Below are 72,089 nucleotides of genomic sequence, written 5' to 3' on the forward strand. Positions count from 1 at the left end.
ACAAGACCTGAAATAGGAAAAAGAGAAGAAAATGTCCATGTTTTCCTAGCAAGGGCCTCGGTGCCGCGGGATATCCTGGAGCCTGAGAGAAAACTAAGCCTGGTAGTTACAGATGCGGCTGTTGTGTTCAATGGGCCAAAGTCAGGAGACGAGATCCGGTAATGGTCTGGTTTTCCTCTCACCACTTCTGATCCTCTGTCCATGTCTCTTCCCTACCCGCCGGTGGTAGCCTGGGCAAATCCCAAAACTTTGTCATCTTTTCTGACTCTAAGAATGGTTTTATTTTCAGGTATTCACAAGCCCAGAACAGGATCTGTGTGAAGCGTATTTTGCTTTTGAAACTCGGGTAGTTTTGCACAAACACCCAGCAGTCAGGCCTCTTGAAACCTCGCGGCCCGGGCTGGTCCTGGCCCCTGCATTGCAGCAACTGTCGGGAGCCCGGGAGCACCTGACGCTTGTGAAAAAGGCGAGCAGCCTGTGGCCTGCAGCCCAGCTCCTCCTGTTTCGTGAACTGGCCTCACCTGCTTGGTCTCCGGCGCTGGGATGGGCCCTGGGTGGATGGCACACGGCTTCCCCCTTCGAAGCCAGGCTCTGCATTTCTCCTCGTCATCTGCTCCTGTTTAGAGTTCTTGCTTTGCTGTTGACCTTTCGTCAAGGCAGATAACCAACCTGGGACCTATCTCTGGGCTCCTCACCCACCACCGGGATGTGGGTGAGGCTCCTTCCAACTGACATCTCACAAGCTCCGCCCAGACATTGCTCTTCACCACACACAGACTTTGTCCCTTGTCATAAAGGCAGGTCCGCATATGGCTTTAGCCTACCCACCTGCTATGACACACACCCGGCACCATGGTGGGCCCCTGTGTGGTGGCCAAAAGGAACAGGGCACAGGCTCTTCTTGCCCTGTGGCTGTCTCTCCCCAGCCTTCCCACCACTAGACTTCGGCATTGAGAAGCAGGTGCGTCTCCCTTCACACACACACACCCTCTCGCAAATTCCTAAGAACACACATCAGATTCACCCAAGAACCTTTTCTTAACTCGCCTCTGAGAGCAGCAGAGGGGGGACATAGAAGTTTCTGCAGCTCAGCCACACCCAGCCAAGAGTGAGAGGTCAGCTTCCGCTTCCAGCAGACAACCCCATCTCTGTGCAAGGTGCCCTTGGCGTCCCTTCTCTGGACTTTAGGAGGAGAAGTCCCCCGCCTCTGCTCCCGACAGCACTTTCTACTTTCATGAAGTCACTTGGAAGAATCTAATCTCTCAATGAATCATAAACTTTCTCTTATCTAAGCTGGAAACCAAAGGTGGTCTGGTTGAAGGGCAAGTTTGGCAACCTTCGGTATGCCCTGCATGGAAGTGTCCATGCTGTCATTTCTCTAGTAGGTGGGAGCATTTGTCTCCTGTTGTCCTCAACTTAGAGGCTTGATATTTTTCTTGATTTATCAGTGTTAGACATTCTATTTAGCACTATCCGGTAGAATTTTCTACAATGATGGAGATGTTCTATGTCTGCACTGTGCAAAATGGCAGCCACTAGCCACATACGGCTACGGAGAACTTGAACTAGGGCTAGTGAGACTGAGAAGTTGAACTTTTAATATTATTTTAAGTAATATAAGTTAAAATAGCCTCTCGTAGCTAGAAGGTACTGAATTGAATGGCACCATTCTATAGAATAAGATGGCTGAAACTTACTTGATGCTAGCTATGTACCAATGAATAACCGGTCTTCTGATAGGAACTTTTCCAAACATTGTTTCATTTGATCCTACAACTATACAAGATGGACATTTTCTCCATTTCTGCTTACAATGTAAGCCAGGAATAATTTGCAACTCACTGCACCTCCTCCAGCTCTTTTTTCAAATGTCATTTTCTCAGATGGCTTACCATTGCCATTCTACTTAAAACTGCCACCCCTGTCCTTTCATGCTGTTTTTCTCAGGTCTCTTTTCACCATCTAACAACATACTATATGCTTTATAGTTTTGTTAATTGTCCACTTACCCTAACCAGAACATAAATTCAGTGAAGGCATAGATTTTTTGTCCCCCTCTTTCTCTAATGGATGCCTGGAACCCAGAACAGTGTTTGGTGGTTCCTCCTGGGGCTTACCAGGTTTTTGCTGAATGAATGGATGAGTTGTCGTCTAGGCAGACCAGGTCCTGCTCCATGAACGCCCTCTGTTCTGGGGAGCCCTTGTGTGGGTTTGCAAGTGAAGATGGTCAAAAGCCATCCTCAGAGGCTGAGACTGGGCAGAAATGAACTGTTCCACGTGTTCCAGAGAGAAGAATGTGGGTCCCTCGGGCAATCAAGGAGTAGAAGGGAAGAGAGGAAGGAGCCAGCGGTATGGCATGAGGCTGAGACACAGCACGAGTTTGGACAGCCTGTGAAAATTCCCCTCTGTAGGGGGTGGGGGGAGGAACTTAAGACAGGGCTAATAGTGTTTTCTTTGCAGCCACCTGCATTGCTGTTATATAAATACAATATTTAATTAAAGCCGACTCATAAAAGTCTAGAGCTGTAGGTATATTAATTAACTATTTATTTTGGTGGAACTAAAGGAAGTCATTGAGTTTAATGGCTCCATTGACAATGTGTAAAACCCAGCACACAATAAGTGATCAACTGAACTAATCTGATGGAAGCAGGCACCTCAGAGAGGGTAACCATGAGACCGACTCTAAGCCAGTCCTACCACGAGAACCTCACTGACACTCCAGAAATCCAACTCCCTCACCAGTTGAAGGACTGTATTTAAGAAATACGTGTTGAAGAGTCGATTGGATTTTCACAGAGGGTGAATGGACATTTGAGTCAATCTTACTTTGATCTCAAGGGCCAGAAGACCCAATATGGACGATGTACAGATAAGAAACTGTGTCTAGGAGAAATTAAATTCCTATGGCTCTGCAGTGTTTAAGCGTCAAAACCAGCCTTCAAAACTAGGTCTGTCTTCTGTCTGAACTCCAGGCCCATGCTCTTTCTGTTTGTCCCCACAGCACTTTCTGAAAGGACCTGGATTTGTGCCCTGAGTCATTGCCTACATTTGTGCAATTCCTTTAGTCTTTAAGTGCATACTTCATCTTCACCCTATTTAAAGTATGTTCGCAGCTGTCCGAACACAAGGCCAGTCTACTAAGTGCTTATCCTAGCCAAATTCTCCTACCTTATCTTAGCAACTGGATCTCCTTAATTTATATGTGCTCCACTCCTCATTCTTATAAATTCCAAACCCCATCCTTGATTCCACATTAAGCTCCCTGTCCAGATGCTAATTCATTTATCTGTTCAGCTGAAAGACAGCTGTTTGAGCAGATACCCAGAGTTCTAGGAACAGTATGGAAGACTTTATGGCAGATTGGATTTTCCACAACAGACCCCTCAAATGCCAGATGCCAAGCAGAGTAGGTGGGGTCTTCTAAAAACCAGAGAAGAAGCTCAAAGAAGGCCAAAACAGGGCGTTTAAAAATATTTTCTTCAGAAAAAAAAATTATTTCAAAGGTACCGGTAGTGGTTCTATTCCCTGAAGGTTATCAATTATATGCAATCAAAAGCAAGCAAACGTAAGTATAGTTATTTTGCAAAGGACAGCTATTTGAGATTTACAGTCCAAAGCAAAAAGACAGCAAGTTTCTAAAGTGTGCAAAGAAGTATTGCTTTAGAAAGATTACAGTATAGTGGATAGATACTTCTATATTTAATATAAGTACTCTGAGTATTAATGAGATCTCCTTGCAAGAGATTAATATCACATCAGACACCTGCATATCAAGATGGTAGCTAGAAAATCCTTTAGATGCAGTCTCTTGAAAGAAGGAAATTGGCTGTTTAGGAAAACAGCTGGCTTTCTAGACAAGTGATGAAGTATGAGCCCAGAGGGGAGGGGGAAGACAATGTCTGCTGAAAAGATGGCTGTGTTCAAAGGAAAAAGAAATGTGCTGTGCTCAATTCTTAAAATCTTCTCCATTATCTTTTCATTTATACTTCAAGAACAAGGTAGAAAATAGAGGTGAGGGGAAGAAAAAAAAATGTTTGTGGTTAAGCACAAGGTCACACTTTGTAAACTTGAACCTGTGTTCCCACAGGGGCTGAAGGGAAGGTAGGGGGGGATGGGTGGAGGGTCCGTGATATTCAGTGGGGATGGCTTCTCTGTTTGGGTTTCTTGATGCTTCTCTTGTAAACCTTTCAAAGGTCCAAAACTCACTGCTTCTACATGATTTCCCCGCCCTACGCACCCACCCCACCCCCCTTCCTCTAACCTTCTGCTTCTGGGAGATGGATCTTAACCTTTTTACTCATTCCGTCCCTGGAGAAGTGGTGACCTAGCTGGGTGACCAGTTTGGGAAGAATTACTGGTTGTCATCTGCTCAGCCTGGTCATTCTTCCTCTTGGGATATGCCCATCTCAGAACAGCAGTGGTTGCCCTCTGCCCCCCATACCCTCCTACTGATGAGCAGAGGTGGTACAGGTGGGTCATCCAGTGCTGCTCAGGGAAAAGTCTCTCTCTCCTGGGAACCAGGAGCTGTGGGGGTGGGGGGAGCTACTTCCTAATAGCAGGAAACAAAACAACGTGGCAAACTTACCTCCTGCTGGACTTCCCGCTAGGCTCTCACTCTAAGCTGTTCCTTCAACTAACTATTCTTGATCAGTAAATTGAGGCTTTATTTTGGTTTTCCATCCACCATTCCTCATTTCATTGCTCTCATTGTCCCTAATTCAGGAAAAGAATATTGAAATGCTCCTCTGGAAACCTGTGGGCAGCAATGTTAGACAGAGAAATCAAAATCAGAATAGAATGTGGGTGGTAAAATACGTGTGATCTGGAACGTGTGGACCCATGATATATAGTGGAGGCCAGGGAATTTTTGATGGCATGTGGAGGCTTATATTGGGCCAGGTGAGTGTTCACAGTTCAGAAGGTGGCCTGGGTGAGGGGTTTTAGACCAGCCTGTGAGTATTTTGAATCCGGAGGGTCATGGACCTTATGGTGCTTTATTGACAGAATGTGACTTTCTGTGGAATCCCAACTGCCCTCGTTGGGCCTTTGCAAAGGCTGAGTGAGCCCTTAAGGAAAAGGCATGAAACCTCAGCAGAGGTGTGGGTCACTCCTCACAGACAGTGTCATTCCTTCAGGGACTCAGAAGTTGTACTGGCCCGATGCCAAAAGTCTAACTCTGATGACTCAGAGTTAATAATGAGACACACAAGACCATCACCGCATTTGTGCCACCTGTTTTGAAAGCCAGCCAATCTCCAGCCATTGGAGCAGATATCTCAAAGTTCTATTCCCAGGACACAGTACCCAGCATGCCCAAAGGCTGTAGTCCACACTCAGTGATATCTGAGATAAGCACAGCAGATGGAGAGAATCCTTGTATCAGTTCCCCCCCAATGCCTGTCCGTCAGTGCCCACTTTCTAGAATCTACCACCTGTGAACTTAAATTCAACTGGCAGGAACATCCCCAAGAAGGACCCCTTTGGTGGACCACAAGGAGCACGAGAAAGCGGCAGCAAGGTGGCATAAATTAAATGAAGTTGCCCGCAGCAGGCCTGTGGATGCCCTAACACCAGCAGCAGGCCCTCAGCCCACTGGGCAACCTCCAGGCACCACTGGGCATTTCCAGGGGAAAGGACTCTTCACAGAGCTTGCAGGCATACCTGGGAAGAGTAGTACGTGCTGCTTTCCAGCTCTTTCAAGGCACCTAGATCCCAATGCGCTACAGAATGCTAGCCAGGTTCCAGCTCTTCACCAGTAGTGCCTGGCCAACGTCATGGGCGCTACATGCGTTGCCCCAGATGCCATTCTGCATTGGGGCCCAGGGAGGAAATGGTGGCGGGGCCAGCCTCGGGTGCACTTGTCTTGTCTACAGTTGGCGCTGGATAGTTTAAGTCCGTGTAAGTAAGAAGCCATCCCTCAGAGGTAGCTCTCTCAGGCCTAAAAATTGCCAAGTCTGCCTCACTTCAGAGTTCGCTTGTAGCAAATTCACTGGGCAAAGCAGCTATAAAGCTGTGTCCCACAACCCGGCCTCCATCGGCAGTGTGGACTTCACCTACCACCTGTTTCTTTCTCACATGGTCCAGACCATGCTCTGGATCGTCGGTAGCTCTGAGCAGCTGCTCAAAGCTTGATTACAAGGTCTGGTTGGAAGTTGGATGGAATCTGGTAGACGTGACTCAGTAGATAAGTCTTGAAAACAGAAAAAGCCCTACATGGGGCGCCTGCGTGGCTCAGTCGGTTGAGCATCCAGCTTCGGCTCAGGTCATGATCTCAAGGCTCATGAGTTCAAGCCCTGCGTGGGGCTCTATGCTGACAGCTCAGAGCCTGGAGCCTGCTTCGGATTCTGTCTCCCCTCGCTTTGCCCCTCCCCTGCTCGCACTCTGTGTCTCTCAAAAAAAAATAAAATAAAAACGTAAAATAAAAATTTACAAAAAAAAGAGAAAAAAAACCCCTACACCTCTATCCAAAGACTGAGATTAAGTAAAACAGTAGCAAGGCTAAAATCTGTGCCTCCTTAACCATCCGAGTGATGGGAATATTTTTCTTCAGGCATGATAAAATAGGAGAGATTTTCTCATAAGTCATACTGATTTTGATCAAAAGACTAAAATTAGTAAATTCACATGAGAGGTGAGAAAACGGATATGGAGTGTACAACTCTATTCAATTAGAAGCAATTTTAAATAATTTTATTTATCTGTCAATTTATCACCAATATCTAACATTTATGGTTTTGCTACATTTGGATAAGCACATTAGAAAGAATGTAAATTAAATACTATGAAAGTTGCCTTTTAATGAAACATAATCTTAACAGGATCAGGATATATAAATTTAGTGGTTTTATTGCATTATTAGAAAATTATGTTATGAAAGATACAAAAAAAATCAATAGATGTTATTATTTGTTTATTTCACCATCAGTATGCCATTTTTTACCATATGGCTTTGTATTTTCAATCTGCCCAATAGATTTCAAAGAATAGTTTATTACATGCCTAATAAAACACTTAAAATATTTACAGATTCAAAATAGATGTTTCAAAACTGAAAAAAGTTGACCTGAGAATTCAATATAGCATTGCCATTTATTTGTTTGACTTTTTTCCCCAAGTTGTTAATGTGGCAAAGTGTCCACATGCAACCTGTATCGTCTACTGCAACAAATATATTTAATTCCTTATTTAAAATTGGTTAAGCATTAAGCTATGTTAGGTTATAAAATTTACAGATGGAGAACCAAGGTTTAATTTATAACCATATTTGTTTTGAATGTAATAATTTAACAACAAATTATTTGCTATAGTTGTAGCATTCAAATAACGAAAACAATTTTAAGGTAATATTATTTTATGGAGTTAGACATAACAGTTTTTTAAAAATCACCAATCATTGTGAAGGCTAATTCATAAAATAAGGAACAATGATCATGTAAATATGCAATATACAAACTGAAAAAAACCTTTCCAGAATTCTGCATGAAGGAAAAGATATACACTGTATATACATAATCCTGTCACTTGTCTTCGGCAGCCAAAAAAAAAAAAAAAAAAATCATAACAAACTTTCTTAGAAAAAAACTTCTTTAGAAGTTAATGTTAAAATAGGCATAAATGTGTAATGCTATGCAATATATAGAAAATTTCCCTACCTTATGGCTGAAAAACAAAGATAAAATCCTTTATCTCTCTGTCCCTCTGTATTACAATTTGAAAATCATGTAGGTATGAGGTAGTGTAGTTACTTGTATTACATGCTGGCTATTAAAAGTAATGCTGTATTTTACAAAATATCACACTTGGCCAATAATCAGAATATCATCAAAATAAACCCTTAATGCTAAACTATTTATATGTAGAGAGAAATCTAAACCAAGTGTCTTAAAAATCATATTTAAGTTCTGAGACAACTAGGATGTATCATAAAATATTAAGTAACCTTTCAGAGCAGTTATTTACAGTAGCAGTTAAAGCAAAAGGTTATGTGACATTTGCACATACACAAACTGATATGACAGTTGAGTGGACACTGAGGTAGGAAATCAAGGATTCCATTGGTTTTGTATAAGATTTTACATTTTGTAAACCAGAAAAGTTTTTATATTATTTTATATTTTGGAGTTAAAATTTTAAATTACAAGTATCAAAGAGCTAGCTACATGGGGATATTATCTATCTACCTATCTATCTCTCTCTATATATATAGGTATGCACACGCGATTCTTCTGTAGTATGGGATGCACTATCATAGAATTATTCTCCCTGACAAGTTCTTAAGTACTCTTATAAAAGCTTCTAGAAAATAAACAAGCTCAACTAGTTTTGTCTTACAACTAAGTCAATAACAGAGATAACATACAAATCACTGAAAACATACTAGCAATATCTCCCCCGCGCACCCATCGGAAAGGGTAACATTTGATAAATTACTCCGAAATATGAACTCTGGTCCCCATATGCTGTCACGACTAAGGTCTACTTGCTAGACTTGCTGCTGTGGATGCTGGGCTCCCACGGTAGCTACACAGGCCCTTCACCAGACTCAGGATGCAGTTGCTAAGCCTCTCTCTCAGATATCTGATCTTGGTAAATTAAGTACTTTTCCAATCCAAACATGATAAATTACTCCTGTGTACCCTTTAAAACTAGGTTCTACCAATGTGAATATATGCAATTTCTTTAAAACACTGTTGAGAAGGTTCATACTCTGTAGGTTTACTGGACTCTCAAACACCAGAATGGCTGAGAGCCACTGCAAAATGTTGGGGGGGTAAGTGCTGGGACTATAAAAGCTTTATTTTAAAACGGGACTGAGTGAACACAAAGACCGATCACGAAATGCCCAAGTCAAAGTGATTTGTGTGCCCTTATACACCAGATCCGGGGAAGGGAAAGAGATTAAATCTGGTTTCCAGATCCAAACCCACAATGGAACGAGACTGAACTTCGTCCTATTTCACAAACCTGCACGGCTGTGTGTAGATACGTTTTCCTCTACAATAATGCTGTTTACAAGTAAACCACAGGACTTCGGAAATAGGATGAAAAATGAACTGCCGCTCCTGACAAACGTAAGCAGTGTTCTTTCCCCACGAGGTCTGCTTTTCTTGCAGGGGTCGTGACCCGTGGCGGGAAGGCAGAGCGCCTGGTGTCTGGGGCAGCCCTCCGGGAGTCCAGGGAGGCCACGACAGGGCTGCCGGCGTGCCCCCTCATGCCTGTGTCCCAAGTCGTACTTCTTCCAGAAGGAAAAGAATGTCAGGAACCAGAAAGATCACGGTGGACCCAGATGTGGTAGAGACTGCAGAGAAAGAACGGAAGGGGGGAGAATGACACTTGTCTACTGTTGATGCCGCCAGCATTTCTGAGGTCGACCCCGAGGAGGGCGGAGCAGAAGCCTCTGCCCCGGCCAACCGCGTGCCTCTGTGTCCTGCGTATTCCCGACGTAGCTGAGGAGTCGCGGTGCAGGCCAAGCCAGCCCTGGCGTCGGTGGGAGAAGAGCAAAGCTCCAGGATTCGGGCGAGACACTGTCTTCCTCACCCTGCAATTCTGCACAAGTCTTCAGACGGCTGACATCCACTTCAACACACGGCGGAGCTCTACCGGCCTTACTCGGGGAGGCATTTTCTTTTAAACCGCCGTCGTGCGAAAGGTCAGGTTCTGAAACTTGTGCAGGCCACTTCCTTAGCAGGAACTCTCTGCAGACGCTTCAAGCTGTTAAACTTTTGACACGCTGCAGTTTTCACTGTCCAATTCACTTTGCATATGGGAACAGTTACTACCAATAGTGATTGTTCTTTAAAACGGAGTTTTTAAAGCCTTAGGACAGTTTCACATGTGAGTTTTCACGATCCGGGAGGCATGTAATTTGTGCATCTCGTGGAAATCAGGGGAAAGTCAGGGTTGCCTTCAGAGGAATTCCCTTAACAGCAAAGCCAGCGGGGGCCAATAACCAACGCTGTTAAGAGTCAGAGGCTGTATTTTGCTCTTAAGACGTCAAAACTGCAGCGGAAAACGAGCCGGTGTGCCGGAAGTGAATGCGCGTTTACTCATCAGTAGTACATTTATCAGTCATCTGCTGGCAGAAGTCCGAGATGCCGCCCCCCTGCCGGCACGGTTCCGAAGGCCCGGCCTGCTCGGGGGCGGCAGGAAGCCGGGACTCGCCGGGGGCACAGCCCGCAGACCCCCCGCCCTTCGGGCCGGGATGGGGATGGCGAGGGCTTGGCTCCCCGGCAGGGAGTGCCGCGGGGGGCCCCTCAGGTAAACTCAAAATCGACGGTAACGCAAGTTCGCCATCAGGAGTACTTTTTTCTTTTTCGGAAATTAAAAATGAAAGTGGGCAATCTGAAGCAGAGTACTTGGCGAGGATCTGTATTTGTTCTTGACTTAGAGCTGCTTCTTTACAGACTTGCTGGCAAAGTCCTGTTAGGTTCTGCTTCGTCTCACCCAGAGTTGACAAAATGTGATCTCTTTCTTTCAGCAAGCTCTCCTTTTCGTTTTGCTGTGAGATGGGAAAGAGAATACAAGGACTTGTGTTTAGTAGCTCAGTCGACATTCTCAAGTAACCAAACATTCGTATCTCCTGGGTCTCCTCATTAAATGACACCACCAGGGACTTCTACTTCCAACTCAATACAAAAATTTTTTAAATAACCCAGAGGCCCATAATCCCTCATCCAAAACTCTGATGTATCTTGGGGTTCAGAGTTTTTCAGATTTTAGAAAGACAATACGGATGCACATGTACTCCCTCCAGCAGGGTCTGGGGCGGTACCCCACGGTCAGACATCTTTACGTTTCTAAATAAAACACATTAAAATACCAAATAACGCACATAGTAGGAGGAAGAAAGACTTGACAACAGCCTGGTGTCAGGTGTTTTTTTTGTTTTTTGTTTTTTTTTTTTCCGGTCAAAACAGTTTATGACAAACTTGCCAGGTTTTCAGAGCTTTTTGGATTTACAGATTGTAAACACAAGTGGACCATACATTTGCGATGGAAAACAACCAAAAAAAGTACGAGTACACCGGTCACAAGTACAGCAGCTCTGCTCCCTGCAGGATTCTAACCATGACCAACATTTGTTGAGCATTTGCTTTGTCCCAGATATTGTGCTAAATGCTTTCAAATATGCAGTCTCAACCACATCATTCACACCATGACTCTGTTGATTTAAGTAATATTACACCCATTTTATAGATGGGACTGAGAGCTTAATAAGTGTGTGTATTAAGTGTGTACTAAGTGTGTACTAACTGAGTTACTAAGGTGTGAAGAACCTGGGGATGAACTTTGTGTCTCTTATTTATTATTTTTGTTCCTGTTATGATTACTATTTAAAGCTTTTATCCCTGTAGGAACGCCTGCCACAGGATATTTTCAAACTTTTCCTGGTTCCTGCATTTCTGTCCACCGTCACTTGTTGCTGCTGCTGCTGCTAAGGCTTTTTCCTTCAGGGTCCCACCTTATCCTTCCTATTCTACCGCTGCAGCGCTGCTTACCTAGGATGAGCTAGGAAACCAAATAATCAAGCGATTTATAAGCAAAGAGTAAATAAATGTTAGTAGACGGTCACAGGTTTCTCCCGTGAAATTTACGACAGCTCTCTTGGCTTTCTGCCCACTGACAGGCTCTGGAGAACAGAGGTTGCAAGCTAACATTGAGGCAGGTTGTCTCAGAATGATAATGCGCAATGACCATCCTTTAAATAGATTCTTTTCTGGAACAAAAACAGCTAAAAGGGTAAAAGGAAATTTGCTTTATATAAAAGTGCTGCTACTGTTTCACATAAAAGTTTTTCTTAAAAAATTGTATGTGAACCCAGTTACTGAGAGTTAGGTGTTTAAATATCTCAAGGCCATCTACTATTTTGAGAAAATGTGTGGTGAATACAGAGTCCTATAGTAAATTTTACCTTGTCAAGTATTCTCCAATTTGTTCAGATCTTTACACAACTGTTCTGTTTTGAAAATACAGGTATAGGTCAAAAATATATACATTTTTATATACAAATGAATAAATAAGTAAAACCAAGACCAATGTTCTTGGTAACAGAACAGAAGAGAAATATACTTTTGGTAACAGAACGTTTGTCAGTTGTAGGCTTCTGGTAAAATGAGTCTGCAGGTGCCTAGAGGGCACTACCTGTGCTTACTACTACCTATCCAAGAAGGAACACATTTACTGGAATCGGCACCCACTTTTTTTTTATGACCTCCTAGAAGCCAATCCAAATGAGGACGTAAACAAAGCTTCCAGAAGAAAATAAGAAGTATTTTCCCTCAGTCACAACAATACTCAGCCATAGACTCCTCTATCAAAGTTGGGATGAATTTCCTTTCTAAATAGCGACAGACGAGGGGCGCCTAAGCATCCGACTTCAGCCGGGTCACGATCTCGTGGTCTGTGAGTTCGAGCCCCGCGTCGGGCTCTGGGCTGATGGCTCAGAGCCTGGAGCCTGTTTCCGATTCTGTGTCTCCCTCTCTCTCTGCCCCTACCCTGTTCATGCTCTGTCTCTCTCTGTCCCAAAAAAAATAAATAAACGTTGAAAAAAAAATTTTTAAATAGCAACAGACGAAATTTTAACTACTGACTGGTCTTTTAAATTAAACGTGGTTAAGCAAATTAATGAAAATCTGAACTTTTTTCCAGAAATGAGAACTGCCACTTAATCTACAGATACTACGGAGATGACAAATATTTTATAACTTCTATCTCTTTAAACACTGATCATCTTGGGGCACCTGGGTGGCTCAGTCGGTTAAGCATCTGACTTCAGCTCAGGTCATGATCTCGCAGTCCGTGAGTCCGAGCACCGTGTCAGGCTCTGTGCTGACAGTTCAGAGCCTGGAGCCTATTTTAGATTCTGTGTCTCCCTCTCTGTCTGACCCTCCCCCATTCATGCTGTCTCTCCCTGTCTCAACAATAAAATAAACATTAAAAAAAAATTTTTTTTAAATAAAAAAAAAAATAAAATAAACACCAATAATCTTAAACATTCTCCCGACTTCCACCCCACTAAATAAAGGGTGACATAACTATACTCCTCAAGCACATCCCATACAAGATGTCTTGCTTCTTTCTTTACAACAACTAAAACCAACAGGTACAACCCTGCAATGCCACCATGATTAGTTCTATAAATTAAATGCCCCCAGCTGTGCCTCTGCACTTTTAACTCCTACACAGATAAGTTTCTAGGCAGTCAGCTGATTTTTCCAGGCCACTCTAATTTTAAAACACAAATTGACTTCAGTAGAATTCAGTTTAATAACTTATTATTAAGGGGCAGCTGGGTGGCTCAGGCAGTTAAGTGTCCGACTCAATCAAGAGTCTTCGGCTCAGGTCAAGATCTCATGGTTCGTGAGTTCAGGCCCTCTTGTTGGGCTCTGTGCTGACGGCACGGAGCCTGCTTGGGATTCGCTCTCTCTCCCTCACTCTCTGCCCCTCCCCCACTCTCTAAATAAATAAATATTTTAAAAAATAACTGATCATTAAATAAAAGTAATTTGACTTAATCACTTCGTGACATCTTTAATTAAAGACACCTCCTAAACATACGACCAGCATCCAGCTACCTATCTCTACAATGTATTTTCATTTTCTTAGAATGCAATCGTATAAAGTACAGGTCTGAGGTTCTGTGGCTTTAACCACAGATTTATAAGAAAAATAAAATTGGTGTTCTAGTACCATTCTGCATTTTATGACAAGTTTACATCCAAATCCACACTTTCAACAGCTAGTGTACAACATTCACTCAAATAGAAGAACTTAAAAATATTTTAAATAGAACTCACCCAATAAAGGTAACGAGTGAAAGAATTTGGCACCCAAAGGGCTAGCTGACAGTGACAATGTTTTAGGTCAAAGAGTACTCACTACTAGAAAATGGTGATCAGTGGTTCCTTATGATGTAAAATCTCTGAACACACAGGTCAGGGAACTATGCAAGTGGCCCTTAAAAATATGAATACAAATGCTCAATTTCACTCATAAGAGAAACAAAAGCAAAAGCCACCCCGAGATACCAATTCTCCCTATCAGCCTGTGAAGAACCCAAGTGGACAATAAACTTCTTGCTGAGGCTGGGGGCAGACACCCACACAGCTGGCAGGAAGGCAAAATGCTACGACCCCAGCAGAGCAGAATTCATTAATATCTAACAAAGTGACATAGCTATTTACCCTCTTCCAGGGACCCATCCTAAAGAGACACCTCCTTCAGCAGGAAAAAACAACGTGCACAGTTATCCACCGCAAGGTCCCAAATGTCCACCAAGAAGAACCTGGTGTGATACTGCTCTGCAGTCACGGCCGAATATACAGAGCTGTGAAAGGAATGACAGCCTCTTTGAACTAAGAAAAATATTTCCTGGAAATCACTTCTTAAGTGAAAAGAGTGAAATACGGAAAAGCGCATATGGAATTTGTTTACGTAGCAGCAAGGATCAGAAGAATAAACATAAAATACCGCTGAAGTTTTTAAACATAAATATTTCCTGGAAATCACTTCTTAAGTGAAAAGAGTGAAATACGGAAAAGCGCATATGGAATTTGTTTACGTAGCAGCAAGGATCAGAAGAATAAACATAAAATACTGCTGAAGTTTTTAAACATAAATACTGCTGAAGTTTGATTGAAAATATCTACCTGGCTCATGAGTTCCATTATACTTTTTTACTTTTATTTATCCAAGGTGATGTATATACTGAATGCACTCGTGAGTTACACAAACACACATACATTTCCCACTCTGTCCCCTCAAAGAGCCCAGAAGGAGTTAACAACAGCAGCAAGCATGCTAAAAGAAACCAGAGAATTTTGGATAAAGATGATTCCAAATCTTGGGACAAGCGAAGTACAGGGTGAGCCTGTGACAGATTATTCTAGGCAGCACAGAAGCACTAATGGGGTCATGTCAAAAGGACACAGCAGCTAGCCTGAGGGGCCTCTCTCTGGCCAACTTTGAAAAAATACCAACATCGAAAAGACTAATGACGATTATGGTTGTGAGAAATTAAATGAGGAAAAAAATCAATCCCTAAGTCCACAGTGATACTAAAGGCATGGCATGGCGGGAGGGAGGCAAACAGGAGGGAAGAAAAGTCCCCTTTAAAAGAGGAATACCAAACAAACAAATGGATACAAATAAAAGAGTAACAAGCATGTGTGTAAGTGGAACAACAGAATTAGGTCACTATTTTGCAACACCCATTGTGAAGGCCACCAACATATGCTAGAAAACAAAACATGTAGGAGTCGTGGGGAAGAGGCTATTCCTAAAGTGCCTAAGTAACACGTCACAGATTACTGAGCAATTACAGAGGCAAAAAACAGAATCTCGAAAATGATCTGGCAATCCCCATCTGCTCAGGTAGGACACCTGACACAGTGTGCCCTCTACCACGTGGCGTACCATAAAGGACACAACACCAGTTCAGGTTTCATCTCAATTCAACAACTTACACTTTCAGTTTGTGTGAAATACAAAGAATGGAGGAGTGAGTCAAAACCAAGTGGAAACAGTCAGGTAAACATTAAAAGTAGGACATTTTATGAGAAATCTGGCCTGGACTCTTCAAAAAGTTTTTGAAGATTTTAAAAAGGGTTGTGGGGGTCTCAGGTTGAAAGACTAAAAAGGCACAACCAAATGTTCTGTGATGAAAGGACCCTAGTTTGGAGGGGGAAAAAAGCATATAGGTGAAATACATTTGGGAAACTATTAGGGTAATTTGAATAGGGAGTATATATAATACTGAGGATCTATTAACTTTCTCGGTATGATAGAACTATTGGTAAAGATATGAGATAAATATATGTAAGAATGTCTATTTTTAGGAGATGCATGCTTTAGTATTTAGGGGTCAAATGTCATAATGTGGTAGCTTTTAAATGAATCAGAAAATAAAAGCAGAGCAATAGAGACCGACTGAGAAAAGACACTGGGACCGAGATCAACCAACTGTGGTTAGAAAGAGACCAAAACTGACCGACAAGGAAAGAGACAAAGAAGGACAGACCAAACAACGAGAGCAGGGACACACACGTGGCTGGAAAGACCAACAGAGAAGTAAAGCAGATGTGGCAAATGTAAATAATTGTTGAGTCAACATGAGGTTGTTCATTGCACTCTTAACTCTTCTAAAAGCTTGAAGCTTTCAGAATGCAGGGGAGGAAGATGAATCTCAGGAAAACATGAGAACACGTAAATCTCTCCCTGTGAGAATATAAGCATTTTATTGGCAAGGACTGTATCTCGGTCATCTTTGATTTCCTGGTAACTCGTACAACATTTAGTATGCTCAGCAGATGTTCACAGAAAGAAGAGGAATTTAAAATACAACTACTAATATTTACTGGGCCCAGGGCACGTGCTGAGCAGTATAATGGCATGTGATCTTTGCACCAGTCCTGAGGGAGATAACTATCCTTATCTCCGTATCACCAATAAGGGAATGTGGGTGGGTATTAGAGGTAGAATAATTTCCCCAAGCCACAAAGCTACCAAGTAGCCAGGGACCATTTCCAGATGTTTGACTCCAAAGCCTCCATCTGACCTCTGTGCCCTAGTGCAACAGGCTCTCAAATTTTAATGTGAATGAAGATTTACCCTGGAAATATTTATGAAACACATGCTTCTGGGACCCTCCCACAGGTGTAGGGTAGGATTAAGGAATGTGCTTTTTTTTTTTTTTTTTTTTTTAGTTTTTCTAGTATTTTTTAGGAACGTGTATTTTCAAAGGGACACTCCCAGATAACTCTGATGCCAACTGCCCACAGACCACATTTCAAGGTGTGCTGCTCAAGGATATCACAGAGTGGCAATGGGCAAGTTCCAGAAGGGCTCACTGGGTGTGTTTGGAGATGGCAGTGTGCGTGTGCTCAGAGCAGCCAGCAGCACGTGGCTAGAACAGATTTATCTCTTTAATATTTATTTATTTTTGAGAGAGAGACAGAGAGAGAGAGAAGAGGAGGGGCAGAGAGAGAGAGGGAGACAGAGAATCCCAAACAGAGAATCTGCTGAATCAGAGAATCTGCTGTCAGCATAGAGCCCAACACAGGGCTCAAACTCATGAACCGTGAGATCAGGACCCAAGCCAAGATCAAGAGTACTGACTGAACCGTGCACCCAGGCGCCCCAAAACAAGTTTATTTTCAATAAAATAATACAATCTTCACCACACGATGTAAAATACTAAGGACAGATGAGGTCTTTGTACTCCTATACCATCACAATAGATAAAAGCAATGAAACAAAATGATGTCTATATACCTCAAGTCTGAATCCAAGTGCTTTTGTGAATATTCTGATTTCTGATCACTTATACATTGATACCAATAAATATTGGATAACATCTAAGAGAAATACACTTTGGTAATTTTTTTTCTTTAAAAAGCTAAATTCCCGGAGTGCCTGGGTGGCTCAGTCAACTTGAGTGTCTGACTCTTGATTTCAACTCAGGTCACGATCCCAGAGTCGTGAGATCCAGCCCCACATGAGGTTCCACACTAAGCAGAGAGCCTGCTTGGGATTCTTGCCCTCTCTCCCTCTGCCCCTTTCTCCCACTTGTGCTCTCTCATAAATAATTAGTTGAAATTAAATTAAATTAAATTTTTTAAAAAAGCTAAGTTCCCTTCATTTCAGGGTTACTTTTCCTCGAGGCAAAAATACTATTAGAAACATACTAGTTCTTAATTTCTCAAGAAATGTTCAAGAAGAAACATGGACCTTGTAAAGAATCCTTAAAGACAAGAGCTTTGTAAGCCAAACATAACAAAAATTGAATGATTCTTGAACTTTATTGGTTAAAAAAAAAGTCATGTTATTGGTCTATAGATTATTCATATTCAAAATCCTTATAGTAAATGCAATGACAAATCAATGCCTAACCTCTAATACACCATAAATGTTAAAAGTAATTACCATCAATTTACCCACCAAATAAATATACCTCTTTCTTTTTCTTCAAAGGTTCTATTAGATTCTGACAGGACTTCTTGTTGAAAAATACAACTCATTTATTTATTGAATTTGAACTAACATCACCCATTGTCTTTCATAGTGCATTGAGACTATTAAAGTGTCCTTTATACATGGTAATTATTCTACAAATCTACCGTGAAGACATTTTAGAATCACTATTCTTACCGTGATCAAAACACTGTTCTTCATGTGTTTTTCCATCCAGTCTATTATGCTATTACTCTTACGACAAACTGCAAAAAGTTTGCAGCCAATAGCCACAGACTAAAGTTTACTAAAATATGGGCCCTTCACCTAATCACCAGACCAGGGCAACATATACTGTGAATTCATTTATATGTTAACCTAACCAGTTATTGGCTACATCACCATGGCTGTTTCATTACGAAACAAGTAATTTCCCTTAAGTAGGTTCACTAAAATACTACCCAGAATATAAATACCGGGAAATACTGCTTGTCTACTGACCATGTTTCCAGAAAGTACCCTCTCAATTTAAAAAATACAAATCTGTCGCACTCCTCCATATTCTCCACTCTACTGTTGGTCCTTCTCTCTTTACAAAAGACAACAAGACCCAAAACATCACCCAATAACCAGGGTCTAAATTCCAAGTAAATTTCTTAATGTAATAAAATAACTTAAGGCTCAAACTCTTTTACATCTAGAAAAAGGGGCAGCTTTCTTATTCCTGTTAGCTAAGAAGTAACACATTCTCTGCTTATTTTCACCTGAGAGAGACATCTGTGGCAGGTCTGAACTTTACAAGTGCCCCTTACACTTTGCAGCTAGAGTGTGCCTGTAAAAATCACTAGAACGGAGAGTAGTATGAAGGACAGGACAGTGAGTTCAAGGAAGCTAAAACATAACGCAAGACACTCTGCAAAAAAGAAAAAAGAAAAAGAAGAAAAAGCTAGCATGTTTTCTCTGGAGATATTGGGAAGTGGAAAGAGACTGAGCTGAGCTCAGTCAGCCTGGTGCACATCTGGATGAGCAGATCCCCGGCAGGCGATGTGCTCTGCCTGCCCAGAGGTGGGCTCCTGGCAGCTGGGCTGTAACTATCTGTCCCTTCTCTCTTGTCACAGAAAAGGACACCTAAGCTGAAGTAAGCCAATTAGATGCTCACCTCCTTGGGAATTTAGAACTAAAACTGTAGTGTCCATCCGGACTAGATTCTGGAAGAGAGAGAGACTATTCAGAAGCTACACTGCAGCTACCCTTCCCATCCACATCTAGCAGCACAGTGCAGAGTGAGCAGGTGCATGAAGATGGGGTGACAGAGAAGATTCTCTGGGTTTCTGGTGGCAGTTTTCCACTTTCCTATTCTATACTGTTTACGATGCCTGCTTCACTCTTGGGCTTCTAAATGAGACACCTGTATCCTCACAACAAATTCATCCCTTCATTCATTCATTCATGCTTCAGATGGTTTCTATTTCTTACAGCCAGTGTCCAAATTAATACAACAGGTAAATAGGGTACTGACCACAATAGGTGAATAATAAATTTTTATTTTTCCATTTTTCTGTATATAAAGGCACAGACTGGTTTTTTATTCTTTTCTTTTTTTCTGATGAGGGCAAAGATGAACTGAATGGAGGAAAACACAACACTGTCATAACAACCCAGTACAGCACAAAATAAGAATGCATTTCCCCAGACAGGTTCTTTTTTCTAAAATGTTGCTGATTGATTGCTGTTCATAGCTAGAATGTTTGTGCTTGAGAACTTGCTACAATCACAATTTCAAACTTTCACCAATAATTAACAAAGACTCCAAACTAAATATTCCAAGAATGTTTTTGCTATTTCTCAGTGCTGGTTCCCTGCTGTCTCTACAGCTGTATTCCCATAGTTGTCTCTTTCATACAATGCTTTCTTCCACCAACCACTAGGGGAACAGAGAAACCTGGGTGCAAATTAATCCATTTTTCAATTAATTTGCGTTTTGATGCTGGAATAAATAACAAGATTCAATAACGTAAGCATTCCTCTCCCTCTAGAGTCTCAATAAATCTTGAATTTTATATTCATATCAGCAAATGAGTTCTTTCTCTTAGACGAAAGATCCAAGTTCGTTTATTGGTTCCAGTATCGATCACAACAAGTTATTCAAGTCTACCGTCAATTTAAATGAACAATTGTAACATTAGCTTTTATAGATACTTAAAAGAGATTAAAGTGTTTCAGAGTTTCTTCAATCTCTACTCAACCACTAAGAATTAGGTAGACAGTTAAAACACACACACACACACACAAAAATAGTTCTCAGTGTACATATTATAGCATATCACACTAAAGATGTAGAATACTAGCATAAGCATAAGAGTCTATGAAAACTCTTTTCATCTCCCAAGCTTTCTAAAAACATCATGTAACTTATTTTCTTAAGATGGTAATTGGTGAATTTTGAAATTAACATGTAATTGAGCATCGTATCTGACTCAGGAATTGAAACTGCTATTTCCTCTACAAAAAAAAAAAAAAAAAAAAAGAGTAACTGAATGGATGCGGTGGAATTTGAGTAACAAGAAACCTGCAAACTTACCAGCTTCTCAATTTCTGATTCCAGATTCTGTATACAGTCCAGTTTTCTCTTGCGACAGCGCTGCGCAGCAATTCTGTTTTTACTTCTCCTTCGAATGTCATGGATGCAGTCCAGTTGTTCCGGGGTCAGCTTGTGCATTTTCAACAAGGATTGAAAATCATTTCGGGAGAGTGAGATTATTCGTTGTGCATTAAAAGGCAGTTTTACCTAGAATGTAAAATAAACATTAGTAATTGCTGCTGAGTAATGTAGTTAGACTCCCATCACGGAAGAGGAAGATCTACATCTATATTTTCCAGAGAACTTCATTTAGACTTTAAAAAACAAAAACAAACAAACAAACAAAAAAAGCAGACCTCTATTCCCAGTTTCTATATAATCCCTTATAATAAAGACTGATAATTTGATATTTCTAGCCTATTTTAGAGGGTTCAGAAGACAAGTACATTGAGAAACAGATTTTTTTAGCAAAATAAAAAATATGAACACAAATATTCATGTATTTAAAATTAAAAAACAGAACTTGTTTTACTCAGACATGTTAACACACATATCTTTAAGCCTCTTTCCAAAGTGTTTTTAATGTGTTTAACCAAACAAAAAAAAAATCTATTTTATACTTTGATTGATACTGATCTAACACTGGTATAACTACCTAGTAATTTCTCGAGCATTTTAGAAAATTAATTTTTCTGTCAAGAAATAGTAGTGTCACATAACTCAAAAATCTACATGCTTCACTTTTTCACTTGTCAGTATAGAAATGGTTAGAAAAACCTAAGGAATATTTTAATGTCATCTTCAACATACTTAAATTTGGAAAAATTTAGGGTAATTTTTTTTTAATGACAAAATTGTGGGACAAGTTAATTATATTAATTATTCATATAAAACACTGAACAGTTTCTCTGGCAACCTACTTACTTTGTCTTTCAAACTTACAGAAATTAGTTACACAAAATGTCTTACAATTTCTTAAAAGTTTTATTTTTAACATTCTTTTCACAGTTGCATTAAATTAAAATTAAAATCCATCATATGGATTTATAAATGTCATATAAAAATCTGTAGATGTAACTCATGCACATATATTACTTCTTAAATTAAATCACCAATAATCTCCTTCCAAAGCTAAGGAGGAAAGAAAACCTGTCACTCTTTCAAACCCATGTCATCCAACAGCTAGAAAACCAAAGAAAATGATAAAGAACCAACAAGGCTTTATTATCACTGGAATTATGGTAATGTTTTACAAAAAACCATCTATCAAATACAAACAAACATTTGTACACAAAGTACACAGATCAAGCTTGGTAAGGTTAATCCAGTACCAGCTAACTCATGCCAAATTATTAAGACATTAAATTAATGGCTGAAATGGATAAGGGAAACTAAGAAAAAAATTAATGGCTATGAAAAACTAGGGCAAAGAAAACTCTCCCACATTCCTATACCTAGTCACTGCTAAATCATTGCCAAGTAACTAGTCCCAAATCCAGAGATCCTACAGCAATGACTAAGATTGGGACGTATGTTGCATTTTTCCAGGAGTTACCATGTAACGATCACAGATTCTTTTTTCTTTTTTTTTTTTTTTTACCTTTTGGGACAGGGCATTTGATTTAAACAGCCAATGTGTGAATACACTCCATGACAAAAATAAATACACCCGCTTGAAACATATGAACACAGAAGTCCTTCAAACTCCGTCACACTCTTTTGGTACTGATCACAGTTTTAGAACTGTCTCCGGATTTCCCCCTCCCTCCCTCCCTGAGCCTGCGCATATCATCTCTAAAGGCGCGACAGGAGTCGACCCAGAGTAAATCCTGATTAAGTGGTCAAACAAGGACTCAGCAACATACACGTTTTCCCCTCACCTCACATTCTTGTTCTCTGGCCGAACAGGGTTCGCTGTCACCTTCAGTATCCGTCTCAGAGTCATCTCCCAGGCTAATCACGCAAGCATACGGGCAAGGTTCCTGCTGGGGTTCGGAAACATACTCATCGTTTCCAATTTCCAAGCTGCTAGAACAGCCTTCGGTACTCAGAGTACTTATAAAAGGGCAGTTGACAGAACTTAACGTTGTAAAAGTCCTCTGACCCGGTTCCGGGCTCTCGCTGATCCTGATACCTAACCAGGGACACTCAGACCGTTTCTGGGAGTAGATCTGTTCTGAACCATCTTTGGCCACCGCAGGTGATAACTGCATCTGGCAAGGAGAGTCCGTGCTGCAAATGTCACTCCAGAAGCCTTTTGCTAGGTGTTCTGCCACTTCCCGTTCCACACTACTCCGATCGCTGGAGGCAAGGCTACCATCTTCCCTGGGGCCAGAGTCAGACTTCAAATGTAAATCCTGACTTTCACCAAACGTTTTCTCTTCCCGAACATCTGTACCTGACAAAGGCTTTTCTGTTAACACTGCTGTGTTTTGCATTCCAGCAAAACTCACGTCACCGTCACCGTATTGGTCGTAGGTGTGTAAAAGAGACAGAGAATAGAGCCCGTGAGGGGCTGCAGAAGAATTGTGGGGGAAAGGAGTCATTTCTGGCTTTTCTGATGGGCACTGAGGAGCAGGATCTTTCTTCTTGGTTTCTTCATGTTCCATTGCTAATTTACCTTCTTCACATTTTAAAATCACCTGCAGATCTGCACAGTCCTGGATTCCTCCCAGACATTCATTTTCAGGAGTCTCATTTGGCTGGGCAGAAGCATGCACGTCTTTGACACTGGATTCCGCACTACGGACTCTGTCAGTTCCAAATGCTTTCTGGAATTTTCTGTATTTGGGACATAGAGATGGCAAAGCCAGAGCAGCATCCTTTTCTAAGCACATGGATTCACAGGTTTGACTGGCACTGTCCTGGAGAGGAGATGATACTTTTGCATTTCCTTGATACCTATGCAGTTTCCATTGAGGAGTCTGGACATTTTTATTTTCCAAAAATTCCTCCACGTCGTCAATTTCTAAATCCCTCTGGTCCAACAGTGAAAACTTAAGGTCTGCTTTCTGACAGTGTGATGGGATGCATTTTTTTCTTAGGCATTCTTGCTGGTCTGCAGTGGAGTCCAAAAACTTAAATTTGAGAAACTGAAAGCAGGATTCCTCAATATCACGTACACCTAAAAATTCCACACACTTGTACACTTCATCCACATTGTCCTTACTTAAAATCAGTTTGGCAGTGTAGGCAAACTGAATTAAAGGTTCAAATCCTTTAACTGTCACCTGTTAACATACAAAATGAAAACAAATGCATCACTTGAAAGTGGTCTAGTGGATAAATAAAAGTAGAAGGGGAATACAGACATGAAGAACTTACTTGTGATCATTATAAAATGGGCATTTTAATTTGGTAAGTAAAAACATCCTTCTAGAAAATGTAACACTAATTAGGAGTCTGGAAAAGCATGCTTATCACACCTCATTCGTTGGACCTGCACCCTCCACTTCATAGATTTCACGCTTAATGACACATGAATTATGGTCTGACTCACATGAGGTGAAGACATCAAACACTGCCATTATGGGATGTGTTGCTAATTTTTAAAACCAATGCTAACCCATAGTTGGCCCTTATCATTTCACTGGCATTGTGTTATTCATGCTGACCTCTGCCACAGAACTGACAAGCTGTTGATGTTCCAAACTGTTGATACAAGTTCATGGAAGTATGGATGCTGGGATAAGCTAAACTGTAGACTTAGTACCCATCACAGAGCAGCCCACACCGACCTGCCATAAACAAGCTCTACATACTTTCTCCAAACGCCTCTTAACTTTAAAGGCTCCACGCTCTTCTAGCTGCAGTTAGTAACTACCTAAAAGCCAGCTATTCTAGGGATACCTGGGTGTCTCACTTAAGCGTCCAATCTAGGCTCAGGTCACGATCTCATGGTTCATGAGTTCAAGCCCCACATCAGGCTAGCTGCTGTCAGCGTGGAGCCCACTTCGGATCCTCTGTCCTCCTCTCTCTCTCTCAAAATGAATAAACTTAAAAAAAAAAAAAAAAAAAAAAAAAAAAAAAGCAAACAATTCTAATAAGAGTTCAGTGTAACCAGCACCTCTTGGTCCTGTGAAAGGGCTCTTGGAGTCAGGATATAACAAGGACAGAAATGTTTAGATGCCTGAGCTCTGCAACAGGCTGGTGGGGAAAGAGACAGGTAAAAGCAGGCTCTATAATTGTGAGACCAAATCAATTTTTTTCTACCAATGCACAGTCTCAAGAAAGAAAAAAGGGGCAAGAGAACACTTATGGGGTGTTTTCCTACTTTCCATGAGGCCCTGTCTTATTAAGATGGATGATTTCTAGAACCCTAAACCCACTCAGTTTCTCATCACAGGAAAAGGTCCAAAAGGAGAAAATGAGACACAGTGTGGCCACTCAGAGCATGACCTCTGCCAATGCCCAACCCATTGGCTGTGCCCTCCCTGCTTTGGTCATTTTCTCAAAAAGTCACATAACAGTGGGTCAAGTTATTCAACTGCTCAATAAATATTGTTAACTGACACCCAAAACTAACAATTCTATGTATGACATGTCATCATAAATTCTAGGAAAAAAGTTACAGAAATGAGCTCCCCAGGACAAGAAGGGAGACTGTTCTATTTTTAACTTTATCACGTTACCTTTTATAAAGGTAAAGGTAAAAATAAAGTCTACGGAAAGAGATTTAATTAGGTTCAATTCAATGAAAACCAGGGTAGCCTCCAGAAGCATGGACCTCTCTCCCACCTCTTCCGGCAGAGTGATGCTAAGCTCTGCATCGGCCTGGCCAACGATTCTCGAGTGGAAGTAGCTGCTGCATGCCGCCAGCACAGACCGGTGGGCCCGGTAGCGCTGGCCCTCCACGAGGACGGTGACGTCGCACAGCACGTCCTTCTTCCGCTGGTCGTTGAGGCCAAGCAGGACGTTGGTGCTGTGCACTGAAGATTCATAGGCAAACACCGCGTTCTCACTCAGAGACATTCTGCATAACAAATGGGGTCGGGAAGGCCAGTGAAAGCATGCTTCTCGTCGTCATCAAACCTGCAGAAACACATGTAAGACCTCACTTAAATAAAATCTTGTTAAAAATATTTTTTCTAAGTTTTTTTTGTTTTGTTTTGTTTTGTTTTGAGAGAGTGGGGGCAGAGGGCAGAGAGAGAGGGAGAGAGAATCCCAAGCAGGCCCCACATAGTCAGTGCAGAGTCTGAAATGGGGCTCAAACTCGCGAACCGTGAGATCATGACCTGAGCCGAAATCAAGAGTAGGATGCTTAACCGACTGGGCCACCCAGGAGCCCCTAAAAATATTTCTTTTAATGACAGTGTCAAATATAAATTTAAAAAGCCATCGCAAAAATAAAAGTGAAAACAAAAGTCTCTAGAGAACCTAGATACATTTATTCAATTTATTGCATTTAAAATAGGTTCTTCACGGCAGTTTTTAGTTAGTTTTTCTAATTTTAGGAAAAAGGGTTCTCAGGATGAGGGAGGGAAGAACTCTTTGAACCAACGATTTCATAGCTCTCTGAAAGTGAGACATTTCACATTGAGAAAACACCTACAATGAGCAAACAGACTGGGTCCAGGAAATTTCTGGGTGGCATCCCAATCCTGTTGTTTCATGATGCCAATGGGCGTGTTTGTGTGTGTGTGTATAGTTCACCAGAGGTCACCCTTTGGGATGGGACTGACGGGACCAGGCATGTGGCCTTCCACCATTCTCCATGCTCCGTTCCCCAACATTTGACAGCTGGTAGGAGCCTTTAGTGCTTTGTAACAAGGGACACATGGTACATAAGGTAAAGTTCCTCCAACATAAAGAAGAAAATGACTTGAGAAAAAGACAAAATTGTCGAGCCAGATCTTAACAAGTCCTTTTTATATAACAAGTCCTACTTTACACTACAAAACATGGGCAGTAAGTACAACTACATCGTCATTAAGAACATGGTTTACCATACATAGAAACTCTTTTCCCCAAATGTTCAAACATAAGTTATCAAAAATGTATATATATTTAAAATACACACCAACATATAATAACCGCCAAACAATTTTCGATCATGTACACATTACAAGCAAAAAAGGAGAGCCACAACAGACATATGTCTACCTATTTCAGTCATGTACGACTGTTCTTATATGCTACATGTTATAAAACATACAGAGACTGAAACTCAGATTAGAAGAGTTCTAGTATTTTCTTCCAGCCACCAGTGGCCAGTGGTGAGTACCCCCAAGGTGTGTGTGTGGACCCCACTATGGCGTGATCAGGCTGAGAAGCTCCTCACAGGCATCATCCCTGTCGTTCACTTTTTGTCCTTCTGAACTCACTCACTGCCTGAGACAACAAGGTCCTCAAAAGTTCAGTGACTGAATGAACGTTATTGTTTCCAGATTCGCTCTACTCCACAAACAAAAACAAAAGGACAAATGAGAACTACCAAAGGTCAGACACACCAGGCCCAGATCACAGGTGACTTCTGCCTCAGAGACAGGCTGTTCTAGTCACAAACACATGAAATGCCATCTATAAATTCTATTCTACTTATGTGTCTTTCTACTTATGTGTCTACTTATGTGTCTCAATTTAGCTAAAATGGGAAGTTCCTCAGGAGTAGTCCATGAAAATGAAATGTCCCATTATGTGGTTAAACTCTACCCAAGGTTACGGATCACAACCTATCATTTACTGATTTGGCATACCACATAAAATCATGGCAACTTCAAAATTACGCACTAGAACTAACTCGACTTTTGGGTTGTGCCCATTTGAAAGAGTAGTATATTCCCTTTAGCAATTGGTCTTAATATTTCAGTTATCAACACAAGGGAATTACTGTTAAGAATAGCAAGGAAGAACTATCAAAGGAACTATGCACCGTTTGTGTGTGTGTGTGTGTGTGTGTGTGTGTGTGTGTGTTACAGACCACTCCACCTTCTCTGTACAACTTCCCCAGCCAAGCTGGACTCAACAGTTTGCCTCACCACATCCCTGTACCTAAGTCCCCAGCCTCTTTATTCTTTCCTGGCATCTGCCTTGCAAACCCTTAAAACTAGACTAATCTTACTTTCACATCTCGTCATTCTGCCGAACACAGCACAGCCAGACAAAACTGTAAAAACACGTAGGCTGTTGTCACTATAAATTAATGGTGTGCAATTTCAGGGTCTTAGCGCGGCTTATCCATTCTTTTGTGTGCCCCAATGTTCCGTTGTCCCCAAGAACCTCCCAAGTAGCCACTTCTCTCTTCAGTTAGTGTCTCTCCCAGCAGACAACTATAACTGGGATACAATCTCAGAAAATATTACCCTCCCACCCACCTCCACAGGCTCCCTTCTCCTGATGAAAACAACCCCTTTAAAGTCTGCCCTTGACCTCATACCATCCTTGCCTCTCTGGAATCCAGTCCCTTCTCTTAACACCCTCTCTCACTTAGGTCCAAACTCTGTCTTTATGCTGGCTTCTTCCCATTAGACTTTGTTCATATATATGTTTAAGTCTCTTGAGAAACTGTCCTAGAAACAGTTAACAGCTAACGGCAAGTATTTGTTACGCTCTCATTCTGCACCAGGCACCGGGCTGAGGTGCTGACACAGTTTACCTCATCTACCCCTCACCACAGCCCTCTGACATGGATGCTCCTGTATCGTCCCAACTGTACAGATGAGGAAACTGAGGCTCAGGGAGAAGTATCTCGACCACGGTCAAAAGACCAATCAGATAAAGAACGCGGACCCATAGCAAGCACCTGACTATTCCATATCTGTCTCCAGTTAGTATCTGCTGAAACACACAGTACAGAAAGTCACTGTGGTCCTGTGGGGAGCCAGGCCAGGTATTACTAAAAGACTGTGTGTGAGAATAGGGAAAAGGGCTTTCCCAGAAAGCCAGGAGCAAATGAACTGGACTTGAACTTCAAAAAGAGGACTCTGGACTGTTTAACACTGCAGCCTTGCAACCTAAATGTTCTCTGGCTCCCAAGGAAACTACGGCAGAAACAGGTTCCATACCTTCACTCTGGAGCTGCCGTCAGCCCACATGTGTGTCTGTGTGACCCTCACTCCTCACCTCAAATTCCACGAAGAATTGATTCTTGGCTTAACCCTCCTGTTTAGGCCGTGTGGGGTGACAGATCACTTCCTAAGTTCACAGCCAGCTTACAGATTGGCCATGAGATGAGGATTTGGGTGCTAGGCCAACCCCAAGCCCCGCCAGCTGCAGCCACGAGAAGCCAGAGAACCAGGAAGTACAACAGCCACTCAGGGGGACCCCTCTAAGAAGGGTCTCACTAGTGCGGACTGGGCACACGCACGCCACGACTGCTCTTGCTCCCACCAGAACCCTGAAACTCACCCTGACACCTCCGTCAGCCCCTCTATCCAATCTCTTACCGAGACCTGGTACCTCTGAACACTGAAACCCGCTTCTCTTCATCTGCGCTGCCATAATGCCAGTCCAAGCCACCGCTGGCTCTCATCTTGACAAATGCCACCCAGCCTTCTGTAGTAGCTTACAAATGCATGTATGTGCAAATACAGGTATATAAAATAAAAAGCGAAATAAAGTTTCATACATCAGCATTTTATCCTTACTAGTGCAAAGTACTCTAATTTCTACTCTGTTCTATTAAAAAGAAAAACTCCAGTCGTGATCCACTCAATTTCAAGAACCACTAACGGACCATCATCTCACGTATGGGAAACACATGTCCAGTGGCTAACACACAGAGTCTAAAATCACACACTGTCGGGGTTCAAATCCCAGCTCTGTCATTTACTAGCCATGTGACCTCTGGGCAAGCTGCTCAACCTTGCTGGGTCTTAGTTTCCCCAACTGTAAAACACGTACAGCAGCAGCACCTCACTGGGTTGTCATGAGGTTTACATGGACAGTGAGGGTAAAGGGCTTAGCAGAGTGCCTGGCCCATAGTAAACAAATAGTCAAGTACCAACTGCTCTTAGTAATAACAACAACAAAATCTGCATCCCCTCAAGCCCCTCTAGATCCCCTTCAATTTATACTCTCGCACAAAGTGACTTCTTCCTTGCCAAAACTCTACGATGTCTTCCCAGTTTTTTGTGATCAACTCTAAATCCTTAGCCCGTCCTCCAGACCTTACCCTACTAATACAACCTTATCTTAAGCCTTTGTCTCCCTCTTTTGCTGTTCTCCAGCCTCACCCTTCTTCCTTCCAGCATAAGGCACTAAGCTCCTTCCAACCTCAGGGCCTCTGAGCATGCTGTGCCCGCCCCCTGCACTTTTCCTACTCCTTAGCTGGCTAACTCCTCACCTTTAAGGTCTCAGCTTAAATGTCAAAACCTCGTCTGACTTGTTTTCTGCCCTAATTCAAGCACATAACATAACCGTGCCTGACTCAATGCAGGAACTTGCTTCTGAATGAATGACTTCATGTATTTACTACAAATCCAAAACCTAGATCATCTACATTTTCCTCCAAACACAGTGCAATCAGCTATACTAGTATATATGAAAACAATGCCACTGAGCCAAGCACTCAGAGAAAAGTCCTTGGTTAGCTTTTCCAGAATCAGGAGGAGCAAAAGGGAGCCTCCACCTCTGGGAGCTGGAAATGTGTCTACAAGACAACTGGCCAGAGAAGAGCAAGGCTTGGCAACTATAAACACAGCCAATACAATGGACTTGTATGCACAGACACCATGACCTTGGTCTCATTAGTATGGGGTACTAGACACAGTTATTCTGAAAAATCAATTTTCCTAATTCTGAAAACCATCCAAGTGGTCAGTAATCCATCTGCACCCAATAACATAATGACTAAATCAGGTAAAAGTGGCACACATACTTCTAACATTTGTCAGTGACCTAACACTTCTCAAACCTACAAGGTAAGACATAAACACCCCCCAGGGAACCTTCCAGACCTAAAATTCTGTTAGTTGGTTAACACTAAATTTAGATTCCTATGTTACATCTGAATTTTTCTATATTCTTGGAAATATATGCTATTGTTATCATTCAAAATAAAGGCTTGCTGACCTTAGCAATTTGCTGATTCATTCAGTAATGCTGATAAAGGATGAACAAGCATTTTAAAGCTTCCTGTACTTCGATTTGGAAATACCTTCTGCTCTCTGCTCAATACACATCATAATTTACATTTTAATACAGTTACCACTGGATGTTTTTGCTTTCAAAACAATAAAGAAAATAAATAAAATGCTATGGCTGTATCACATTTTAAGAACTTTAAGGGTAATTTACTTAAAAAAAAAAAAACTTAAAACAAACTTTTAAAAACCTAAGGAGAGCGGCGCCTGGGTGGCGCAGTCAGTTAAGCGTCCGACTTCAGCCAGGTCACGATCTCGCGGTCCGTGAGTTCGAGCCCCGCGTCAGGCTCTGGGCTGATGGCTCGGAGCCTGGAGCCTGTTTCCGATTCTGTGTCTCCCTCTCTCTCGGACCCTCCCCCGTTCATGCTCTGTCTCTCTCTGTCCCAAAAATAAATAAACGTTGGAAAAAAAAATTTTTAAAACCTAAGGAGAATGAATATCTGATCATGGGCCAAGTACAATGCAGTGCTTCCTAACAGAAATACAGAAAGTAACTGTAGGAGGATGAAGTTCCACACATACAAGAGCTGGAATTTTATTTCCCTCAAGTCTCAGAACTCTGCTGTGTTTTTTTTTTAATGTTTATTTTTGAGACAGAGCGAGAGAGCAAGCTAGTGGGGGAGGAGAGAGGGAGACAGAGATTCTGAAGTAGGCTCCAGACTCTGAGCTGTCAGCACAGAGCCCGATGCAGGGCTTGAACCCATGAACTGTGAGATTGTGACCTGAGCCAAAGTCAGACGCTTAACCAACTGAACCACCCAGGTGCCCCTTTAATTATCAACATAGAAGGGCACACAAAATAATCTCACACCAAGGATTCACTTAAAAGAAAAAGACTATTATCCAAACATTCGTGATTTTCACTGAACAACGTTGAATGTCATTTCTACAAGTATACACCTGAGCTACCCAACAGGTTCAATGCCATCAAAACACAAATAAAAGGCAGTCCCTACATTCAAGAACATGACCTACCGATGTTCACAATGAAAATGATGCCTTGGGGCAAAAGAGATGACAATGATCAGTATAATCAACTGACACAGGGGTGTGAACATTCGTGACGGTATTTACTTGCACTAAGTCTCCAAACAAAAACTACTTTCTGGTCTCATTTAACCATAATATTCAATTAATGAGAACAATTATTTCCAAAATAGTTCTGTTATATCCAAAATATACCTAACAGAACTGTGTGTGTGTGTGTGTGTGTGTGTGTGTGTGTGTGTGTGGTTGGGCACAAAAGCGATTAGTAACCTTGGACAGTCAATACAGCACAAAGGGCAACTGAGCTGTCCTTCGCATAAAAGCAATACTCTCTCTGCAGCCTGGAAGAATTCCTTAGGACCTCCTCCCCCTGCTCTAGTGGCCATCTGGAATTTCTACCTTTTCCTCCTTACTGCTCTGCCTGCCACCAATCTATCACCCTGTCAATTACCTTTGCCTCACTCAGTTTCAGGTCAGGGTCTTCAATGGCTCAGAAGACAGGCAAATTCCTCTTAGCCTGCCTTCTTGGCTCCCTCCTAAGCTTCAAGCTGTCCTAAGCCAGTTTCTGCTAGAATTTACCCAAGATACCCAGAGTTCGAGTGTTCTTCTGAATCAGGCACACCTTATCTTCTGTTGGTCAAGTGGGTGGCAAAGACCCAACAGTATCGTGTGTGTGCACCTTTAGTTCTCAGTCTTTCCTTTCAGGGCTTTTTTATATATAATATAAAATATATACATACATAACTTTACACATAACATTATAACACCTCACCTGCCAGGAAGAGCCAGGAAGAATAAATAACTCGGTGACCAAGATTTGCTATTTTCTTTAGCTTTTTACAGATCTTAAATATCATGCTTGCTTAATCATATCTAAAATCACATTTAAAAAAATTTTTTTAATGTTTATTTATTTTTTAGAGCGAGCGAGCACGCACAAGCGGGGCAGGGGCAGAGACAGATGGGGATGGAGAATCTGTGCTGTCAGTGCAGAGCCCAATGCAGGGCTTGAACTTGTGAACCGTGAGATCATGACTTGAGCTAAAGTTGGACGTTTAACTGACCGAGCCACTCAGGCGCCCCAATCACATTTTCTAAATCCATTTCCCTCAGCCTTATGAAAAACTCCTAAGTATGACTAGATAAGGTACATGAATAAATATATATCGGGGAAAAAAAAGCTGAATGAAAGCAGAAAAAACAAAAATTTGAATTAAGTAGGAGACCTTACAGCAGCACCAAAAACAAGGACACTGTTTTGTAAAGGACTTGTACAGTGACAACTGGGAAAATGACCTGGAAATCTATGTTAAAACTATGTAACTGAAGATGCCACAGTCTTTTTTTAAATGAGGTGTGGGGAATGGAGAAGGTGAGTGAATCACTACAATTTTTGCAGTTCATGGTTCACTCCCTGTTTCCATACAGGGAAAGCTGGACTTTTTTACTTTTCCTGATATCAAAAATTATCCATTTAATCATGGATATTTTATTTACTTGGTCTAATTCCATCTCTGAAAAGAGGAAGCCAAAGTGTACATAGAAGGGAGAAGTCTGAATGGTTAGAGAAGTCTGAAGAAGGTCCTTACAGATTCACCAACTAAGAAGTCAGAAACAAAAGGTTTTTTACTTCCCAAGTCAGTAAATCCAACTTTGATAATTCCGGGTAATAAGATTAAGACAGCTTGGAAGGGAGGAGCACCTGGGTGGCTCACTTAAGGTCGACTCTTGATTTCAGCTCAGGTCATAACTCACAGTTGCTGGGATCCAGAATCAAGCCCCATGGAGCCTGCTTAGGATTCTCTCTCTCCCTCTCTCTCTGCCCCTCCCCTGCTCAGGCTCTCTCTTTCTCTCTCTCAAAATAAGTAAAAAACACTTAAAAAAAATCTTTAAAAAAGATAGCTTGGAAGGGAATAAAGGAGGGAAAAAAAAGAAGGAACACAAGAAACCCGAGCTCCAGAAGCAAAACAAGAATAACGGATTCCATGATTATACCTTCTTACTGAATTTAAGAAACAATGAAGTCTTTTATTTGCTTACCATATTTGGCAGCTACCTGATCCTTAATAGGATTGTTATAACTCACTTGAACTAGATGTTATGAAAATATGAACTAGAAACTAGAATTGGCCCACACTAATAAAGCTAGTTTACTGAATATGTATTTTTTATCATGCACTTGCACTAATTTATATATCAACACTGAGGTATGATTTACATAGAATTGCACTGAAGAGTACAATTCAATGAGTTCTAACACTTGTATATGTGCATGAAACCACCACTACAATCAAGATAAAGAAATTAAAAAAAAAAAGATATAGAAATTTCATCACTCAAATTCCACAGGCCAGGGCACCTGGGTGACTCAATTCGTTAAGCGTCCAACTTTGGTTCAGGTGGTGATCTCACGGTTTGTGAGTTCCAACCCAGCATCAGGCTCACTGGTGTCAGCACAGAGCCCACTTCCGACCCTCTGTCCACCTTGCTCTCCGCCCCTCACACACACACTCGCTCACCCACTCTCAAAAATAAACACTTAAAAAAAAAATTCCACATGCCCCTTTGAGGTCTCTCCTACCCTTTTCCCCTGGCTCCAGGTAACCAATGATTTGCTTTATGTCAGTGTAGATTACCATGCATTTTGTATGATTTTTTATATAAATGGAATCATACATTATGTCCTCTGGTTTCCAGTTTCTTTCATTCAGCTGAATGACAATCACATTGCATACATCAGATGTTTCCCTATTGCCAAATAATATTCCATTGCATGGCTATATCACTGTTTATCCATTTAACTAACAAAGATAGACACAACTTCCAGGTTGGGATTATTGTAGAAAAGCTTCTGTGAACATCCATATGGACATATACTTCATTTCTCTTGGGTAAATCAATACGAAGCGGAAGAACTGAGTGATATGGTAGGTTTATGTTTAACTTCTTAGAAATTGCTAAACAGTTTTCCAAAGCAATTGTATCATTTTATATTGCTACCAGCAGTGTATAACAATTCCAGTTGGTCCACATTCTCAGCAATTCTTGGTAATGCCAGTCTTTTTAATCTTAGTTATCCGAATAAATGTACAGGAGTATCTCACTGTGGTTTTAATTTGCATTTCCTTATGGCTACTGATGTGGAGCATCTTTTTATGTGCTTTATTGGCCATTTGTAGATCTTCTTTTGTGAAATATCTGTTCAATTTTTCTGCTCATGTTTAACTGAGCCGTTTTCTTATCATTGAGCTGTAAAAGCCAGCAGAATTTTGATTAGGACCGCAGTGAATCCATATACCAATCTGGAGAGAACCAATATATAAACTGAGTTTTCTCATGTACAAACATGACAAGTCTCCCCATTTACTTAAGTCTTCTTTCAGCACTGTTCTGATGTTTTTAATTTTTATTTTTGAGAGAGAGAGAGAATGAATGGATGAATGACAGAGAGAAAGGGAGACACAGAATCCAAAGCAGGCTCCAGGCTCCAAGCTGTCAACACAGAGCCCGACGTGGGGCTTGAACTCACAGACGGCGAGATCATGACCTGAGCCGAAGTCGGACGCTCAACCGACTGAGCCACCCAGGTGCCCCTTAACGGTAGGGTTTCTAAGATGAGCAACTGATGGGCAGAAAAGGAAGTACAGAAGTTACCCTCCCAGTTAACTTAGGGCTCCTACAAGAAACAAAGAGAGGAAAATAAGCAAAGAGTGAAAATACCCCAAAATTCCCCCAAAGAGTGAAATTCCCAAACTCACTCAGCCTCCTTCAAGGGAAGCCCTCACTCCTATGCCACTTTGGAAGTATTCACCCAGGACATCCTGAGATCCCCCAATCAGGGGCAGACGGCAGTTATCAGAGAGCACACCTCAAACCGAAAGACTGTCGGAACCGCACAAGCACAGCACCCAGCTGCTCCAGAGACCACCAGGGTGGACAGCACAGATCAGCAGCTGATAGCATGACGACAACTCGGCCAGCTGAGCAAGGTACTTTACAACTCCCACATGCCCTCTGTTTTGGGGTAAAATAGGGACGAGAATAGTACTTTCTGTTGAGAGGATCAAACGAAAGTATATATACAATAATAATTTTAATTATATACAATAATATAATATTATGCTAATTATAATAATATTAAACTGTTTTTACGACAGTGCCTGGCACATAATGGGTGCTCAATAATTGTTAGCATTATCTGAATTTGACGCTAGAAGTGTTTTTTGAGGGACACAAGGCCACACTGAAACTCTAGTCAAAGAAGCACAAGAGCACACTCCTCAGCTTTCAGGTGCCCAACACTGACATGGGCATAATAATATGGACACTGGTCATTGGTCTTCAACTTTCAGAATAGACAGATAACAGAAGGCTTAACTACAGTTATAAATTGGAATGCAGACATTATCAATCTTGACAAAATGCAAGTAAAATTGACACGCTAGGAGATGGAATCAGAACTGAAAGGAAAGCTAGTATTTCCATGCAATTTATAATGTGGAGTCAAAAGATACTTAAAAAAAAAAAATAGTTCCTTAGTGAGACCAAATTAAAACAAATTTTGGGGTTAGAGAGGTGACCAAGAACAGAAATAAAGAGATTATAAATATAAGTGGGATGATGGTCAACGTCCATGGTAAAAGGAAGTCAACAGATATTGTCTTAGGTTCATAAACTCAGGTATAACCATCAAAGAGATATAGAGGTAACCAACAGAAAAAGTAAATTGCAGAAATGAGTAAAGATGAATATTATCTATGAAGCAAAATCAGAGGTAGGATGATGCACAACAGATGGGGTTGCTTTATGATATATCTTTCTGTATTTTCTAAAGCAAAAACATGTACTAGACTAAAAACATAAACATAAATTAAAAGATATTTAAATAGTAAACAAAAATATTAAAGTTTAGTTAAGTATAAATTATTGATAACGTTCGTGAGTCTTAAATATTTTGAAGATTCTCCAAATAGAAAAGAAATTTGATAAAGAGAAAAATCAACCTTTAACATCTTACATTATTTTGACAAAACCAGGAACGGGGAGGGTAAAGAAATATAGTTAAGATTTCTTTATTCCCAATATAACACTTGGAACAATGTTATACATACTGTTTAATATTTTATATTGACAGCGATACTACTCCAAATAGATTCTTTAAAAAAAAGTGAGGGTATCTTCTAAAGAAACAAGTTGTTGAACTGCCAAACCACTAGGGCATTGGTTCTCTGCCTTACAAAATCTGATGAAATCTATTGTATTTAACCAAGAAAGCCACTCACATCATAAAATTTTGCATTTGCTTTTGGTAGAATTAATTCAACCACGAGGTGATGCTTTCAGAAGACCAGTAAAATTGACAAACTTCTGCAAAGTCTCACCAAGAAAACATGAATACGCAGCATTCCCATTTTCACACAAAACAATACTGTAATGGCTCTTCTCCCCATACCCTCCATGTACAATAAAATTCTCTGCTCCCCTTTATAACAGAACTCCAAAAAGAGCCATTTATATCCACACCATCTTCAGTCCCTTTTCTTCCCAAATTCACTTGAGCCCACTAAAACCAGGCCTTTCCCCCTCCACTCCATGGAAACCACTTTGTGAGGATCAATGACCTCCACGCTGCTAAATGGCAGATTTTCAGTCTCCTTCTACAGCTTCTCATCAACATTCAACAGGTTGACCATTCTCTCCCTGAAATCCTTTCTTCACTTGGTTTCCAGGATACTACAATCCTGATTTCCCACCTCACTGGCAGCCACTTGTCAATTTTCTTTGGTGGATCAACCTTCTCTTCCAAGTCTCTAAATGCTGGACGGTCCAGGAATTCGTCCTCGGGTCTCTTCTCTTCTTTGCACACGTTCCCTAGGTGAACTCATGCAAACTCAAGGCAAGGATAGGATCACTCATGGACTTACTGTACACTCTCAACATTATATTTGGTCTAATTCTGACAGCTCTCTTGAACTTCATATTCATGTACTCAACTGCATGCTCAAATTACTAATTATATGTCTAACAGTCATCTCACATTTAAATGTCCGGAAGAAACCTTGGTTCCCCCACCTCTAGTTAGGATATATCAAAATATTAACAACAGTTACATCTAGGTAATTGTTGTTTGTTTCTGCATTGAAATTCTGAACCATAAATACATTTTAGTTTATAATCAGAAAAATGTTAAAACAGACAACAACTATAAATAAAACAATGTGCTTTCATTAAAAATGCAGTTGACATTTATTGCACTTGCCTTGAAGGCACCCAAGGAGTCAATTTCCAAGAATGTCAATTACTTTTCCCCCTTTATAATATCATCAGTGGTACTGGCTTATCACTATGTGTGAAATTTATGGGCAACTCTCAAACACGGTAGCCTCCACAGATATCTTCATAGTAATCATGAAAGGAGAAATGAAACTGTATAAGACTCTAAAAATGATGGTTTAATGGGGAAAAAGAGAACTCTGTTACAGGAACATAAGGGGGAAGGATCCATCAAGTCAGGTCTAACCATCTGAATAAGGGCAAGCGTGCATCCATTTGACTTAAGTAGGTAGCTCCTGATCTATTTCATCTTGCAAAGGCTTTTAAAAAGGTTAAAGAGCGAAACAAACACACAGAATTATGAAATGCAAGAGAAAATCCAGTTTAGGTTATTTTAACTACTACCAGCAGGATAACACTGGAAAGAACAGAAGCACTGAGATACAATTAGAGCTTAGCCAGTATTACGAAGTATGTGATCTGTGAGGTACTGGACTTCACGCTTCAGGTTTCCCACGAGAAAAACAACGCTACTTTACTCTAAGGGACAACTGGGTGGCTCAGTCAATCGTCCAACTCTTGATTTAGGCTCAGGTCACGATCTCAGGGTTCACGATCTCAGGGTTCATGAGTTTGAGCCCCATGTCGGGCTCTGTGCTGACAGCGTGGAGCCTACTTGGGATTCTCTCTCTCCCTCTCTCTGCCCCTCTCCTGCTCCCTCTCTCTCAAAATAACTAAGCATGAGAAAACATTAAAACTGGACAAGTATGGGGCGCCTGGGTGGTGCAGTCGGTTAAGCGTCCGACTTCAGCCAGGTCACGATCTCGCGGTCTGTGAGTTCGAGCCCCGCGTCAGGCTCTGGGCTGATGGCTCAGAGCCTGGAGCCTGTTTCCGATTCTGTGTCTCCCTCTCTCTCTGCCCCTCGCCCGTTCATGCTCTGTCTCTCTCTGTCCCAAAAAATAAATAAACGTTGAAAAACAAACAAACAAACAAACAAAAACTGGACAAGTACGCCCAAGATAATTGCTGGTTTCACAGAATTAAAGAATTTCTAATTAAAGGAGCACATCCATCCAGTATGACCCACTTCCCACTTGTTACAGATATGGAAACTAAAACCCTGCGAGTATAACTTAAAGGCTGGAGGGGTCCTCTGCCCCCAGATCCAAATAATACATTTCAATTCACATACATGTCCTTAAGTGGCAGGTGTGCACAGGTTTTTTTTTGGGGGGGGGGGCGGGGGGCAGGTGAAAGTGAAGAGGCATGGAAGAATAAGGAACAGAGAGAAATGCCTCAAGTATCCTACGTGAGATGAGAACAATGTTAGAGTAAAAGGGCATTCAAGGAAGAGCAAACTTCCCTTTATTACTCAACATTTGGTTAATTAATATCTGATTAACACTTCTTGGATTACATAAACAATCTCATGTCATTAAAAGGGATCTGACATTAAACTATGTTGAACTTAAGTCAAAGTCTATACTTATACTCAACTATGTATGGACAATTCAAGGACAGAGTGCTAGGAGATATTTCACTCAAAGTTATTTTTTTATTATTTTTTTAATATGAAATTTATTGTCAAATTTGTTTCCATACAACACCCAGTGCTCATCCCAACAGGTGCCCTCCTCAATGCCCATCACCCACTTTCCCCTCCTTCCCACCCCCCCATCAACCCCCAGTTTATTCTCAGTTTTTAAGAGTCTCTTATGGTTTGGCTCCCTCCCTCTCTCTTTTTTTTTTTTTTCCCTTCCCCTCCCCCATGGTCTTCTATTAAGTTTCTCAGGATCCACATAAGAGTGAAAATATGGTATCTTTCTCTGTATGACTTACTTCACTTAGCACAACACTCTCCAGTTCCATCCACGTTGCTACAAAAGGCCATATTTTATTTTTCATTGCCAAGTAGTATTCTATTGTGTATGTAAACCACAATTTCTTTATCCATTCATCAGCTGATGGACATTTAGGCTCTTTCCATAATTTGGCTATTGTTGAAAGGGCTGCTATAAACATGGGGGTACAAGTGCCCCTATGCATCAGCACTCCTGTATCCCTTGGGTAAATTCCTAGCAGTGCTATTGCTGGGTCATAGGGTAGATCTATTTTTAATTTTTTGAGGAACCTCCACAGTTTTCCAGAGTGGCTGCACCAGTCTGCATTCCCACCAACAGTGCAAGAGGGTTCCCGTTTCTCCACATCCTCTCCAGCATCTATAGTCTCCAGATTTGTTCATTTTAAACACTCTGACTGGCGTGAAGTGATATCTCAGTGTGGTTTTGATTTGTATTTCCCTGATGAGGAGTGACATTGAGTATCTTCTCATGTGCCTGTTGGCCATCTGGATGTCTTCTTTGGAGAGTTATTTTCAATACAAAGTATTAAGTGTCCATGTCCTACATTTAAATGAAGTATTATAGATTCTTTATACATCATTTTGTTTTCCGACTATAAAAAGTATAACCATGATCCAAATTATTTACTTCTGACTGCCTAGAGAAAGTGAAAGTCCTAAAACTAGATCAAGGTCAGATTGACTCTAGGTCTAAGAGTTAATACATATAGTACGCAAAGTAACTGGAAGGAAAAAAAGACAACCAAAAAAGTGCCTTCAAATTCCCAACCCTTCCTTAAACATCATCTTGCTGCAACTCATAATAAATCTGATAAAAAAAAAAAAAGGAAAGAAAAAAAAGAGAAGAAAAAAAAATTAAGAGTAAAAACTTCAAGGAATACCTTTAAATAAGGAAGCAATTATATAGCAGCAAGTAGAATATTGCATGAATCACAGATCTGAAATTTTTTTAAGTATTAAATTGAAATGCTTTATTTAAAAATAACCTGATCCAGCAATCCCTGATAGCCACCATAGTGCTACAGCATCTCAATACACATAGCTAAAACTAAAATGTTTAAATCCCTTTCTTGTTATTTATTAAGTTAACTTGGCAGTCAACATTACCACCTCTAAATGGGGATTTCCAAGCTACAGACTTTCCACCTAAGCCCACATAGCTACTTTCCCAAATATATTTATTACAAGATTTTGTCAAATAAGTAAATATGAGGTCTGTTAAAAAAGAAAAAAGTTGAGGGGCGCCTGGGTGGCGCAGTCGGTTAAGCGTCCGACTTCAGCCAGGTCACGATCTCGCAGTCCGTGAGTTCGAGCCCCGCGTCGGGCTCTGGGCTGATGGCTCGGAGCCTGGAGCCTGTTTCCGATTCTGTGTCTCCCTCTCTCTCTGCCCCTCCCCTGTTCATGCTCTGTCTCTCTCTGTCCCAAAAAAATAAATTAAAAAAAAAATTTGAAAAAAAAAAAAAGAAAGTTGAAACATTTCTTAGTGCAAATATTATTTAAGGAACATGGAGTAGTCAAATACTATTGTTTTTTACCTGAGTCAAAAGTTCTTTTGGCAGTATAGTCTTTTTAAATTCTTTTTTTTTTTAATTTTTTTCTAATGTTTATTTTTGAGAGACAGAGTGCAAGCGAGGGAGGGATAGAGAAAGAGGGAGACACAGAAACCAAAGCAGGCTCCAGGCTCTGAGCTGTCAGCACAGAGCCCGACGTGGGGCTCGAACCCACGAGGCATGAGATCATGACCTGAGCTGAAGTCAGGCACTTAACCAACTGAGCCACCCAGGTGCCCCTAGTCTTTCTAAATTCTATCCAAAAAAGTAATACCATTTTGAAAACCTACCCTAACCATCTATCACAGCCTCTTAGTTATTATCAAATAGGAAAAATTATTAGCAATTAACTGCTATTTTGTGAATTTACAACACTGTTTGTGTTTATATTATTTGTCTGCCTTTCACATAGCATACACAGCACCAAAACCTGGGATTGAAAAAAAGCAACAAGAATGACAAGAATAAAAATCGTTTAACATATCAAAATGCTCTACAAAGTTTGGGAGGCTAGACACTTACTGTATAAACTTAAAGTGGCATTATTCTGGAAGTCCAAAAGACCACTTTTTCTCCTAGTAGGGGAATGTGTGTGTAGAGAGGATGCAATGCTCCTGTCTGTATGTGTAATTTAAGAGGTTGGGTTCCAAACAGTCCTGCCCATCCAAGTCAGTGAATCAACCATTCTATTCAAGCCAGGCTAGCCTTCCCGCTCGGGAGAGCCACAGACATTGCAGGTGGGTATGCCCTGCAGATTAAGACAGGGAATCTCCTGGTATGGATACAATCAGAAGCTACAAAATATAAGAAATGGCAGAGAACTTTAGAAGCGTTGAGTACTGAAACAGTCCTCCCATTGGTCATTTTTTCGGTAAAATGGGCATTTTCAATTTTTTAATATTTTTAAATAAAACATTTACATAATCTGACTGTAAAAGCAAGACCTGATCATGTTAGGAAATAGAAGGTAAAGGGGGAAAAAGTCACCTAAAATTCCAAACCCAAAAAAACCCATATTTTCACTTTCTAGTCAGAAGGGTGGGTCTCTATACAGTGGTGGTGTAAGTAGCAGGCTAGGATGACACTGTTGACCACCCCCTACTTTTCTAACCAAACTCTGATTGTGCTCACAAACCTACTCTCTACCTGAGGTCTTGTGTTTCTGGGGAAGCGGATCCCAGGACCAAATGAAGACGAATGACCATACATTTAAGCTAATCACAATGGTCTCATTGCCCTTGACACTGACTCATTTAGGTAAGAAGGGCTTAAGCAAAATGCTGGCCCATGAACAGAGAGGAGAGGGTCAGGACAGCATCTATTACGGAACTTTGGGGAAAGATTTTACTTAATAAGAGACATGCCAGGAAAAAAAAAAAAATAGTCCTCTCCCAAGGAACTTAGTCACTGACTCATGACATGTGAACTTCTGGGAGCCATCTTGCAACAGTAAGAGGAACTAGCTAAGCACAAAAGAATGACAGATCCAACCTTTTCCCACTGACCTTATTTTTAAATACATACATACACAAACACACACTCTTCCTGATCCAACTTCCCCCTACTAAAATCCCTCTTCTCTACTCTTCTTCAGTGCTAAGCTTCTCCAAAGAGAGGTCAAAACAAGCTGTTTCCTCTGCTTGACCATGCATTCATCAATGACATTCCTAAGACTTTCCTGATTTCTTAAAACTTAGGTTTCCCACATTCTATGGTTCCAAGGCACATTTTACACGTTGCTATTACAGCAATTAATACATGCTATAGTAATGGCTTGTTTCTCTATTAGACAGTAACTTCTGAAACGTTTTGTATTCCCAATGTCTACAGAAGTTCCTGGCATACAAAGGCATAAATATTTGCTTCATAAATCAAACGTAAACCCAAAACCTAATACAAAAGCACACCACAAACGTTTAAATGAATTTACCAACCCTACCATTTACACACACCAAAAGTTGAATATGTGTTTGTGTTTAAGTTTGGGGAGAGGAGCAGCAGGTACAAGAAGATAAGAGACCAGAGCGCCTTGAAACTCAAAAACACAATTATTCTTTACTCTCCAGAGACCAGATAGCTGTTCACCGTTAACTCAGCGGAGGGGCAGGGCAAGGGTCTGGGAAGCAAGGGCAGGGAAGCTGGTCTCAGGGTCCCTCTGCCACCGGTGAGCACTGCTACCTACCCATTCCCGAGAGGAAAAGGTGTTCCGGCCCTCCCGGGCTAGGGAAACAGACAACAAACCAGGCCGATGACAACAGGCAGGCCAGAAGAGGCAAAACACGGGTTTTAAAACCCCAAAGAACTATATCCAGAGTTTGAACAGTGCTTACGACACTCCTTTACCACAAAGAGACAATGAAGCAGGCCAAGGTATAGGAGCTACAGACAGCCTTATCTATCATCTCCTTTGATTCCCCTGGATAACAGCTGGGAATAAAGGCAGGTAACACTACTCAGCTGGGCAAAATGCTTTTCTACTTCAAAAGTCTACTAATGTGGGGAAAATGATTAAAAGAGCCAATGGGTTTTTTTCCTCTCCTTCTAATTAAGTGATAAATCCTATCTAGAGGACAATTCTGAGCCACGATGGGAATAAAACAGTAAATAAGAAAATGTTACATTCTTTGAAAATAAAAAGTGTCTTGGGCCAAGATTTGATAACCACTTTACATGTTTAATAAATTATATTTAAGTGCAAAACACACACTAATGAAATTACTGACTTACTAAAATTACTGATCTTACTTACTCCAAAATGACAACCTAATAATTATAACCTCATAAATTTATTCAAAGACTAATAAATCTTTTATAGACATATTTTACAACAAACTCTCTAATGGATAGTTTTCTTCACTGATTTAGCAGACTTCCAAGAGGTGCTGGTGCACTTTAAGGAAGGAATAAGGCATTAGGAATATGAAGACACCAGCAACAGGAAGCTGAGTGGGTGCATATCTCCATTTCTTCGGCGGGACCCTAAGAGTTGACCTCCTTAAGCCAAAGACACTTCCCCTTGGAATCCTGGAGGCAGACAAGTCAGTAAAATGATCAACAGAAAAAAATGGTAGGAGAGAGGAACAAGACAGTTCCCTCACCACACTATTTTGTTCGTTACCAGGCAGGTAGGATATTGTCAACTTCCAGGCTACAAAGGAATCGAAAATGGACTCCATATATAAAAACACTTTTTAGTGTAATTCCGCTTTAATGGGGAATGGAGAAATGGAGTATACATCTGTCTGCTATGACTCTGAGCCAATCTAAGAAAGAAAAAAAAAAAGTGGAAATGACTTTATTGGATAGAAGCTGGGAATAATACCTTTATTACAAAAATATTCTTTTGAATGAGTTTCCTAAGGCATTAAGAAAACCATTTCAATTTATTTTTAAAAGAACACGATTTACACACAGCTTCAACTGCATCAAGGTAACATTTTCTAAATTGTGCCAGCACTGAGAGAGGAACCAGCGTCCGCCCAACTTCACGGCATGCCCACTGTGCTCCTACAACAGCCATTAACAACCAAGATCCTGGCAACTACTATTTCTTCCTTATGTTTGTTTGGGGCAATTTTTATTATCCTATTAATATTCTCTAACCTGTTCCTTATCCTAAACACAACAAAAGATCTGTTCTAGAGGAGTTAGGATATTAAAGTAAAGTGTTAGATATATGAGCAGTCTAACATCTAGACAATCCAAATTATATTTTTACACAGTTCAATTCTAAATCAATTAAGGGTAAAAAAAAAATCACAAGACAAATATTCTATCTCAGGAGATAAACTAAAAGAATGACTTAAATCCAACTGCCTCCTCAATATTCATACCAATTATGAAAACAGAACGCAGAATTTTAAATGATCAAAAGAGCTTCAACTTGGTACACATTTAATGTAACTTGAGGTACAGCCCATAATGTTCTCTCCTTCACTCTTTGAAAAATCCCCAAGTTTGAAGACCACAGAACTAAAATGAATCTATACTATACTCACGAGTGCAGCAACCAGAAGTTGGCAGGACAAACACAGCCAAGGTACACTCAATGTTCCATGGGAGATAAAACAGGAGATATGTATCTTCATCATCAAGAAACTCCCACTCTGGGGAGCCTGGCTGGCTCAATCAGAAGAGCATGCAGCTCTTAATATTGGGGTCGTGACTCTGAGCCCCAGTTGGGTGCAGAGATTACATACATACATAAATAAGTAAAAAAAAGAAAGTCACACTCTAGCCCAAAGGATGGTCAGAATGTTTGACACAACCTTTCGGAATGACCTACAGGTGTAAGAAGCCATATGACAAACATATCCACTGTTTATTGTGGATAATTTTTTCTGTCTTGGAGTATGCATGTCATTTAAAGAAAATGCAATACTGAGAAGTAATTGGCAGGTATATTTACATTCCAAATGTTCCCAACAAACTGCTTGGGAATGAAAACTAAGAAATGAGTCTGTCTTGATGTTAATATGTCAGGAGCAAGTGGACAGGTTACTAAACCTGCCAGACCACAATGTCCTCAACTCTCACATACAGAATAGACTAGATGCAGAATAGAAAATGTTTTTATTTCTTCCAAAGCCAATTCCAATTAACTGGTAATGACCACCTCTGGGGCATTTGCTGAGATGGTAAGATCCTTTAAGTAAAAAGCCATATCCTGTGTTCCTTGCCCTCAGAAGTTGGGTGTTTGAGTTGCTGCTACTGACTTCCCATCAGAATGTTCTCTGGAACTGTTTTTTTTTAGTAGCAGCAATCTGATGCATATCCACACAATCTCTTCGGTCTCCCTTGTGATCAGTGGCTGCAATTCAGTTCAAAGAGGCTACAAAACGTGGCTGTGTAACTGAGCACTTCCCTGAGTCTGAACAGATAATAATACCTAACATGTATAGTAATGTTTAAGACAGAGCCAATACTGTTCTAACCACTTAACGTATATTAATGCTTTCAATTTCCAAATAGTCTCTATTATATACGTTCTACCATTATCATCCCCATTTTACAGATGAGAAAAGGAGGCACAACTAGGTGAAATAACGTGCCCAAGGGTTTAAAGCGGGTAGGTAATAGAGCTAGAACTTGATCATCGGCTGTCTGGCTCCAGATCTCCCACTTTGAACCACTTTGCTTACTGCTTCTCTGTCAATTGCACGCTGACCAAACCCACAACTTCAGTCCTGTTAAACTATACACTGAGTAAACCAGAAATCCAGGTTTCACGGTGGTGTAAGTCTATGTTTTATCTGCAGTCCTGAAATACTTACTCTCCAAAGGGGCTTGGATTCTGGCAAATAGTGCTTAATTTACCCATTGCCAGGGGCTTTGTTAGACTATTGGGCAAATTTTTTTAAATCAAAAGTTTCATAAATTATCTATTCCACCACAAGAAAATGCACACTCCATTTAGTAGAACCCTCAGGAAATGAGAGTTTTAGGGTTAAAGCAATGCTCCCATTAACAGAACATTAGTCAGAAAATTTGCACTGTGAAGAGAATTTATAACAACTGGTCATTTTGAAGGGCTTTGCCATCACTATTCTAAACATCATTTCTCACAAGACAGGAGTACAAAACGCATATGGCCAATGGGATTTAACTGAATGGTAAATAATAACCATCCCTCAGCATGCCTAGAAGTTGATTTTCTGAATATACACATTCTCCTAAGGGTAAGGGGGGAAATCCCACTTCCCAAGTGGTTTGCTGAATATGTAGTCTTATTAATCCTTACTAAAGGACATGTAAACTTGGCTCAAAAAAATGACAGCACCTGGTTGGCTCAGTGAGTTAAGCGTCGGACTTCAGCTCAGGTCACAGTCTCACGGTTGTGAGTTTGAGCCCCATGTCGGGCTCTGTGCTGACAGCTTGCAGCCTGGAGTCTGCTTCGGATTCTGTGTCTCCCTCTCTCTTTACTCCTTCCCAGCGCGCTCGCTCACTCAATCTCTCTCTCTCAAAAATAAACATTAAAAAAATGACTTCAAGGAGTAACAGAAAAGGGTAACTTTTTTTTTTTTCAACGTTTATTTATTTTTGGGACAGAGAGAGATACAGCATGAACGGGGGAGGGGCAGAGAGAGAGGGAGACACAGAATCGGAAACAGGCTCCAGGCTCTGAGCCATCAGCCCAGAGCCCGACACGGGGCTCGAACTCACGGACCGCGAGATCGTGACTTGGCTGAAGTCGGACGCTTAACCGACTGCGTCACCCAGGCGCCCCAAAGGGTAACTTTTAAAAAATTTGTTATATACAAGTTACACTCCAATGTGTGGATTATCTTCAGGGGCTCCCACTGCACACTTTTTCATATTATTACATTTCATCGGATCGTATACATTAAACAAGCCAACCACTTGGCTGGTCTCCAAATTCAAAATGCATGGTATCGCATGTAATGGGCAACTCTGTATTTTCTGTATTTCCATCCCTGATATCAACAACTGTGATAAGAAATTTACACTCATGCTTCTAAATTTTAAAGTACAGTATAGGGGCGCCTGGGTGGCTCAGTTGGTTAAGCGTCTGACTTCAGCTCTGGTCATGATCTTGAGGTCTGCGAGTCTGAGCCCATCAGGCTCTCTGCTGTTAGCACCGCGCCCACTTCGGATTCTCTATTTCCCTCTCTCTGCCCCTCCTCCACTTGTGCTCTCTCTCAAAAATAAAATAAACATTAAAAAAATAATAATCATGCAGTATAAAAAGAATAAAACTACATATATAATAAAAATTAAATATTAAGAACATTTTGAAAAAAATGCTAGTTCTTAAAAGGAAATCGGAAGTTTAAACAAAAATATTCCAGTTGCTGAAAAAACGTTATTGGCAGTGGTGAACAAATTCTTTGTTCCCCGACAGAAAAAAAGGAGCATATGCACCTACATTATATAACACACATGTGCTACTATTAATCTGTATCTTGAAGCTTTCTTATTTTACATGAAAGTAACATTATAAAAATCAGAGTCTTAATATTTTCTTCCAAATGGATCATCTTGCACCCCACCTTAGAGACCCTAATACCTAAAAAAGTCATGATTTCGAATCTCCTATAGTCCCAAACTTACAGCAACAAAATTAACCACTTTTCCATGTATGAAATGTTTGAAGTGAATTGTCATCAATAAGAATTAGTCATTCTTTCGACCGCAGGTAAGGGCCAGTCCTCCCGGCCTCCACAAAGTTTGTTCACAATGGGGGCTGGCTGGTAAGCTTGGGTCATTTTTAAAGCAAGAAGTAATGAACTAAGATGTAAAGACACTCCATCACCATACCTAAGAGAATGAGACAGATATATACGGTTTGCCCTTCATTAGACAGCTCTTTCTGGACTTGACCCAAGGAGACCTGTCAGTTCCACTCACATTCACCTAACCCTTGCCCCTGCCAACAGAAACTACTAGCGTATGCATGCAAAGCCAAGGGCCAATGGAAACCAAGAGGGAGTCTCCTTCTGTGCTCTCATAAAGTTTTTATGAAGAACACATTAAGCTGGCTTTTGACATGCAGAAACCATACAACAAAACCGCAAGAGGGGAACCAAAGACGAAGTGCAGGGAAGGTAGTCAATATTTTTATTACAATCTTGTCATCAGGTTACTCCTAGCTGCGGATTTCTCCCTGGGTGTTCGCTCTCTCCAGCGCAAATCTATTCTCAGGCAGTAGGTCACGAGGCCCGCCACTCTGTGTTTACACACAACCTCAGCACCACTTGGCCACTTCCTCGGGCTGCTGGAGCACTTGACCCACTGATTACCTGTATCAAAACAGACGGTGCCCGCTGGGTCCCCGTCAGCCCTCCGAAGCAACCCCTCTCGAGTGCTCCTTGGCCTTTTATGGTGGAGGCATGTGATGAGAGTATCTGCACCAGCTGTTCTTAATTACCTCTCAGGCTGGGGTGAATGACTCAGCAACCCAACTTTTTTAAGGAGTCATCCTACCTTGTTATCCAACCAACATTCTGAACAACGGTAAACCACTAGACACGGCCCTGTTCAACAACAATATACACGAGGCCATGCAGTCACCGAACCAAAGCCATCCCACTCAAGCTGACTCACCAAGAGTCCCTTTTTCCCCCAAGGCTCCTTGAGCCAAAGGCAGAAGTGGCCAAGTGCCTTGAAGCCCAACCCACCCCAGCCCTTGCACCACTAGCCCACACCAGGAAGAAGTAAGCTTACCTCTTCCCATTTCTCCGCTTGACCATGTGAAGCGCTCAAGCGCTCGGGTCACCAACACGTCCGGCGTTTCCACCCCTTATCTTTCTGAACCGTTTTAAATGCACAGCGTCCAAATATAAGGAGTGTTAAAGCAGATGCACAGAGACCTAGCAGTGGCATCCTCCATAGGTTAACAGTCCCAACACCGATGCGTTTCTCCAAATAGAGAAGCATCCCTACAAAACAAGCCTTTGTTCCTTCAAGCACCACAGAGTAGCCTGTTTTTCCCACACACGTCTTTCACAATTACTACTACACTATACCTTCATCAACCCAAGTTTAACGCAGAAGGCTCACTGCACAAAGGCATTCCGCGCAGTGCTCGGTGACATAAAACCGCCGCGCAAGAATGAGAAAGCAATGGCACTCGAGTTCCATCAAACCAGCACAAAAAGCTGGTGTCTCTATACGCGGCACCCACCCTCACCGCACCGTGGGAGTCTTAATTACGACGTGTGGGCAAAACTCCAACAAAGGGAGCTCTGGGATGTCCGGTCGTCCACGCCGATCTTCGCTAAACCCAGCCCCGCAAGGAGGTATTTTTGCTGCAGCCACGACCTCGGCCATTCTAAACGAGACTCCACGCGCGACAGACACCCAGGCCAGGCAGACCGGAGGCAAGCGGCTCTCGGGACGCGGCGGGTGCGGAGGGCTGTGGGAGCGGGCGGGAGGACAATACCGAGCCGGGGCCGGCCGCGCGGGCGGTGCTGATGTGTCACAGCCCGGGCGGGCCGCGGCTAGGAGGGCCGGGCTCGGACCCGGGCGCCGCAGAGGCGGGGGCGGGGGGGGGAGAGGGAGCCCCGGGACCCCGCCGCCCAGGCCACTTCCCCGCCCCCCCGCCGCGCCCGCCCGCCCGGGGGTAAAGTGCAGCGCGGGCCCGTAAACAAGAGCTCTGGCCGCGCGCTCGGAGCACGGGGCGCAGGCAGGCAGGTCGCCCCTTCCGGCGGACGAGGCCACTTCCAGGAACAGGGGCCGCCGCCGCCGCCCCCCGCCCAGAAGACCGCCGCCCGGGTCCCCCTCCCCGCCTCCCCGGACCTGCCCGCGGGCGGCCCCGACCGCGCGCCGCCGCGCGGACCCTCCCGGGAAGGGCGCGCGGGACGCCGAGCCACTCACCAGAGCCGAGGCGCCGCGCGGCCCGACTGACGGCAGCGAGCGAGCCCGGCGGGCGGCGCGGGCAGCGGTCAGGTGACTCATTCCCTCCCCGCGGCCGGCCGCCCCCTTCCCTTCGCGGCCTTCCCCTCCCTTCCCTTCCCCTCCCCGTTGTCCCCTCCCCTCGGCCGCCGCGGCGGCCGCCGCCACCTCCCAAAGCCTAAAGCCCTCCCGCCCCCCGGAGGCCCCGCCTCGCGAGGCCCCGCCCCGCCCACCCCGCGGCGCTAAGCTCCGCCCCCTACGGAGACCCCGCCCCCACGCGAGGCCTCAGTCGGCGCGCTGGGGCCGGCGGGGCTCCGGGCAGCTGCAGCGGTTGTCGTGGCTCCACCCGCCCGAGGCCCACGCGAGAGGCCGCGGGGTCCGCGCGCTGCGCCCCTTTGCGAGCGCAGCCCGCTGCATGAACGGAAAAGCCACCGAGGACAACCTCCTCCTTCCCAAGTGAGGGCAGAAAGGAAAAGGCTGACGGCCTCATGGCCCCAAGTGTTGCCAGGACGCTCGGGATCGAGCAAAACTGCCGCGAGCCCAGAGTCCCGCGGACAACAGGAGGTCCCTCCCCAGACCCTCCTCTGCCATCCCTTAGGGACGCCTTAGGCTGGGCGTCCAGGTTTGGAAAGTAGTATTTGAGCTTGCTGGTAGGATGTATCGAGTGCATCCAGGATTTTGTGGAAAGCATCTGGCAGCCCCACTTCTTCTGTCTGACAAAGAAAACACGGGCGTCTGGCTAACAGGTGTTCCCTTCAGGCTGTGGCTGCCAGGAAACTTGGAGCCAGGTTCAGCGCCCAGTGGTGTCGGCCGGCTCAGCTCAAGCCCTGCTCGGGCTTTCCTCCTCTGATGCTTATCCTGGTGTTTATCCAATTGTCAGTTTTAAAATTATGTTCCCCAGCCATTTAGCACCTCTGGAGTGCAAAGCACTGTCTCTGCGAAAAGATGCCCACGTGTCAAAGCCCAAGCTTACCAATCTAGAGAGAGAGAGACACTGAGCACACGGGGTCTGAGCCAGCCAAACCGACTGGAGTTAGGTGATCTGTTCAAAGGGATTTTGCTGTTGGCTTCGAGTTTAAGTAAAGAGGAGATGGAGAGAAACTGGTAGCCGAACAGCCTCAGCATCGGGGTGTGCGGACTCATTCTGGAACACGGCAAGGCAGCTCTGGAGCTCACAGTGCAAACAAAGTTACCGAGATAATAAAGTCAGGTGTTATCACTAACATGACTGCGTTTGCACTCACTGGTTAGGGACTTTTGAGTTACGTGCAGGATATATGAGAAAGTGACCTAACTGTGAGGAGTGATGTGATTCACTGTGACCTCAAATCAGGGCAGGAGGTGATATTTGCATTGGGTCTTAACTGGGAAGAATGGGGCCCCGCAGTCCCTGGAAGGAGCAGCATATGCAGTAGTCTGGAGTGAAGAGGCAGATGGCATTCCAGACCGGCAGAGTTCATGTGGGGTACAAATATTCACTGAGAAATGAGGAAAGGACATAGACCATGAAAGGATTTGGGTTCTTCCACACGTGAGAGAGTTTTTGAGGCTTCACTCTCCTTCCACCCTAAGCCAATGAAATTATAGTATGCTTCTTTCCTCTCACATGTGTACAGTTTCTTCTAGATGAAGAACAGATCCTCCCATTTGGAAATTTTTTTTTTCAACGTTTATTTTTGGGACAGAGAGAGACAGAGCATGAACGGGGGAGGGGCAGAGAGAGAGGGAGACACAGAATCGGAAACAGGCTCTAGGCTCTGAGCCATCAGCCCAGAGCCTGACACGGGGCTCGAACTCACAGACCGCGAGATCGTGACCTGGCTGAAGTCGGTCGCTTAACCGACTGCGCCACCCAGGCGCCCCAGATCCTCCCATTTGGGAAGAACTCTTCCTTCTTTACTCTAGATAATGGTCATATTTTCTAGCACAACCTCTGGTATGCTTCGTTATTTGAAAAGTCTTATACAGGTGTTGGGAATACCAAGACAGCTAGGAATGACTCTCAAATTTTAGTATTTCTAAGAATCTCTGGGGTGCTTATTAAAATGCAAATTCCTGGGTCCTGCCCCCAAAATTCTGATTTCATAGGTCTGAATGGTACCCCAAGGTCTGCATTTTTAATAGTGATGCAGGGGGTCTTGAAACCACACTTGAGAAGTACTGAGTACGAGCTAATGGTGTAGAGTAGGAATAGGGTAAAAATTAGAGAATGAAATAAAACCAAGTCAGAATGGGCCTCGTACACTGTGCCTAGAGTTTGACCTTTATTCCATGGGCTGAAGGGAGCATATGGAGGTCTCTAAGTCATGTGATTGGTTTTAGAAGCTAATTCTAGAGAACTTCATTCATGCCATTTCTGTTGGTTTAGCTCTTTGCATCTTTAAAAATTCATGAGCTATCCAGTCAACAAAATTTGGGGTGTCAAAAAAAGGGCTTTAAACTGTGGGTGACTGCCAAGGTAAATAAACATAAATTTCACCAACTTGAAAAACTACCAGTTGATACTTCTTCCATGAAAAGGGACTATTATGAAAGCCATACCTCCCCTGCCCATGGTTAGATGATTTTCATGGGAAATGAACATATTTTATTAGAAAACAATGAGGACTTCCTGGAGCAGCATGGGCGAACATACCCTAGTGTTTACCGGATATCTGATATGAAAGGGAAAGTGAGGGGAATGTAACCTCCAGTTGGAGATGTGCACAAAGTCTAAGATCCAAAAAAAAAAAAAAGGCAGAAAAAGGAGAAAAAAGAAGACAGTATTGGAGAAGAACTCAATGGGACAAGGGTCAAATTGGTGAAAGCAGTGCTTTCCAGAAACCAGATTTAATGAAAACCAAAGTGTCTCTATGTAAAATCCAAAAACCAGTTGAAGGCTGTGGTGGGCTAAAGACAGCTGTGAAATTTGAGTCACTCTCTTCATCAAGAAGGGGAGTTTCTTTTTCATCCCCTTAAATCTGGGCTGGCCCTGTGACTGCATAGCCAAGAGAACACTGCAGAAGTTGTGCTATGCCAGCTCTGTATCTAGTCTTTAAGAAGCCTGGCATCTTCCACCTACTCTTTCTTGAAATGATCTTTCTGGACGCACACCCTCTCAGAAAGGAGGCACCATGCAGTGAAAAGCCCAGTATGGACCTCTCCAGTCAATAGCCCCAGCAGGGCAACCAACCAGTGGTCAGCATTAAGTGCATCCTGAGAGTGAGCCATTGTGACATTCTGGTGTAGTCTAGTTTATATGACTAGCAACCCCAACCAAAAGAACCTTGAGGCTGAACCCCATCAACTCATAGGACTATAAGATAATAAAATGAGTACTGTTTTAAGCTGCTAGGTTTTCAAGTGGTGTGGGCAAAGAAAATATCTGATGGTGACATAGGGCCCGAAAATGTAGTTACATTTGTAAGAAAAAGCACAACCCCAACAATCAGGACTTAGAGGAAAGTTCAGATCAATAAAACAAAATACATAGAGGAGACTTTAATTGTAAACCTGTGTCAAGTTCCCTGACCTGACACTTAAATTTTCCCCACAATTACAGGTTGGTGGCGCCCCAAATTCCCCTCACTCCTTTGCCAATATTCATGTAATGAAGTCGAGAAAATGTTATCCTCACAGAAGCTAATGCTGGACATTGTACTTAAAATAACTAACTAACTAAATAGCTAACTAACTAAATAAATAACTGAAGTTACTAAATGTTTGATGCAAGTGCCTTCCTGTGGAGGCAGTGATGTTTGTGCTTGGTGCTGAGTCAGAAACAGCACATACAGAGCCTTCAGCCAAGGTCACATGTCCGCACAGAACAGAGAAAAATCCAGCCCGATAGCTTTGTTGCGTGTATTCGTTGATGTTTTCATCAAGGATTGTGTAGCCTGCAGTTGTTGATCTTTCATCTTTAAAATTCATGCAGGTAGTAAATTCTACTCCATGGTATATTTGTTTCAATAAAAGTGTTCTCAAAATTATATATTTATTTGTTTGTTTATATTATTTTATATATTTTATTATATATAATGTATATATTTTTATTATATTATTTATATAATATATATATTTAGTAAAAGTGACATAATTGGTAGAGGTGCTATATTTTAACTCACAGTTTAGCTCACCTCTGGCCTATACCACTTTATTCATCTAGAGCAGTGGTCTTGACAGAGGCCAATTTTACCCCCCAGGAAATATTGACATTGATAAGGAGGGGAGGGATATCTAGTGGATAAGGACCAGAGATGCTGTTAACATCCTGCAATGCACAATACAGCCCCCATGGATTAAAAAAAAAAAAAAAGCTTTATGAATAAGGACACTTCATTCCCCCTACACAGCAAAGAATTCTCCGGCCCGAAGTGTCAGTAATGAGGAGGCTGAGAAACCGTGACCTAGATGTACTCATGCTGCAATATGAGAAATGTGTATATATCCTTGATAAAGATGCGCTACCGAATTTTCTGTAGCTTCCTAACAGGTAAAAAAAGGAAATCTGATCGGCCAGTAGGGGTAACTAGGTGTTGGGTTGAAGTGACCCACAGTGCGAGAAAGAAGTAGTGACACCCTAGAGAAGAGAAAATGAGCACAGGCTGTGGGGACCCCCTCCACCACCACCGCCCATCACAGCAACCTGTTCCCAGGACGGGGCTGCCGTATGTAGGAAGTACTTTGGAAATGGAGTAGAGTGATGACTGACCTCCGAGATTTTTTTTTAAATATTTATTTATTTATTTTGAGAGAGAGCACATAAGCAAGTGGGGCAGGGACAAGAGAGAGAGGGACAGAGCATCTGAAACAGGCTCTGTGCCGACAGCTTGAACTCACAAACCGTGAGATCCTCACCTGACCTGAAGTCAGACGCTTAACCAACAGAGCCACCCAGGCGCCCCAACCTCTGAGTTATAAAGGCTATAAAAGGAGACCTATTGGATCAGACGACAGATAGGCATGTCACCATAAAAAGAGAGAATTGTCACTTGGGGCTGCTGGATTTTCACTATTGGCCACTCCAGATTCCCTCCCTAGCCTTCTCCACCATGCTCTGTGCTGCAGGACGAAAGTATAGCATCCATGGGTTCCTCCACTTCCTTACTTCTGGTTGTACTTGGACAATGGGAGGCATTAGCAGGAACACAGCTGTTTCCTTGCTGGGCCATACGTTGGCTGTAACAATATTCCTCTACCAAAGACCTCAGCTCTTGTTAGACAGCCTTCACCTAGAGCTACAGCCAAAGCAACATCATTCTTCCCACCTTGGTCAGCCCCAGGGTACACCACTGTCGCTTGGCAAGTTACCTGTCCTCACCCTAGTAAGTGGTCCCATATATTTCTCACCAGCTCCCTGACTGATTCACCAGGCCAAGACTTGGGGGATAGCCATAATGAATATATTAACACATATAAAGAGAGAATGTAACCGTCAAAAAGGGGAGTTCTTCAAAATCTGAAGCCAAGAAGCGGGAGAACGAGAGGCGTAAACCCAGGCATGCATCACTTCTGCTGCCCCCAGGAGCGGGGGGGGGGGGCGGTGGGGAGGATGCATTGGCCAAGGATTTTCTTGCTAAGTACCATTCTACTCCTGAGTTCATGAGGAAGAAAGGAGCTACACGCTACTGTGACTTGTTCTATTAGACTGGCCATCAAGGTCACCCCACTCACATGCCTCTTTGACTTCTTTCTAATGATTTGGCTTCACATACATTTGCCTGAGACTGTTTGGTTAGTGAGCGTCAATATTTGGTACACTTGCTGGCAATATTCTCATTGTGAACTAATAATTATCTTCGCAGTTTTCTTCCTGCCTCTGCAGCGTCGGGTGAGTGGGCATCCAAAAGACGGATCGACACCGATGTGTCGACTGTCAGGTTTTTGCATCTGGAAGTTAAGAATGGGGGAAGTGTGACAAGGCAAAGCCCAATGTGGCTTGATCCAGCTGGTACCTACTTCACAGAAACACTGTGTATTCATCATTAGTGGCTTCAGGACTGATCTTCAGACCCAGGGACACTTTATTCCCACTCACTTTTCTGTCCCTAAATCCCCTTTTGGCAGACGCTGCTAGTTTCCTACCCAATATCTAATCCCCTTCTTCCTTTCTAACATAATTCTAATTGTGCTCAAAAATGCTTAGCAACACCTCCCCAGCCTCCATTCATCGTGTGACCTAGCCCTGTTCAACCAGATATAAGCAAATATGCACTCGATGGAACTTCCAGGAAAGCTCTTACTTTCCTGATAACAAAAGACCAAATCAGCTGCTGTGCACTTCTCCCCTCTGCCCTCCCTGCCAAGACTGGAGCTAGAGCTCTTTTCTTTCAATCTTGAGGATGAAAACCACAGGCTAAGGACAGCAGAACAGGAAGCTAGAGAGAAGCTCGGGTCCTTGATGGTTTCCCTGCACAGCTGACCAGCCCTAGTTGTGGGGTTCACTTTCTAATCATGCCAGAGAAAGAAAACCCTCTTCAGTTAAGCTTCAGGAGCTCAGTGTCTAGTACATGAAGCCAAACACAGTCTCAGCTGATACCCCTTCTTCATCTCAAGGCTTTGGCAGGTCCCCCAAATCATTCTGTTTAAACGCATGGGCTGAGAACCCTCCCGGCCTGCATCCTAGGTTATGTGGGAATAAATGGATTGTTATGAGCATACACAACCCAAACATATGACCCTGAAAGCTGGCAAATGAATGGCAGTGAATAGCAGTGTAATAGTGTTGGGTGTAGAAAGGCAAAAAATAGATCTTATTATGAAATTATGAAAAATATTATTATTGACTTCAGGATTGCCATCTCCTTAGATATTACTAGCTCACAAATAAGAAAACAGAGATGCAGAGACGTTAGTAATAATACTCTGATATAATTCCAGGAAATGGCTCTTTGAAACATGGGCCAGCTGCCAAAGGGGGGAAAAAAGAAAGTTAAAATCTTTCAAAACAATTTCATGGATTTAAGCTGTGCAAAAACACTCGGAGGGCAGAAGAAATTGCTTGGAATCATTCTGATCATTTAAATTCTTCCTCTGTTATTATGCATTTTATAACTGAATAATCAAAAATCTGCATCATAATGAATAGATTAGAGGAATTAAAAGAGGCAGATCCACTTAAAGCAGCCAAAATAAAGAAATATATGTCAAATCCACATCTATGCAGTGGGAGCATTAGGAATGAAGAGACGTTGGATTCCATTCAGTAAAAAGAAATACATTCTCTGTACAAATCATTTAAAAATGTTGCCTAAATAGAAGTCGGCTTTAGAATTAATATTAAGCTTAGAGTTCTAAAACATCAATTTAAATTGATTAGAACACTAGAAAATTGCCTCCTGGCTAAATAAGATTTCCAGAAGAAATACCATCGGGAATGTTTTTTATATCCCTTGGGATAAACAAGGAAAGGAAACCGAGGGCATATCTCTAATTAGCTACATGTGCCCCTTGGGTTTCCAAAAACAAGCTCTAACATAATTCGATTCTTTGTCCTCAGCAATGAGAAGTCAAGCATAAAGCCATTTGCAAGCACCACATGATGAGCCACAGACAGGAACAAAAATAATCATAGACCTTTTCCATCAGTCTGTCTATTTAGTAGACAAAAATCCATGTCTCTGTTATCAGATCCAGACAAATCAGGCTTTGCCTTTCTTACTTCTCTACTTGGTGCCTGAAATCCCTTGGAGATTAATTTGGGGGGATGAAAGTTTTATAGGTTCACAAGTTCTCTGTTAAAAATTAAAGTTATTTCAAAGGACAAATACATGAAACCACATCAAGGACGCTCATAATCACTCTAGAGAGAATAAATTGATAAAACTACTCATGGCAGGAGTGCCTGGGTGGCTCAGTCAGTTAAGCGTCCGGCTCTTAATTTTGGCGCAGGTCATGAGGGTTCGTGAGTTCAAGGCCCGTACTGGGCTCCTCATTGATGGTGGAGAGCCTGCTTGGGATTCTCTCTCTCTCCTTCTCTCTCCGCCCCTCCCTGCTCATGCTCTCTCTCTCTCTCTCTCTCTCTCAAATAAACTTAAAAAATTTTTTTAATTAAAAAATAAAGATAAAACTACTTATGGTGAATAGGGTTCGAATACATTTTAATAGGAACATGGAAGAAAGTATCTAGATTAGAAAGTTACTCCCAAGGGCCATGACCTTTGGAGGGTCTTAAGATGGGTCTGGGGAGGGCAGTAGAAGGGCAGTGACTGCTAACAGTAGGATCCCAATAGAGACTAATTCAGAATTTTTGCCAAGAACTGACACAGCTTTTGGAAACAGTGTTATCTATTAAGTAAGATTTTTCTTGAAAATCCATCTTTAGGCGTGATTTTGCAAATAAGAGCCTCAGAAATTATAAATTCATCACTATTAATAGAAAAATAAGGGACAAATACAAAATACAAGCAGCAAAAAAGATTCAGATACATCTATCGTGATCATGGTACATCTATCTATCAGTCAATATGCTAAACATATGCGTGTATTTAATACTTGATCATTTACAAAACCATTTTCATAGATTTTTTTCATTTGATACACTATGCTGTAAGGTAAATAAAACAAATTATCCCGTTTTTAAAACGAGGAAGCTGGGACGCCCGGGTGGCTCATTCAGTTAAGCATCCAACTTCAGCTCAGGTCATGATCTCACAGTCCATGAGTTCGAGCCCCACGTCAGGCTCTGTGCTGATAGCTCAGAGCCTGGAGCCTGCTTCAGATTCTGTCTCCCTCTCTCTCTGTCCCTCCTCCTCGCTCTGTCCCTCCCCAACTTGTGCTCTGTCTCTCTCTCTCTCTCTCTCTCAAAAATGGATAAACATCAAAAAAAATTTTTTTAATAAAAAATTGAAAATAAGTAAAAAGAGGAAGCTGAATTTTCAGGCCAACAGCTAGCCAAGGTTGCCACACAACTCTTTGAACTGCTGACCAAAAGCCCTTTCCTCTATCTGAAACCGTTTCCCTGTGAATCCTGCAAACAAATACAGATAAATAAACTGGAATCCATGGATCTCAATATTGTCCTATCATATTGAATTATATGCATGTGGAAAGCTTCCTATTATACAAGGTACAGTGATATTCTTTATTTTGTAGTAAGTATCACTTGTGATGCTTAAGCACAAATTTCTACAAATGGTCAAACATGGCAAAATCTTGTCCTCTCTGGAGCCCTGCTGGGAGGGACTATGGAGCATGCCAGGGATGGCCTCGAATAGAAGCTGCTATCTGGATCACCAAGTCCAGGGACTAAGTGTTTATATTAGTCGTGAGTACTTATTAGTCCAATTCAAGTTGACAGGGAGTCATTGATAAGAAAGTGGAAGGAACACAAATTAACACAGGCTGCTTTGGGAGGGAACTTTGTCCTCTCAGACAGGCATTGCAGCACAGTGGTGACAAGCAGGGGCCCTAAAGCCAGACTGTTTGAATCCCGGGTCTACTACTTTACCATTTTGGCTTGTTTCTTCAACCATAAATGGGGGTTATGCTAATATTCATTACCAGCATAGCTGTAAATATTACATGAGTTCATACACAGAGAGTTATTTAGAATGGCACATCGTATAAGTTACATAACTATTAGCTTTGTCATTATGAAAGCCAAGAATATTTTAGACATGTGGCCAAATTAAAAGCAATGGAGGGGTGCCTGGGTGGCCCAGTTGGTTAAGCGTCTGACTTCAGCTCAGGTCATGCTCTCATGGTTTGTGAGTTCAAGCCCTGTAACGGACTCTGTGCTGACAGCTCAGAGCCTGGAGCCTGCTTCGAGTTCTGTATCTCCCTCCCTCTCTCTCTGCTCTCTCTCTCTCTCTCTCTCTCTCTCTCTCAAAAATGAATAAATATTAAAAAAAAATTTTTTAATCAATGGAAAGGCAGTGATCAGGTTCTGCCCAGCCCCAACTTACTGATTCTGCGAAGGGAATAGAGAGCATGAATTAAGAAGACGACAGATGGCAGATTTTGTAGTTTTGCGGTTATGTAATGGGAATACTAATCATTTATCCGTGTGAAACTACCCAAGAGCTCTTTACCCTAATTTAAATTTCAATTTAAATCTTAGTTATTAACGTGCATGATGCTGGCTTGCAGAATAGAGAATATATGTGTGCTTTGAAATGAGCATCTTCTGAAGTGAAGACAAAACCATGGGAACAGCTTGATGGGGAGTAAGTTGGGGTTAGAGTGGACAATGCCAGTGATCCACTCTGGCCCTTCAGACCCCTGTGACCATTTTTGTGCCCCTCTCTAACTTTCATGTGCTTTTGCTCCCAATGGCCAGCACCTGCAGCCCTTCTGTAGAAGGGCTTTGTTCAGTCTACTGAAGCTAATCCTCCCATCTTCACCACACATGCAGATCCCAAAATGCCTGTGAACCTACCTGCCCTGGGTGGTGGTTAGTAGATAGGCACAGAAGTATAAAAGCCACTCCCTAGCCTCAAGTCAGTACAGTTCCAGCCTCACCTATTCTCCAAGCTCCCCCAGGGGAATCAGGCTGAGTCTACCTTCTGCGGGTTCTTGTTTGGCTCTTCCCCTTCCCTATCCTTCTTCCTCCATTTCCTTCCTGACTTTTCCTGGGAAGAAATAGTAGAAATCAGGGTGCCTGGGTGGCTCAGTCAGTTAAGTGTCTGACTTTTGATTTCGGCTCAGGTCATGATCTGGTGTTCGTGGGTTCCAGCCCCATGTCGGGCTCTGTGCTGACAGCACAAAGCCTCTCTCTCCCTCTCTCTCTCTCTCTGCCCCTCCCCTGCTGGGGCTCTCTCTTTCTCTCAATAAATAAAATAAGCATTTTTTTTAAATAATAAGTAAATCATTTGCACATGAATCCTTGTCTCAAAGTCTACTTCTGTAAAGCCTAATCTAAGACAGAAGTAAACATACTTTTTGTCTTACTTTGCAATTAATATTGGTAATTATGGCAGGCTCTGGGGACAGAAGATGTGAGTTCAAATCTTTCTTTGCCACTTAGCTGTGCCAACTTCTATGTGCCTCGTTCCCATCTGTGATTAATTCAATTCTGCTTAACACAACCACAAACTATCTCAGATTTTGAGTCGCCTAGGTAGAGGAACAAACTAATATGTGGTGAATGCTGGGCACAGGGCTTGATATCATTCTTATTACCTCATGTAATCTTCACAACAAAAGGGGCATATAGGGCCTATCCCTATGTCACAATGAGGAATTTGAGAGTCAGAGAAGTTATTTGCCCAACATTACACTAAATGAGTATTTAAATTCATGGAAGTTACAGAATGTAGAATTATAAGAAGGCAAAAATAAATAAAAACATTTAAAAAAAAAAGGGGGGGGCATCACCTGGGTGGGTCAGTCGGTTAAGCGTCCGACTTCAGCTCAGGTCATGATATCACAGTCTGTGAGATCGAGCCCCGCGTCAGGCTCTGTGCTGACAGCTCAGGGCTTGGAGTCTGCTTCGGATTCTGTGTCTCCCTCTCTCTCTGCCCCTCCCCTGCTCATGCTCTGTCTCTCTCTGTCTCAAAAATAAATAAAAACATTTAAAAAAAAGAATTATAAGAAGGAATCACCAGAAAAGGTAAAATTGCATAATGTCCTTAGTTCTATAAAGATGCCCTTCATTCTGTTCTATACAAGATAAGTGCATTGGAACGCCTGGGTGACTCTGGATCCCAGCTCAGGTCTTGATCTCAGGGTCATGAGTTCAATTCCTGCATCGGGCTCCCAGCTGAGCATGAAGCCTAATTTAAAAAATAAATTACATATATATATATATATATATATATATATATATATATACATGCACATTCTCATAGACTGCAATGGAAAGTTGAGTATGTAAAGATATGTGAAGTTGACCCTACTGAACATGCTGTTGAGGGAAGAGAGAGAAAAGGGGGCAGATGAAAACTAGTCTACTAAATATAACTGGCAGGAAGGAGATCAGAGAAGGGACAGGGGGCTTTCCATATTAAAATATGGTGGGGAAATTGAGTGAAGGAAAAAAAGGAACCATTGGAGAAATGGAGACAGACTTCTGAGAACAGTGGCGATCATCATTTCCCTGAGAGTGGGGCCAGGAAGCACCTCTGCAGGCTGTGATTAGCATAATTACCAGGGTAAACAAAATAAGAACTCAAGCATGTTCAACCAGGTCCTCCAAAAAGGAGACACCAAGACAGGACTAAACATCTGATTAGGAGGAGAACCTATAGGAAAGGAAGTAGGAAGGGAGCCAGAAAAGACTGGCAGAATCATGAGACCCCAATTCAAGTCTCAAGTAAAGGAAAGAAGGAGAGAAGGTGTCATGGAAGTGTCCTAGAAATGGAGTGCAGGCTTGGGGTGCCTGGGTGGCTCGGTCCAGTAAGCATCAGACTTCAGCTCAGGTCATGATCTCGTGGTTTGTGAGTTCGAGCCCCACGTCGGGCTCTGTGCAGACAGCTCATAGTCTGGAGGCTGCTCAGAGTCTGTGTCTCCCTCTCTCTCCCTCTGCCCCTCCCCAGCTCACACTCTGTCTCTCTCTCAAAACTAAACGAATGTTTAAAAAAATCTCTTTAAAAAAGGAAAAAGAAATGGGGTGCAGGCTAATGAAAGGTCAGCAGAAGCATCAGGAAGTCTGAGTCTAAATTGGCACTGGTAGGAGTCCCATGGCCATGTGAGGGTCTCCTTAGTATCCCTCACTGTACTCCATCACTGACAGGGAGCAGCCCATGAGAGGGGTAGACTTGAAGGAAGGTACCTTTGAATTTCAAAGTTTAGCAGCTGTGACCTTTAGTCAATTACAATTACTACTTGTCATAGAAAGTCTAGGAGGTACATTCTCATGGCTGCTTTATCAAGTTCCCAAAAGTCTCTGAGTGTTACAAAGTAACATCCTTTCTCATTCTCAAATATTCTCAGTGCTTCTCACTCTCAAATATTCTCAGTGTTTCACAGGAAAGTAACGCAACAACTCACCTTCCACTGAGCACTTTTGTGTAGCCATCACTGTGCTAAACAGCTCACATCTTTTTTCTCTTGAAGTTCTCACAGCAGCCCTGTGAGGGAAATACCATCACTCCCCTTCACAGACAAAGAATCCAAGTCTTAGAGAAGTTAAAGAACTTCCCCACGGATACAAAATTATTAAGGGTTAATGCCAAGATTCAACTCAGGCATTCTGACTTCCGGTGCTGATTACCATACTGTAAATTATAATAATAGTACCAACTTCGGTATCAGATAAGGTTGTCATGAGATTTTAGTGGGCCAGTCCATGTAAAGGTCCTTAACACAGTGTCTGGCCAGGTAGGAAAGAGCCGGAGGAATGTTATTGTTTGGTAGTTGAGCCAGGACTCACGTCCAACTCTGATCAATGCTCTCGTCTGTACTCTTGGCCACCGGGACTGAACAGTCATGCGTGTAAATTCAGTATTTCAATCAGATAGCATGAGGAGCAGCTGAAGAGGCATTTAGAGAAAGAAAGAAAGAGAAAGAAAGAAAGAAAGAAAGAAAGAAAGAAAGAAAGAAAGAAAGAAAAAGGAGGGCTGTAACTAAATCTTCTTTCAAGAAATAGTATCAGTCACACAGATAGAATTCAATGATAGGAGATAATAGAAATGTAAGTTATGCTTCCTTTGGTTCCCTAGGGAAGAAAGTCACACAGGTGTGGCCTTATTACTGCCTATTCATAAATAAAAATAGGTAAGATTTATGAGACTGCCAATGGGAAAAGGTTGAGACAAGCTACTCCCTGCATTCTTTTAGAAGAAAGCAGAAAGGGCGGGGAGGGGGGAGGGCGGGAAGGAACATTTCCAAGAAAAGACATCTGGACTTCTTATATGACCAAGATGGGGTAACAGGGACAAGATTTACCCTCCCACCAGAAACAGCCAAAAAAATCATGAAATGATAGGAAACAATGGTTTTTAGACATTGGATTGTGCCAACGTAGGTCAGTGCTCCCTGAGAGAGGGGAAACACACAAGATGGGTCCTGTGAGTGTTCCAGACTACTGCCTGGAGTGAGGGAACCCAGGTGGGGCTGGTGATCAGCCTGAGATGAGGAGACAGAGGAGGAATGGAAGATGTTAGCCTAGGGAAACCAAGGCAGCTGGAATTCACAGAGCGGAATGCTGAAGAGAGGGAACTGCACAACGAGAGAACTCCAGCAACTTGCAGAGGGCCCCCCTTACATCCTCAGTTCAATAATGATCAGTGTCTGTCTGTGAGGAAAATGCTGGAAGAAGGGGAAAGAACCACCCGAAAGGAGCAGAGAGAGCAAATACTGGAACTCCTAAAGGCTAGGAATAGTTCAGGTTTCTACAAGCCAGAGTGGAAAAAATCTCATCATTCATGGGGTATTGGGTAGAATTGTCAGAAGGTTATTACTTCAGTAGTGAGACAAAATTTCCCCTAAACTCGAGGCTGCTCCAGTCTCACTTGACAAAGCATTAAGCAAGCCTTGAAACAATCATACTGTTGCCATAGCTGCATCTCAATAAAACTCAAGACTATTTATGAGAATAAAAAAATACCCAGCACCCCAACAGGTAAAACTCACAATGAACGACATCCAATCAAATATTGCTAGGTATACAAAGAAGCAGGAAAATATGACAACCCATAAAGAAGAGAAAAGCCAGGGGCGCCTGGGTGGCTCAGTCGGCTGAGCGTCTGACTTCGGCTCAGGTCATGATCTTGTGGTTTGTGAGTTCGAGCTCTGCGTCAGGCTCTGTGCTGAAAGCTCAGAGCCTGGAGCCTGCTTCGAATTATGTATCTCCCTCTCTCTCTCTCTGCCCTCCCTTGCTCATGCTCTGTCTCTCCCTCTCTCTCAAAAATAAACATTAAAAAAAATTGAAGAAGAGAAAAGCCAATCAATAGAAAAATACCCAAAAGCTAGGTATGCAAATGATAGAATTAGTAGACAAGGACATTAAAACTGTTATTGCAACTATATTCCATACATAGAGGAAAAATTAAACGTTTTAAGTAGACATGTGGTTTTTAAGACCCCAATCCAGCTTCTAGAGAAAAAAATATGATGCCATAAGTGAAAATTCCATCATTTAGACGGGATTGACATCAGATTGGGTATTATAGAAGAAACAAGTTGTTAATTTGAAGACACAGTAAAAGAAGCTATCCAAGATGAAATGGAATAAACAACTGGGAAAAGAAATAAACAGAGCACCAGTTAACTGTGGGACAGCCTCAGCAACCTAACAGAAATGTAATTGGAAATCTCAAAGAAAAGGAAGGGGAAGGAAAACATTTGAAGATATAATGGCTGGAAAGTTTTCCAAATTTGATGAAAATGATAAACATAAACACCCAAGAAACTCAAAAAATCTCAAACACAGAGAAAAGCATTTTAAGTGTACAATGCAAACAAATTTAGAATGGACTGATTGCACAACCATAAATGTTGCCAAGATAAGGAGATAATACCTAAAATCATGTTCAAAACAGCTAGGAGTTCTTTTATTCAGCAAGTCAGATAAAGTAAGAAACCCCCATCCAACCAACTCAAACACATGTGAGGTTAAACAATTTTTTAATTAAAAATAAAATCTACTTTGATATCAAAAAACATATGAGGTTATATATAAGGAAAGAGTAAGTAGAAATGTCAGATAAAGTTTATATATATTAAAGTGTAGAATGAAGTCAAGATGAAATCTACTAAAAAGGATGGCTTAAATACCTCATATGATAATGGTGAAACTATCTCTATCCCTAACCTATTTCTTCTTTTTAAATTTTTTTTAAAGTATCTATTTATTCTTGAAAGAGAGAGAGAGAGAGAGAGAGAGAGAGAGAGACAGAGTATGAGTGGGGGAGGGGCAGAGAGAGAGGGAGACACAGAATCCAAAGCAGGCTCCAGGCTCTGAGCTGTCAACACAGAGCCTAATGGGGGGCCGACCCCACGAACCATGAGATCACGACCTGAGATCACGAAGTCAGACACTTAACCAACTAAGCCACTGAGGTTGCCCTGTCCCTGACCTATTTCTAAGCTTTAGGTCTGTGCTATGACCTCCTGGCATATTCATGTTTTCAAAGTTTCTTAACTCAGTACCTCCGTCTTATTACCATACTACCCACATCACCCCATCTCACTCCTCACCTCTAACTCCTCCACTGTTTATATTGCAATCTCCATTAATGGTATCAACCGTCTTCCAAGAGTTCTTGTTCTCACCTGTTTCCTCTGGCTTCCTCAAAACCAATCACCAACTCCTATGGATTTTACCTCTGAAATATCCTTAATATCAAGTAGCTTTCTCTGCCTCTGTCTATTCCCACCATCTCAGGCCTTCATCATTCCTTTTATTTTAATATAATATAAACCTTTTATTGAACCAAACTATACAGGGGTGCCTGGGTGGCTCTTCTGTTTGGAACCTCTCTCAAAAATAAACATTAAAAAATTTTTGAAGCAAAGCATACAAACAAAAAAAAATGTACAAATCATAAGCAACTTAAAATTTTTAACAAAGTAAAAATACACCTGTTTAACCACCATCTAAATCAATGTATAGAATGTTTCCATTCCCCAGATGGCTCCCTGCTATCATCTCTCAATAATTACCTGTTTCTCCAAAAGATAACCACTATTCTAAAACCTCACACAACAGATTAGTTTTGCCTGTTTCTTGAACTTCTGTGTAAGTGGAATTATACAGTATATGATCTTGTACCTGGCTTCTTTTTCTCTGTGTTATTTTTGCAAAATGCATCTCGGTTTTTAGGAGTGGCAACCATATGCACATTGCATTGCTATGTATGAAGAATGTACCACAATGTATGTATCCATTTTACTGTTGGTAGACATGTGTTTCCAGTTTGGGGCTGCTATGAATAAAGTTGCCATGAACATACCTGTAAATGTTTTCTTGTGAACTTACCCACACATTTGTATTGGATATAAAACTTGGAGTGGGATTCTTAGGTCAAAGGGTGTGTAGAGCTTCAACATTAGTAGAAAGTACCCAACAATTTTCCAAAATGGCTATTGAGTTTACCTTCTTGCTATTGGTACATGAGACTTCCAATTGTTTCATTACCAAAACACTTGGCACCATTGGTTTTTAAAGTTTTATCCGTCCTGGTAATGTGTAATATTTCCTTGTGGTGTTAATTTGCATTCCTATGACAATAAACCCATTTCATAAATTTATCAGCCATTTATTTTTGTAATTTTTTTAACATTTATTTATATTTGAGAGAGAGAGAGACAGAGTGCAAGCAGGGGAGAGGCAGAGAGAGAGAGAGGGAGACACAGAATGTGAAGCAGGCTCCAGGCTCTGAGCTGTCAGTGCAGAGCCCAACGTGGGGCTCGAATTCACGAGCTGTGAGATCATGACCTGAGCCGAAGTCAGACGCTCATCCAACTGAGCCACCTGTCATATGAAGTCTCATTGGAGTCGTTTGCCACTTTCTATTGGATTGCCTGTATTTCCTTAATGAGTTCTAGGAAGATTTTCAGGATACATATACATATTCAGGATACATATACAAATTTCAGGATACAAATACATATTCAGGATACATATCTTTGTCAGTTTTCTCTCATTCTGTGGCTTGCTTTTTGAATCTGTCAGTTGGTTTTGTTTTTGTTTAATCAACTTTCTAGTAATAAAATTTATATACAATTAACTTCGCAGATTGTAAGTGTACAATTTTGTGAATTATGAAAAATGTATACACATGTGTACTCCACAATCATTTGGGGAACTAATTACTGGAGGTAAAAGCCAATTCAATAGGACAAGAAACATAAATAAAAGTAATGATAAATGGATAGAACCAAAACCTTATATTATGTAGAATATTGTAATATTGTATTTTATGTAATATTACAATATGTAATATTGTATTTTTATGTAGAATATTGTAAGAAAAAAATTAACTTACAAAAATTAGTAAATGAATGTAGTGAGGTCACAGAATACAAGATTCATATACAAAAATCAACTGTCTTGAACACATTTTCTTAAATTTATTCTTACTATGTTATGATAGTTGATACCATTATAAATGGTATTGTTTTTAAATTTTATTTTCCAGTCATCTGTTGATAATACAGAGAAAATCAGCTCTTTGCTTTTCTACCCACGACTATCTCACCCTCCATAGCATCACACCCAAAGCCATCCATTTACCTCTTCTTTGCTTATTACTTACTTTTAAGACCCAGCTCGAAAACCGTCTTCTGTTTGGAACCTTCCCCAACCTTCCCAGAAAAAAGTGAATGGCTCTGTGCTACCTGCTTCTCAGAATATCCAACATGAAAAATGAATTTTTTAAAAATTAGGAGTATTTTGTTAAAGTTACATTGACAGTCTCAACCTTTAGAAATTATATAATGACTATAAACCAATTATAACATTCAATATAGACATATATTTTTAAAAAATAGAATCATTCAATTGAGAAAATATAATTAAGAGTGATAAAATGGTATTTTAAATTTTAGGAGGTAGATTCATCTTTTATGATTTTTTATTTTCATGATAAAGTTGTTCACTCATTAGCCCAGCATTAATTACCAAACTCCAATTTTATTATATACTATGCTAAAAAAACCCAAAACTTAACCTTCACTGTATATTTGAAAATATTAACACTATACAGATAATTTTTCAAACTTAAACTACAAATTCCTTATTAAGGTGAAATATATTTTAAATTTAATGGGCTTGCTGCTAAATGACAAAATATCTTAAGTGTTTCAATAAGAAAAATGAAATATGAAATAAAAAGAAATATTTTAATGAAGCAGTATGAATGTTCTTCAAAGAACCACCAAAAAGAAGGAAGACTTAAATAATGCCATTTTATATTTCTTTCTCTCTTATTCTTTTTATTTTTGGTCCTGCTTTCTGGAGAAAACCTATTGGTGGTGAGTACCTTCCTTTCTATAGGTCTAGCTCTTCAAATTATTTTTTTTAATGTTTATTTATTTCTGAGAGACAGAAAGAGAGCGAGAGAGCGAGCATGAGCGGGGGAGGGGCAGAAAGAGAGGGAGACACAGAATCCGAAGCAGGCTCCAGGCTCCTAGCTGTCAGCACAGAGCTTGACATGGGGCTTGACCCCACAAACTGTGAGATCATAAACTGAACTGAAGTCAAACACTTAAACGACTGAGCTACCCAGGCACGCCCTAATTCTTTTAATTAGATGAAGGAACGAATAGAAAGGTCTTGGCACAATGTCTACCATGGTAAGTACTCAAAAAAAAAAAAAATGACAGCTATTATTCATTATATAAATAATTACTAGAAACTGAGGCTTCCAGTAAGGCATAGCCATGAATAATTTAGAGGTTTTAACTCAATTCAAAAAATGAGAAATACAAAAACCTTTAGAAGTACTCACTGAAAATATGAGTTCAACAGTTGGTAGCCATTCTAAGCATTTTGTGATTTTGTTTTAAAATAAAAGTATTACTATGCCTAAGGAAAAGCTACTTGAGTTATAGTTTGATGTGTAATCTAAACCCTTCCATTTCCATTATCTGGCATACTGAAACTGCAAACCTCATTGTCATACTGAGATGTTTGAACAATGTTTATATCATACAAACAGTGAAACATAACAGAAGCAGCAAAGGGTTATTCTGAGACAATTTATTATTACCATGTGGATAATAAGGTGCTTAGTATGAAGAAAATAACCACTGGAAGCATGACTTTAAAGAACAATAACAATTAACTTTGTATTACATATCAACTACATACTACAGTAATCAACAAATTCCTGTAAACTATAGAAGCTCAAAACAACAATGAGCACTTATTATCTCAAAGTTTGGTCAGAACATACCCATGTTGTGTTAATCTGTTCCTCTCAGCGTATCCATAAATAGGTGGATTTTAAGAAGAACGATTTAAGAGGTACAGGTACAAGTGGTGGGTATATCTCAGATTTTCTTGCACAGTCTCAATGTTCATTTTTGAAACAAAATAATTTCACATTGGAAGTATTTTTAAGCAACTGTTGCAGAAGACTTCTTGCATACCTCATGTTTCTTTTGAAAAGTAGGTGCTTTCTTATCATTGAAATGTCATATTTACTTTGAAGGGATAAGTTAAGTGTGTTCGTCAAAAATATGTGCTACATAGCATGGCTCTAATAGCCATTTATCTTTACAAGAAAAGTGAGCAAATTTGTATTGTTTGTATTATGCACGCCATCTTTTAATACATTTTTTAACTACGTTGGTTCAAATAAGCCAGGAATTTCTCTGCATTACCAAATATTTTCATGATTTAATAGTTTCACCCCTGTGATTGCTTGCTAAGTAGACAAATTCTGCCTGTCCCTGCGTGTGATTTTGCAGAATTTCCCATCAAAAGGCAAAGGATTTTTTTTAACCTTTGAAGCTAGGCTTGGCCATGTGACTTGCTCTGGCCAATAGGAGATTAGCAAAGATGATGCAAGCCAAGACTTAAAAAGTGTTGTGCATTGGGCTTCCCCTCTCTTTTCTGCTCTTTGCTCTTCACTAATTACCAGGTGTAGACGCCCAGACTAATCTGCTAGAGGATCGGGACCATGCGGAGCAGAGACGGATTATCCCTGCTGAGGTTCCCCACTCCCCAGCCTGCCAGCTTGTAAGCCAAGGTATCCTAAACCATCCAACCCCGTATGAGTCAGCTCAGACCAGAAGAACCACTCAGCCTACCCACAGAATCATGAGAAAGAATAAAGGTTGCCGTTTTAAACCACTAAGTTTGAAGTGGTTTGTTACACAACAAAGGCTGATTAATACACTCCATCTCAAATACAAAGTATTACACATTCTACACTCAAAGGTCTTATTTTTCTAAATTAACACAAAAACGACTTCTTGTTGCATGTAACTAATAATATGTCCCCAGATTCTCAAAAATAGACCAATGGTGATAGGAGCCACTGTTGACCCTTGTTCCTTCCAGGGAGCACACATTCTCGAACGTAATGACCCATTGAAGACACTAGTATTAATCTGTGTGTTTCATATCAGTAAAGCTCAGTTTATATTTTTCAGTTTCAGTAAAGTTAAATAAAAATAAAGGCTCTAATATCTTCTTAATTTACCTCTCTTTTGGAGCTCAGTGGTCTAGTGAATAATGAAAGTTATGTTTATTCTTCTGCTTTCTTTTCGTTTCCTTCTCTCATGATACTGAGAAAGGCTAGAAGGATACGGAAATTTCTATTTTCCTCTTCACCAAATATCTGTTCCTTTCATTTGATGCTATTGAATTAACATCTGATGCTATTTGATATTCAGTTTTTACTATATTCTAGAGTTTTCATTAAAAGTAGCAAAGTAAAGTACACTTTTATGCTCACAATTTTATGATAATTATGTTGAAACTCGTTTTTTCTTTAATTCATCTTTAGTGACCTAGAGTGATCAACTTTCCAATTTTTCCAGGGACTGTGACAGTTCCTGGCATTTAAGACTCCTAGTGCCAAGTCAGGGAAAGTCCCAGGCAAACAGGGACGGGTTGGTCACCCTCACTGATGACT

General features: G+C 41.5%; 1 protein-coding gene across 2 annotated transcripts; it reads right to left on the reverse strand.

Moving 5' to 3' along the window:
• Positions 1 to 6,666: 6,666 nt before the first annotated feature.
• Positions 6,667 to 50,777, reverse strand: BACH1 (BTB domain and CNC homolog 1). 2 transcript variants are annotated; one of them, XM_043593775.1, is made up of 5 exons: positions 50,623 to 50,777; positions 25,271 to 25,564; positions 22,414 to 23,763; positions 20,534 to 20,740; positions 6,667 to 10,501 (listed from the first exon to the last, which is right to left on the reverse strand). In XM_043593775.1, exons 2-5 carry the CDS (start codon positions 25,502 to 25,504, stop codon positions 10,046 to 10,048), a joined length of 2,247 nt encoding a protein of 748 aa, XP_043449710.1. In that variant the 5' UTR covers positions 25,505 to 25,564; positions 50,623 to 50,777; the 3' UTR covers positions 6,667 to 10,045. The 2 variants fall into 2 exon arrangements, with proteins under 2 accessions (XP_043449710.1, XP_043449711.1); XM_043593776.1 differs by lacking the exon at positions 50,623 to 50,777 and adding an exon at positions 49,471 to 49,582.
• Positions 50,778 to 72,089: the final 21,312 nt, after the last annotated feature.

Source organism: Prionailurus bengalensis, chromosome C2 (assembly GCF_016509475.1).
Source record: "Prionailurus bengalensis isolate Pbe53 chromosome C2, Fcat_Pben_1.1_paternal_pri, whole genome shotgun sequence".
Taxonomy (NCBI): Eukaryota; Metazoa; Chordata; class Mammalia; order Carnivora; family Felidae; genus Prionailurus; species Prionailurus bengalensis.

What these genes read in the sequence shown, in the direction of transcription:
- BACH1 (XM_043593775.1), bottom strand. Translation starts at nt 25,504, where the DNA reads ATGTCTCTGAGTGAGAACGCGGTGTTTGCCTATGAATCTTCAGTGCAC. An exon ending in GCATCACTCTGCCGGAAGAG is followed by an intron (nt 23,764 to 25,270) that starts GTGGGAGAGAGG and finishes GTATGTTAACAG; the next exon opens with GTGACAGTTAAAGGATTTGA. An exon ending in CCAGAGAACAAGAATGTGAG is followed by an intron (nt 20,741 to 22,413) that starts GTGAGGGGAAAA and finishes TTTACATTCTAG; the next exon opens with GTAAAACTGCCTTTTAATGC.